The sequence below is a fragment of the Rhamphochromis sp. 'chilingali' genome (genome assembly GCF_963969265.1).
Source record: "Rhamphochromis sp. 'chilingali' genome assembly, chromosome: 2".
Taxonomy (NCBI): Eukaryota; Metazoa; Chordata; class Actinopteri; order Cichliformes; family Cichlidae; genus Rhamphochromis; species Rhamphochromis sp. 'chilingali'.
In genome coordinates this window covers 3909530-3980687 of record NC_137930.1, presented here as the reverse complement: position 1 = coordinate 3980687, position 71158 = coordinate 3909530, and the positions used below count along the sequence as shown (strand labels likewise).

The following is a 71158-nucleotide window of genomic DNA, read 5'->3' as shown; positions in this document are numbered from 1 at the left end:
TTCCTCCTCCCCGTCCTCCCTCCTGCACCTCCACCACCATGCCGAGGTGGAGGACGACGAGCACGTCCGCGCCCCCAGCGGGCACCACCAGGCGGGCCGCTGCCTGCTCTGGGCCTGCAAGGCCTGCAAGAGGAAGACGACCAACGCGGACCGGCGGAAGGCGGCCACACTGCGGGAGCGCCGGCGGCTCAGCAAGGTCAACGACGCCTTCGAGACCCTAAAGCGCTGCACGACGGCCAACCCCAACCAGAGGCTGCCAAAGGTGGAGATCCTGCGCAACGCCATCAGCTACATCGAGTCCCTGCAGGCGCTGCTGCGCGGTGGCCAGGAAGACGGCTTCTACCCGGTGCTGGAGCACTACAGCGGGGACTCGGACGCATCCAGCCCCCGCTCCAACTGCTCCGACGGCATGGTGAGTTCAAGGAGCGACAGGTGTGAGAGAGGCGCACGGAGCCGACCATCTTTTGAATTTAGCCAAAGGAATTGGGGATATTTTACTGTCTGCTCCAACTCTTATTTTAACTGATGTTTAATATTAATTTAATTCTTTTATTATGATGAATCGAGACAAATCAAGCAATTCGTTTATTCTCTTATTCATGACGTTTAAATTTCATGTAAAATAGTGATTTAAAATAGAATCATTTAGCTGCCTGTGTGTAACTTTTTCATTACTGGCCATTTTGTGTCAGAATCGGAACGAAGCAAATTTAGTTTCAAAGTGTCTTTAAAACATTTTCTTTCGTCTCGTCTCACCAAACACACAGGAAACAGATTTAAACCGTTTTTAGACCCCAGATGTAACAAACGGAGAGACGTGGATGGAAAAAAATAATATCTGAGTTCAGGGACTTTATTAACGTGGTATGACACAAACAGCTACCGTGACTCAACCATTACCACACACACACACACACACACACACACACACACACACACACACACACACACACACACACACACACACTTATTTAGATTTATTTTCTAATCACTGCGGGGTTTCTCTGGTGGATTCTTTAGTGTCTCTGTCAATATTTAATTTTCTCTTTTCTTCTTCAGACGGATTTTAACGGCCCCACCTGTCAGACAACCAGAAGAGGAAGTTATGACAGCAGCTCTTATTTCTCCGAGACTCCAAACGGTAAGAAATGATTTTAATACGTGTTTAAAATAATAAACCACGCAGTAAAGTGACGGCAGTTAGCGGGGAAAGACAAATAGAAGACGCAATAAAAGCAGCAGGCCAATAAAAATAAAACAGTTGATGCTGTGCTTTCTTTGAACTGATTCTTTATTTAATTGTTTAAAACGTAAAAGTTCAATGTTAATGGTAATTTCAATGTTAGGAGCAACGTATAAAAGTAAGATTATAAACCATACGCTGAATTAAAAGCTCATTTTTAATTTCAGCTGATGTAAAAAGAGAGCGTTTCTTCGTTTTTTTGTTTTTTTTTTAGATCTTTTCGACAGTAAATGATTAATATATAATACAGAAGCTGAAATAGTGAGACAATATTCTGAGTTAAATTAAGCTCTGTAAAGCAGCCTAAATACAAAACAAGCGTGAAAACAATTAAACTAGATCTGTGATTAATGCTAACAACTAATTCGAAATAATTTGAAAATAAAGCTAGATTATTATTATTATCATTATTATTATTATTATTGGTTTGGGGTTTGTTTTGATGATGATGATGATTTGATTATGTTTTTTGTGTTTCCATAACAACAGTTTTGTCACCTTTGTCCCCCAATATGAATGATAGAAAAAAAATTTTTTTTAAAAACTCATAGTAGCCTAATGATTTTTTTTTTATTTACTATGATGTCTTGTTTTTTGTGCAGGCGGTCTGAAAAGCGAACGCAGTTCAGTGGTGTCCAGTCTGGACTGCCTGTCCAGCATTGTGGAGCGGATCTCCACCGATAACAGCAGCCTGCTGCCGCCTGCTGACGGCCCAGGATCCCCACCGACGACAACTGTGCCGGTGGGTGAAGCAGGCACTGCCCCGGCGACCACTCAGGTCTCGTCTCCGACTGCCAGTCAGGACCCCAGCCTGATTTACCAAGTCCTATAGACCCTCACACATAGATATTCAACTCGGAAATTACAATAAATTAAAAAAATCCCCAAATCTTGTCAAGCCATCCAGCCATAAGAACACACACACACACACACACACACACACACACACACACACACACACACACACACACACACACACACACACACACACACACACTGAAAATGATTATTTACACCAGCTGAACTGAGAAACCACCACTATGGTTGATCAGCTGCTTCTTATGTATTTATTCTCTTTAGATCAATGTATGGAAGCTCATTCCTGCCAGAAAAAAAGATCAGCAGTAAAAATCATTTTAAGTGTTTTCAATTGAGTTGCCAAGAAAAAAATCCCGTGGCTGTGAGGTCTAATTAAAAGTACACATACCTAAGATTTATTTTCAGTTATTAGATATATGTTTAACAAAGGAATGATAAAATCTAGAATTACTGATTTCAAACTTATATGTAAAGAAAGATTTTTTTTAAGCGTCCAAACTAAACATCTCAATGTTTCATGATCAGATGCGGTTTGTTGATTCTACACGGAGACGCTAATAAAAGGAGGAGCCTGAAAAAAATGATTTTAAAAAGTCATAGTCAGGAGCTGAAGTCTTAATTTTGACCTTGTATGTCATACAAATGAAAAGTTGCTTTTATCATTCCAAAGTTACCTACATTAGTTAATTTTCCAAACAGGAATGAGCTTCCACAGCCACCCCAGATTCCTTTTCTTGTTTCTGAAATAAGTCGAGATCAGACCACTTAATTCTATAGTTACGTTTTAAATAGAAACCAGTTCGGTTCTTGCTGTATTTTTATTTAATTTTAAGTTATGAAAAATATTTTAAGCCTCAGCTTAGTCTTTCAGATGGATCCCCCACCTTCCCCACTCCAGCCTTCTGTGTATAGTCTAGCTGATGAAGGACGGAGGCCAAAAACCACCCATTAACATTCCTCCACTTTCGTCTATCTGAAGTCCGAAAGGCCCCAGCTGTTCGATTCCCTCAGGAGGAAAAAGGAACTACAGTAACTGTTTGACATTTTAGAAGGAAACTTGATGTAAAAGCACAAATTTCTGCAGTAAAAGCTTAACAGAATCCGGCCTGCGGGTACAGAAGTATTGTAGTGACTTTTTTTCCTCCCGTCAGTTTTGAAGTAGGTTCAGACCTCCTTCCTGTCCAAAACGGATTTTTAATTTCTTTCATTTGTCATTTCACTCACTGCAGCGGAGGACCACTTTTCTGTTTCTGTAAATATTCTGTAAATAAGAGCTGATTTGTTCCTACTGAAAGTATTAATTATGTATTTAATGTTTCTGTCTGTACGTGCTTTTGTTTGTTGTGAAAAATGTTAAACTTTATATTTATACATCTGAAAATGAGTGACAGTCTAAAGACAAATAAATGCTTATTTATACAAAATATATACATATGACTCTGACTTATGATGTCTTGTTTTTTTTTTTTTTAATGTCCAGAATTTATTTAGAAAATTTTATAATTTTTTGTGGGAAAATTTTCAAGAAAACGTTTTCATTGCCTTGATATTTAAAATAATTGAACACATAAATTTCAAAGCAGCTGGTGGTTTTTGTCCATAAAACTACTCATCTAAGATTACCACAAAGTAAAAGATCTCTCAGCAAAATTAGCAACATTTTAGGCACTATTGCTCCTATCAAGTCAGTGAGCTGGGATTTTTTATTCTAAACATGAACTACAGTTACAGCAACAGACATGGACAACTGGTTCCCCACACAACAACTCAATGTCCACTATGTGAAGCAGCCAAACACATGCCTGCTCCTCTCGTTAACTGAGATAAACTGCTGGCATATTTGTTTTACATCTATACTGTCCAGTCTCTCCTGGTGGACATGGCAACACGTTATTCACGGTTACATACAATTTTAGACTGATGTGGGCCAAAGCCTCGCACATACTTGCACATACTTTTCAAAAGGGCTGGGGGGAGTGGTATACGTACAAAAAACTTCAATTTTACAATGTTTATTTATTGGATGAAAAAGTTAAATGTCACCGTTATTATTGTCCGGCCGGAAACAAGCTGGGGATGTCCAAATTCAGAGGCTGCGTCCACCTGAGGACCCGGTGTTGTGCCAAAAAGTGATTGTCTGCCAAAAACTGATTGCCTGTATTTAAACTGCTATAAATAACTTGTTGGTCTATAATATGTGAAACATATGTCAAGTGTATCCCAAATGTATCAAGTCATCCTGAGCAACAAACAACATTCCTGTAACAAGGTAGAAGCCGCAATCACTTTTTGGCAGTGACTTTTATGTATCCTTTATTTATGCAGTTAAAAAAAAATATAGTTGGCTTTAAAAATGTCTCTTTCAAGAGTAATCTGGCCAAGAGGACAAATGCAAAAATAGTTCTGTAAATATATTTTAAGTGGACAAACGGGAGCTGATTGATTATAATGTAAGTACAATAACACAGTTACAAAGATACTTGACAAACAGGTAAATTTTTAATTTGATATATAACCCCTTTGTAATACCTGTTCACCAAAGTCTATTTAGCAACATACATAACGATATTACACATAAAAAACACACGGAAACATTGGAAATCAGTTTTTGGCACAACACCGGCTCAGATATTTGAAGTTTACTCAGCTACTTTCTCCCTGGAAAATATGTTAAAAGTTTATTTTACGACCCAGAAAGAGTAATAAGAGCAATATTAAAACTAAGTAGATGCAGTAGTAGCCATTGTTGGAAACTGGAATTGGCTTGGCCGATATGGAATATGGTTTTTCAATTTTGTTGTCCGGGTGGAAAATCGGGAGAAATTCGGTAGAATGGTGGCTCCTGAAATTCGTGATTCTCCCGGAAAAATCGGGAGGGTTGGCATGTGGGCCTAGCATAGCCTGTAACGTTATTGTGACGGACACATTTTATGAGTGAACTTGACTTTAAGTGACTTACAGGTTTCTTTGAAAAATACTTTCTTATATCCAGGGTCTTCCTTTTTGCTGCCGTCCTCCTCTCCTCCTCGCAGGTCCAGGCAGCGCAGGCTTGCTGCTGCTAAAACTAAACAGAGCTCCCTGAAAGGCTCAGCCAATCACATTGGATGTTTGTCAAATGAGGAAGGACTCCAGCAGAGAACGTAATTTAACTCTTTCTGCACCACAAGGTGAATGAGACGTTGACAGATCGGTTTTTATCTTTGTATCGGGTAAGTACTTTAGTTAAGAGTGATGGTGACTGTCACAATAACTCTGTTAACAATTATAATATTCAAGTTATTTAAATCCCTAAATGACTAATGAAGGTTTGAGCTTTAAAACGCTTCTGAACAAACACAAACATTGTCCGATGCTGTTCCTGTGACCTTGACTTACATGCTGAGGCTCTGCTCCGTGGTACACAGACCAACAGCGCCATCATGTGATTCTACAGAAGAACTGCAGCAATTGGCACCTCCAGGTTTTGGTGTGTTTAGTCCTTTGCACTGCTGCCAACATCAGCACACGTGCATTTGTGTCATCACTGGTATTTGTGACTCCTCATACTTGTTTGTGTTTTTCCTTTTTGGTGAATAAAATAATGTTTAGCAATTTAGCTTGTCTTGTCTCCCGCCATTGTCACTGGCTGTGTGGCAGCTTGTGACAAAATAACAGTGAAAGTGATCTTTTTCTTTTTTCCACAAATAAATCATTTTTTCCTAATTTTTTTCTGTTCAGGAATGCAGGTAAATATCAGTAATATGAAAAAATGTAATGTGCTTTCTAAACTTTTTTCAGCTTTTCTTCTAAAACTAATAAAAATGAATAGATAATAACAATAATGATATTTAAATATAATTTTTAGTAAAGTTACAGTAAGTTTTGTGAGGTTATTTAGTAGAAAAAAAGAATATTTTACTCCTAAATATATATTGATTAGTGTGTAATTATGTCTTTCACCAAACTGATGCATTCTCATAAACAGCAGCTGGCACCTGTTTGTGAAAGCTGCCATGTTGCCATGTCAGTGGCCGAGCTGGACATCGCCGTTCCATCTTATCATGCTTTATGTATCTGACTAGATTTCAGACACATATGTAGAAAACCAAAGGCAGAGGAGACAAGAACCTGTGGGGATTTTGAGTCCTGGAGTCAAATATTATTTTATAGCTGCACCTTCAGCCTCATGATATGAAGCATCATACCCGTGTTTCATTGTCATCAAAGAAGCGGAAAAGCAAAGGAAAGAGACAGTGTGACAGGCCTCTGAATAAGATGTTATCCTCTTCTGTCTTACCTCAAGCCTCATCTCCTGAACTGATGTCCGGGCTGCAGCTAACAGCAGCTAACAGAGGCTAAATAGCAGCGGTTACCGACAGAAAAGTAGAGGAAATCCTCAACAACTCCCCTCAGCAGCACTGTCATTGGACAGAAGTGAGCTTCACTGACTCATTGACTCATATCAGACTCATGTCACAACATTTACAGCCTCCTCCAGAGTAGCTGGACAGATTGACTGCGGTAAATAACGGAATGTTCCTTGCATTAAATTCAACATTTAATATGCTTTCATAAGCTCCTATCTTAGATTAAAAATAAGATTTTTTTTTTATATAAGTAGTATTATATATAAACTAGTTTCCCTCCCTCAGTTACAAATGATAATGTGCATACTGATCACTTGCAAAACCTAAAATATTTGGAGACTCTGATAAAAGCAGGGCCTCTGTTTCCTGCCGGGTCATTTAACAGTGTTGAAGAAACGACTTTAAAATTACACATCTAAAAATACTGAACTTTATTGATTTACTAAAGAACAACAGATCTACAGACATGGCTTGAAGTGTCACACTTTATTTACAAAAATACTGAGAACCAAACAGTCGAGGGTGAGGAAGCGTGACGGCAACAAAGTTTAATGGTTTTTATTCCTACTGAAGAGCAGCTAAAGGCTCCTGGTTGCATGTTTCATAGTGTGGTTGGTTGGCTGCAGGGTAAACCTCAGCATTACAGGCTTCTTCTGAGCTAAGACCTTTGCCACAGCGTGCATTGCTTCATCAGGCATGTGTCCGAGATTATCCTGGTTTGGTTTCTGAGCATTGGCGGGCCGAGTTGATCTACTTTCTGCGGCGGGCGGCTCCCTTCTTGCTGCTGTAATGCGAAACGCAAAGAAATTGGACATATTTCAGAACTTTGAGCTGTTCTCACATTGTGCGATGCCGTCGATGCTGATTTGCAAATTTATACTCAAACTCAAACTTCAGAGAACAGCAGTGAACAGCTCAAAGACTCCTTGGTAGAAGTCAAGCACGAGGAGAGTGCAAAAACATGTTTTGCATCATCACATATGAAGCTGAGAGCATTTCACTAGCTGCAAGCATGTTTGTCCAAAATCTCTTGAGGAAACTGGCTGCTTAAAATAAAAATCTCTTCTCAGTTAAAGAAACGGATGGGTGTGTTTTTATCCAACCGTACAGATTTAGATTTTTGTTAAAATTTTGTGCAGCAATCATTCAAAAAAGTAACTGAAAATATTAAAATTATCTTTTTGAGATATGAAAAATATCTTAATTCAGAAAAAAACATGAAAATCCTCATAAATTGTTTAGGGTCTGTTTAGTGTATGTTTTGAGTGGGATTTTGGAAGCAGAAAAAACAACCCGGGAAATTCAGCTCGCATGCACAACTCATGCTGTACTTACCTGCATGGGCTTAATTAATCCAAAGGCACTACCTCAAATCCATCCCCTTTATTTTCGATCGTGTATGCACCGTTACAGTCGTGTTTGCTCTAATTAAGACCTGTGAGTCTGTGAGAAGCTCAGGCCTTAGACTGCTCGAAATGTCCAGACAGTTTTTTTTCTATACTTAATAAAGAGCATATTTCCCAAATATGGTCAACGTAGGCACGCAGCTCAGTCTGTAAGCACCAAAGCTCCGCCCACCTGCTGCCAGAAAGAAAGCGAATGCAACTGACATATCGTGAAAGGTTTCATGTGTCATGTTTGATGTCTTAGGGTGAGTACTTAATGTTCAGGGTAGAAGCGTGATGATGCAGCTGCACCCTTCTATTAAACACCTCTGCATTAAGTACTTGTGCTCGTTAGTCTGGCTGACCAACAGAGTCCAAACAACATGACAGCTGAGATGTTTTTGGCCTGTGTCTGGACCGGGATTGGAACTGAACCATCTGTGGCATGTTACTGAGGTGTTCTTGTGTTTACTGTATGATTATTACTGTTTGAGGGATAAAACTAGTAGTCTTCTATCTAAAATTCATCATAAGATGCATGCTTGATTTTCTAAGACCTTTTCATGTCATTTTATAATGTTAGTGATAAATTAAATGGTTAGGGTCAAGGCTAGGGTGTTATCACTGAAGGGTCTAAATCAGGGGTAGGCAACTCCAGGCCTCGAGTGCCGGTGTCCTGGAGGTTTTAGATGTGTCCATGATCCACCACAGCTGATTTAAAGGGCTAAATGACTCCTCAGCATTTCTTGAGGTTCTCCAGAGGTCTGGCAATGAACTAATCATTTGATTCAGGTGTGTTAACCCAGGGTGGGATCTAAAACCTGCAGGACACCGGCACTCGAGGCCTGGAGTTGCCTACCCCTGGTCTAAATTGACACGGAAAACAAATAATGCACTGTGATAACTCAGCTGTTATTCCTGCACACACAATAAAAGGCTGCTCTCTTAGACACTAAAATTTCCCTGCAGGGTGTCTAGTGTTTCATAGCTTGATGTACTCTGTCCCTATTAGTTTTCAGCCTTAAACCAACATGAACTGTCTCAGTGTGATGACAGTTATGTCTTTCCGAGGGGAGAGTTATCACATTATCACGTTATCATGTGGAATTAAATTAAGTTATACTTTGGGGGGGATTATTGGGTGCTGGCGAAGTCAGCAATGACAATACTCACTGCTTCTGCAACTCATCAATGCGAATCCTGTACGTGAGAACCTGGAAATGACACAGCAGCAGCTTTAACTTGCAGCAGGATACCTTTACCTCGGAGAACGACTCCTTCAGCTGAACGGGCTCAGTGGGCTGAAAGCTGCGGGCCAAAGCATCATGGGAAACCAAGGCAGCGCCGTGCATAAGAATCTTTTTGTTACCCAGAGTTTCTTCTGTCCTGTGATGTCACCAAATTAAGCACGTCTGCTGTGGTTTCCCACAAAGGAGCACAAACATTTAATTCCCCTTTAGCTCAGCTGTGAAACCTCACCAAACCCTGACTTACCTTTATGCTCGCTCAAACACATAGCTGAGGCTGTGTGATGTAAAACTGAGCATCACAGTCACTCAGCACCACCTTTACAGACACTTCAGATTATTCATCTGCTTGCAAACAGAGAGTTTGAGTCCAAAACTGGCACCGTGTTCATCCAGTTTCTCTTTGTTTCACCAACGTACAAGCAACTGTGGCTTACGACAAATATTGGAGTTTTACTAATTTAAAAGTGCGGTTGCAGTTCTCTGCAATGCATCCATTTAACATTAAATGCATGACATTAGATGTATATTTTACTATAATGCACAAATACTTCTACACGATCTGGAGTTGAACAACCAAACTTGGTATAGAGGCGCTTCTTGGGCCTATAAAGACTCTTGCCAAGCGTCTAAACGACATCTACCACCCCTACCTTTTTCTTTATTTTTCTCAGTAAAATATCTTATTTTTCTTTGCAGTTGTCACCTGCAAAACAGGTCAAACAGTACAGTAGCATAGTCATGTAGTAGTTATAATAATATAAACAGAGAGCTCTTGTGCTAATATAGAGGCTATAAATAGATTTATATATAGATATTATATACAGGTAAGCCCATTTTTTAAAGTATATGCAGGCAGGACCTCTGTCCACATTTAAACTCACTGAATATAAAATCAGTTCCAGTCATTTTAAGACTGGTTCTCTGAGATCCTTGTTTTAAAAAAAACAATCCTGGCAAAAAGTTAAAACCCCCACTCTTATTCATAAGAGGTTCCTGGAATCCCATGAGCACGTGTCACCTTTTGGAAACAAACTCCTCCGTCCTCTTTTGTCTTTCTCGCTTTTTAATCAGGTGGTGTGTTGTTTCCTATGTCAGCCAGCGGGGGCGCTCTGCTCTGACTTTCCCCGTGCTAACATGCAGGGAGCCGGCATGACTGCTGCTCAGCTGCACTACTTACAATTTACTGAGCTCCTCGATTCTCTTACGCAGGGTAGTAACCTGGAGGAAATCAAGAGTATATCGAGGGTTCAAATCCCGAGGTGACCTTGGGATGCCAACCTCATCAACCAAAACCAAACTACAACAAACCTGGCACGTCTGAAGCACCGAGTCATTTGTGCTCTTAACTTTAGACTATTTATCTATATTATTAAATGGTCAAATTTAATTTAATCAAGATAATTTGAGGTAAAGTAAAAGTCTGTAAATAAACATAATGTTTAACAACAATCAAGTAGATAAAAGTTCAACAAAAGCAAATTTGTGTCCTCTGTAGCTGAATGTTTATTATATACTAATTATTAATTTGCATGTAACCAATGATTAATTATTGTATGTAAAAAATTAATAATTCATTATATACAATAATTGATAATATAATTTGTTGCATAAATGATTACTTACATATATGATTTCTTAAGTCATAAAAAATATTAGGTGTCCCACAAATCTTTGGATTTAGTGAACTATAAAAAAATCAAGAGAATCAAGTAAATAAGAACAAACTAGTAGTGAAAGAAATCCCACCTTCTGGTTTTTATGAAATTGTAATGAAATATTTTCAATGTAAAATGTCCTAAAAACCTTAAATTTTTTAAAAACATAATCATATTTTAGCATTCAGTTCAAAACATGTTTAGATTAATGTCAGGATAAACTCATCAACTTATTATGGGAATAAACCAAAAAAATGTGATAAAATATATGGAAAGATAACTTTTTGTCTCATATAAAAGGGAAAACCCAGAAAATGAAATAACACATTTTAAACTGAAATCAAAGAAAAGCAGGAAAATAGTTTTATGGTATTTAAATAAGTATTAAATAATTCAAATGAAAGAAATGTAAAATATTATGCTTTTCTCATCCCACTGACCTCTCTCAAACCCGTCTTATTGTTCTTGTCTAAATGCATGAAATTGGCTGAGAAGTTCTCAGTCAGAGACGCCATCGTGGGCGCTCACGAGGACGCCGTCTCACCTCGTACTTCTGCCTCTTCAGTCTCTCCGTGTGGTCGAACTTCTCAGACTCCAGCTGGGTCATCCAGTCATGCAGCTCTTTGATCTTTTCCCTGCAGCAAACACAAGAACACAAATAAACCAAGCAGTTCTTCTGACAGGTGGATTTTGCTTCTGGCACATTCAGTTCCTTGTCTTTACTTTGTTGAGGTTTTTCACCATTTTCTAGGACATTTCTAAGACGTTCAAACTATTTTACACAGGCGTAAAAGTCTAAGGTTATAGTTTTAGTTTCACAGCCGAGTCGTACTTCAGCTTATCCTCGTTCAGATGGTCGATGTTCAGCTGCTTGCGCCTGGCGGCCAGGATCTTCTTCTTCTTCTCCCTCTCAGTCTCTTTCTTTCCTCCTCTCTTCTGGTCAGCCTGTTTGGACAGATGCAGGTCAACAGCTGATCCCATAGACACGTGTGTGTCTGTCTGCATGTATACTGACTCTCTGCAGGTGACTGCTGTACTGGGAGCCCATGCTGGACAGAGCTGACTTCTTCTTGGCATCATCATCTGCCTTCTTCTTGGCATCAGCCTCCTCTCTGATCCGCCTCTCCTCCTGATTTGACAAAAAATACCTCAGAGTGAGACCTCTGCATCCACCACCCGCTCTCTGATCGTCCCTGGTAACCACCAATTTGAACAGAGTACTTACAACATCGGGTCCCAGGACTAACATTAGCTGCACTTATTCATCCTGAACCTGGAAAAACTGGCTTTAAATACTTTGCTGCCTACAAATGGAAGTCACAAGAAACTCCAACTACGTTCGCTCTTTTCAAGGGAACATTTTAAAAGGTTATGTTTATATATCTGCACCAAGACATTTTGTCTTTGCTCCATATATTCATATAGCAGTCACATTTTCATAGTTTGAAAATAACACACCTCACGTCTGGCCTGGCGCTCCTTTTCCTTCTCAGCGCGGACCCTCTGCTGCTCGGCCCTCTCGGCACGACGCTTCTCCTGTGGGACAGGAGCAAACGTTGGGTTAGAAAACAAAGATAACTCACACACCACACAGTGAGTGTCCTTGTTTTTGCTTTGTATCTCTACTAAGATAATTGAAAGATTTTTTTAATTACAAAAATGTAAAAATTAAAAATATAGTGTTTTATTGTTCCCATGATATTTTTTTAGTGTTTTTATTGTTGATGTTTTGTCTTTTCTCCATTTGATTTGTGTCATTATCAGCTTGTCTGTGAGCCAAATTTTATTTAATAAAATGAATCACATTGAGAAGACATGCAGAGCCAGCAGAGCTCAGCCTTTAGAAGCCATTCCTTGGCCAGAAATGAGAGCCAGTCACCAACTGCAAAAGGCAGGAAGTATTTCCTGTGTGGATGAATTATTGTGGAAGGCTTTTTGCAATTTTCCAGTTCCATGGAAATATGAACAGATAAAACTACCCATTAGCTAAATACTTACAATCCTCTCCTTGAGGGCGATCAGCTCCTCCTCCTCCTTCTTCCTGTGCTCAAAGTGAGCATCGATCAGGGCCTGCAGCTCAATCAGATCCTTGTTCTGACGTTTCTTCTGGATGTCCTGTGGGGCGGATCAACAGAAGCAGTATTCAGCTGTGCAAAGAAACACCCGGAAATGAACAAAATCTCTTCTACACTGCAGGCGGACTTACATCAAAGTCCACTTTCTCACCGTCTGGGATTTTTGGGGCGGTGGGCCTGCAAGAGAGCGTGGGGGTTTTGAGTGTACTGGCACACTAATTGGAACCTTTCTTTGTCTTTTTTGCCCAAATAACTCCGATTTAAATGTCTACAGGAATCATTTCAAGTCAGACTACATAAGAAGGAACTTACTTGAACTTTGGCTTCTCCTCTGCAGGTTAAGAAGTGAAGAGGGGATGAGTGAATTTCACCAGATTAGAAAGAAAACAGATTATTTCAGTAAACCCAAGCATTACTCAGTGTGGCTTTGGATCAAGGTGACAGATTAGACAGTTTAAAAGGATAGGCTATTCACTTTTTAAGTTAGGGTTAGAACAACAGTCAAATAAGAGCAAACATGTATTGCAAACAGTTTAAACAGGTGTGCAGTTAAAGTAAACCTGAATTGTTAACGTTGGTCTTTGGTTTCACACTGATACAGAGAATATGTCTTTTTTTGTTTTTGGCTTGACCCCAAGCAAAACATTTCGCTGTTTCCTTCATTTATCTGAACCCAGATTCTGGCGGCTTCATGCCATGCAGATGACAAGTGGCATAGCAAGAGTGTGGGGTTGCTGTGCAGTGAAGCACGTGTTAGCATTTCATATTCATTCACCCTTCCTTCTCCACTAGTGGTTCCAAATTTTTCACCTTCATATTTGGATGCCAATTAGGGCCAGCGCTCCTGGATTCACACAGACAGGTAAAATTTGGACAGACAGCAGGCGTTCCCTGAGTACAGATGTCAGACCTGGACACTGTAGTCCTTCCCAAAACCAGAATGACAGATTTAAGATTGAAGTTTTTAAATCTACATACCTTCCTCTTCAGTGGGGTCTGCATGCAGCAGGCATCCAAAACAAAAAGCAGAACAGAACAGCATTAGCGGGAAGCCTGGGAGCTGCAAACTGTACAGAGTCTAACTAAGGCACACAGCTGATCTACTCAAGCTTAGCATGTTTAAAAAAAATAAAGAAACTGGTTACCACAATCAACTGATTAAGAAAGCCAGCTGCTTATAAGGGCAAAGTTTTACCTTTACTTCGATAACTAAGATGGTAAAACAGTAGTTCAATTTGTACTGAATCACATTTATGTATAATATTTTTCATGTTAGCTTTAAATTACAAAAGAAAACAAACAAACTGTTTACTAAAGTTATAGAAGGGAATAAGCTGTCAAAAAATCCAAACTTATTCATATTTCTACTGAAGGGGTTGAGATAAATACATCCCTTAAATATTAATTGATCATTTATGATTGGCTGCACCAAGTCCTTGTTTTTATCGAGGTCTCAGCTACACCTTACCCTGCATTCACCCTTTTCACCATAGAGGCTGGACTGAGAAGATATAGGGATATGTACGTAGTTTTAAAACAAATTAGCATGTTTTATTTTTGGCATGTTTTGGCATATTTTTTGCATGTTACATGATTGAGCAGAATACAAGATTAAGAGGAAGATGAAAAATGAGTCTATTTTTTAAAATCTTTTTTTCCTCCTATTAGCACTAAGGGTTGTCTTCCCACAGGGAGCAATCAGATGTAGCCTATCCTGCAGGTATGGTACCAATTTTATCCAATTTTTAAATCCTATCAAAGAGAGTAATTGGTTGCATGTTGTGCAGTAGTAAACACAGGGTTGAAATAAAAAAAAAATCTATTTTCTATTTTTCTATTGGTTGTCTTAGATTTTTCAACTCTCAAATGATTTTGTGGTAATATTTTAGCATACAGTGAGCTAGGCTAGTGGAAAAGCCACCTAGCAAGAACTGTAAAATTATTTGTTACTAAAGAAGCAGATGCAAATTTAATGGTGTTTAGAAAGATAACTCCAAAAACATGTCCCAGCTTCTCAAAGATAACATTTTTAGAATGGAGAGCTAATGGAAAGTTAAAGTATTAGCACAACTCTATTAGCTATAGCTGAAGGAGTGAGCTTATTAGCATGTTTTCACTTTCTGACCATAGTAGTTCAAACATAGCATTTTCAGCTTCTGCATGAACTCATGAACTCATTCTCTGAATTCATGTGGAGGTAAAAGAAAGGTAGTGTTAGCTTAACATTAGCAGACATGGAGAAGGTATAGACCAATCTCACAGCAAAATGTTCAGTGCTAAGTGTTCAGGATACAAACATGTTGTGTGTTTACAATACAGGGTGTATAACTGTGGACATTTTTTGTGGGAAAAGAAGTTGGGAAAAGGCTAAGTCTGTCTAAAATTAACCAAATGCTTTTAGTTTGCAAACATTGAAAGAGCATAGAAAAAAGTGCGGGTGTGAATGGGTGAAGAGGCAAGTTGTGTAAAGTGCTTTGAGTGCTCAGATAGAGCTATATAAGAAGCAGACCATTTACCTTTTACCATAACCAAAGGGTGATTGAACATAAACTAGAAATGACAGTAAAGTCAAATATAAATAAACTCAAGAGGTTGAATGTCATGTCAACTTTCACTGAAAGACTTTAGGGGCTTTTCAACAATCATGTCTTGTGGAGTTACATGTATACGAACATAATTACATGTTTAAAGCCTTTATTGTGACACTCATGGGGACCAGCATTGCTCCTGCTCATTTTGCAGTGAGACTGGGCTGCACATCAGGGTTAGTTATATCGAACTAACTGGCTGTAGCTGCCGGAGCGCATGTGACGCCTGGGAAAGGATCCAATACCCTCTTCCCCCCTTCATGCCACATACCTTCAGGCTCAGCCTCAGGTTCTGGTTCTGGTTCTGGTTCTGGTTCTACCACTGGTTCTGGTTCTGGCTCTGGCTGTGGTTCTGGCTCTGGCTCAGGGGCCACCTCAGGGGCCACCTCTACCTCCACTACTACCTCCTCTTCTACAGCTACACAACATGCAGCGAGTCAAAAGGGGAGAGGAAGGGCAGTGAGAGGGTTAATGGAAGCAGGAGAAATGGAAGAGGGGAGGAGGCGGTCAGTGGATGAAAGGAGGAGATGTGAGATATGAGATATGAGGAGGTTCGTGGTGAGGCAGTTCAAACGAACTGTCACCGGATGATGCTAAAGCAGGTGAGACCGCAAGCAGTTACAGGAAAGAAAAGGTCAGTCACTCATTGATGAAATGTGATCGATTCCTGGAAATACCTGCACTGCAATTGGATGCAGTCAAAGACAAAAGAGAGATTCTAACCTGTCGCCAACCAACTTTGTTTACAACCTGTGTCTTCACTTATCTCAGGTTATGTTAGAGTTAACTAGCATGCCACAAAAACCTGTTCAGGGACGACTAACAAATTAGTATCAGTGACGTGAGACTTATCATCCGGAGTCTGGAGGTTGTGTCTTACCATCGTATTCTTCACGTCCGTCCGAGAAAGAGAGGAGCAGAAGAACATTATCAAAAGATCCCATATGTACCCATTTTTGACAGAATACAAAAGCAAAATGTGGGTACACTGGGGATCCATGCTAAGCATACACAAAACAGTCCTCATGAGCTGATTGGAGCAAAACTTCCAAGTTGTTTTCAAAGTGTGTTCAGCTCAGGAGGACTGCACATTTGCAGATTGTCATGCAGAGCTGCAGGACTCTCTGCCAACAGGACTGCGCCGCTTTATGCGATTTATGTTTCTAAAAGTTTATATTTTAATCTCACAAAGCATAAAAGGCACTGTCCTGTTGTCAGTGCTGGTGTGGTCATTTGCTTGAAGGAGAGAGAGCATTATTGCACAACTTGAATCTGGAGGAGTCAAGCCAAACCTGCAATTTGTCCAGTTCAAATAACTCTCTACAGGGGATGGAAAGTCAGTTAGACAAGATTCAGAAGTAATCCTGGGCCTTTAGCATGGAACTCCCGACTGTACCTGGACCTAATTTTAGGAGTGGATCATTTTTTTAGATATATAATCAGGAGTGGTGGTGCTACTTACCCTCGACCCCACTGCAAGACAGAACACAAAGGAATGCTTAGAATTGTTGCAGCTCATCAAAATCAAACATGAAAATTTGTGGTTTACAGTGAAAACGGCTATTTGACTAAATCATCTTAGCTCAGGATCTTCTTTATTAGTGTTGTCCAGCAATTTAAGATTCTAGCTCACAAAAAGGCCTTAAGTCAAACGTTTTTTGGCCAATCTACTGCTAGAAGATTAAAATCTTAGAATTTGTGAATAAAAATGTGGGTTGACTTACACTTCCTCTGTGTCGGACATGATGACAGTGGACTTTGCAACCTGAAATCAGAAGAGAAAACAGAAACTTTAAGTGTGTGTAAGAAGCGACTGCCCAGCCTGCATGTATTTATAACTCAGGATTAAGTTGCAGATGTCTTAAATATGTCTCAGTGGCTCCACCCAGACCATACCTCACCCTGCCTGCCTGCACAGTTTTCTCCAACACCTCCACAAAATAATAATATAGAAATCTTTGAGTAGAATTATTTAGAAATGATTGTCAATAAAATTTATCTTGCATGTTGCATTAAAGGCATTCCTAAGATCTGTCGCTTCCAAATCTTCTTCAGTTTATAATTAGACTGTCGACTGAAATTTGAGCCTCAGGGCTGAATTTGCTTCTCTCATGATAAGTGAGAAGGAAGCCAAACATAGATTTATGCAAATAGTCTTTTTTCCAGCTGCTCAGAGGATAGATGTTGGGCTGCTGTCGGGTGAAAAAAAGAAACCTTAAAGAAACTTAAATCTTTTCCATCACCATGTGTCAAAGAATAAAGGATGCTGCCACTCTACAGTCATCAACAGTATCCTGATCCTGCTGGAAAATCCCGGTTTGGATCTAAGATCTAATCAAAAGCCTGCAATGATAAACACACATGACCTGGATTTATGCATGATTTAATTTCCCAGTGATTAGATTTCGGATTAGTTGTCCATTGGCCTCACTAGCGTGAGACCACCATGAAGGCGTCCGACATCACAGCTATTTCCAAGAGACAGCTGCACAGGTCCCACAGATCCAGTTTCAGTGCACCCACTGTTAAAGATTGGGTTCCTTCTCCTGGACCACAACCCATCATTCCACCTTCATTTCCTTATCAGGCTCTCCTCTCACATGGTTCCTTCAATCATCCTTCTGAGGATCCCTATCACCTGGGGGAACTTTGCTCAAGAATTAAAATAAACCCAGGAAGGCCGCCTTGAAGGTCTAATTCCCAAATGTCATAAATTCCAAGCTCGGTGTAATGACAAAATGACGATTCCTTTACATCCACTCGTGAGCCCCTCGGCTCCTGTTCGAGATGATAAACTGTTTATCCTCAAGCTATGTGAGGTTCAGTTTGAGAACATGCCACGCCCTTTCACAGCTTCACCAAAATGTAACGTAAATAAGAGAAAACCTGCAATCCAGAAAAGATCTGAGGTCAAATACCAAAAACAACAACGGGATTAGTCGCCGCAGTTCTCGTGGTGTTATATAACTCGTTAGTGTCACCTTCTGTCTCCTGAAGCGGAAAGCTGCTTCAGAGGCTTTAAGCTAACTGTAAATCCCAAAGGCATGAACCCCCACTGGGTCACTGGACTCAAACCAAACAGCAACAGGAACAACAACAAAGTCCAGCTGCTTGTCTGGTGAGAACCTAGAGAACTTTCAAATGTCTGAAACATCAGCTGAGGATTTTAGATAGATTACAAACTTGCTAAAAAGTAATCCAAAGGCTGAGCTTCTTTTGGGTGCTCACAGATACAGAAAGGCACTAAACACAAGTTGTTTACCAAGGTTTCAGGCACTCAGCACCGTCAAACACTGGACTTCATTAACAGGGTTCAAACACAGAAGAGGAAGGCCTTTTTTACTCCGAGATCCACTATTAATTGTTTCCTTCTCACACCTGCCCTCAGCAGCAGCCTCTGCTACTCATGGCAGTGATTTTAGCACATGTGGACTCAACTGTCCTGAGGCTGGGTGATGTTTGGGGGACATTAGGCCTAAACCTGAGCTTCCTCGCTACCATTCACACTCTCATTCACTCCCCTTACTTCCTTACCTCAGAAAAGCTGAAAGAAACGAGCTCCTGCTGGCCAAGACAGGCTGTAAGGTTCTGCAAACTTACCGCGCTGATTATGTCCTTCTGTTATAGTGATACTCGATCCGCTCGGCCTCCCTATTGGCCAAAGAATGAGCTCAGAGGCGAGGCCGTCCACCGTGGCAGAACATGGTCCACGCCTTTGCTGCCCCCACCTCCTTCCTCTGGCACTCAATAAGGAGATGGATGGGTCGAGTGCTAAGGAGGGAGGCTCAAGTTTGGAGAAGGGGACAGCCAAAATGACCCCAGGATGCTATTCTGGGGCTGCTGCATTAGGCAAGCAAATTTCATCTGAGAGCGAGAGATGTTGGACGTCAGGGAAGCGAGGCAGGTGGTGTTTCTGATCCTCCCACAGAAGTCTGGGACACATAAACATAATGTACAGCATACTTGTGCGAGCATGAGAAGCTGAGAGATTTGTCAGTTCAAGCTGTAAATCCAACATGTTGAACCACCTCTTGTTTTGAGGCTTTGATTCGCTGGTTTAAAAGAATCAATCTGACGGACAAATATAGTCCTGCTAAACAGTGGCTCTGATTCAGATCGTTTTTCTGACTGCAGTAGCCCAGAATGCAAAAGCAAATACTAGATGGAAATGTTTTGCCATCACTAGTGCATGGAAGTATAGTTAAATTTAATGATATAAATATTTAAATTACTACTTAATTAAATGCGACTTATGTGCTGAACTTGTGTGTCTTGCTTAGTTATGTAATTTATTCTGGGTCAGGGCTTCTGTGTTTCTGTGGGACCTTTGAGTTAAGCGACATTAAATTATAGATGAGTGAGAGCTGCATTCTTATATCCTCCAGAAATCATCTCCAGTCTGAACTGTGATGACTGTCTTTCCATTCAGCTGTGAAGTCTAAATAAGCTGCTGCAGGAACCCTTCAGTAAAGTCTCCACTAGTATATGGTCACACAGATACTGACAGAGCCTGCAATTTCCTCCAGGGGGTGCTACAGTAACAAAATTAAGGACACAGAGAGAAGTCTTGGTTACCTGCGTATGTGGGAGGTTCAAACCATCAGTATCACGAAAACACAAACAGATGAAACTTCATCAAGGATTTTATCTTTGATTTTGTTGATGCAGAGTTACAATTTACCTGACCTCCCTGCTGGGTAGAAACAAATGTAATTAATGACAAATATGATTAAATGCTTTTTTATATTAGCTTTAAAAACACACAATTACAAAATCCTTGTAGGATAAAATGTACATATTGCATACACATCCCAACCTTATGATGCATGACTGTAAAACAAGTAGAAGATGTAAAAGGTATTTATGTTAAATTTAACTAAAGCTCTTAACAGAAGAAAACTAACCACCCTGGCTTCATGTTGGAAACATTTATGTACTGTTTTTAAGTGATCTCAGCTGAAGTCAAAAATCAGGGCTGGGCTGTAATTTCATGTAATACAAATTTGTAACACAAGATGGCGAAACAAGTCAATCTAACATTTATTGCCCAGGTAAGTCACTGAGAATTCATTCATCCTTCCTAAAACAGCAGCAGCACACATCAGGAAACATTTCAACACACCAGTGTGGTAAAACAGCGCCCCCGTTGGTGACATGTTTAGAGTTATATTTGTGGAGGGCAGTTAAATTAAATACCTTTAAGAAAATGGCAGCTTATTAGAGAAACATTATTGATGAGTGTAGAAACAGAGATATTGATCTATCTATCCATATATATATATATATATATATATATATATATATATATATATATATATATATATATATATATATATATATATATATATATATATATATATATATATATAAATTCCCCACTCGCCCCTGTGGGCGGTTAATCCTTGAAGCTCGGGTCCTCTACCAGAGGCCTGGGAGCTTGAGGGTCCTGCGCAGTATCTTAGCTGTTCCTAGGACTGCGCTCTTCTGGACAGAGATCTCCGATGTTGTTCTCGGGATCTGCTGGAGCCATTCGCCTAGCTTTGGAGTCACTGCACCTAGTGCTCCGATTACCACTGGGACCACCGTCACCTTCACCCTCCACATCTTCTTGAGCTCTTCTCTGAGCCCTTGGTATTTCTCGAGCTTCTCGTGTTCCTTATTTCTAATGTTGCTGTTATTCGGAACTGCTACATCGATCACTACGGCCATCTTCTTCTGTTTGTCTACCACCACTATGTCCGGTTGGTTAGCCACCACCATTTTGTCCGTCTGTATCTGGAAGTCCCACAGGATCTTAGCTCGGTCATTCTCCACCACCCTTGGGGGCATCTCCCATTTTGACCTCGGGACTTCCAGGTTATACTCGGCACAGATGTTACTGTACACTATGCCGGCCACTTGGTTATGGCGTTCTATGTATGCCTTGCCTGCTAGCATCTTGCACCCTGCTGTTATGTGCTGGATTGTCTCTGGAGCATCTTTACACAGCACCTGGGGTCTTGCCTGGTGTGATAGACCCCAGCCTCTATGGATCTTGTGCTCAGAGCTTGTTCCTGTGCTGCCATGATTAGTGCTTCCGTGCTGTCTTTCAGTCCAGCTTTGTCCAGCCACTGGTAGGATTTCTGGATATCAGCCACCTTCTCTATCTGCCGGTGGTACATACCGTGCAGGGCCTGTCCTTCCATGATGGTTCCTCAACTTCCTCCTCTTTCTTGGGTTTCTTCTGCCTGAGGTATTCACTGAGCACGCTGTCAGTTGGGGCCATCTTCGTGATGTATTTTTGGATGTTTTTTGTCTCATCCTGGGCTGTGGTGCTGACACTCACCAGTCCCCGGCCTCCTTCCTTCCGCTTAGCGTACAGCCTCAGGGTGCTGGACTTGGGGTGAAATCCTCCATGCATGGTAAGGAGCTTTCTTGTCTTGATGTCAGTGGCTTCTATCTCCTCCTTTGGCCAGCCTATTACCCCAGCAGGGTACCTGATCACGGGCAGGGCGTAGGTGTTGATGGCCCGGATCTTGTTCTTAGCGTTCAGCTGACTCCTCAGGACTTGCCTGACCCTCTGCAGGTACTTGGTGGTTGCAGCTTTCCTAGCGGCCTCTTCATGGTTCCCATTCGCCTGCAGGATCCCCAGGTACTTGTAACTGTCCTCTATGTCTGCAATGTTGATTGCTGGTAGTTCGATCCTCTCAGTTCTGACTACCTTCCCTCTCTGTCTTACCATCCGACTACATTTCTCCAGTCCGAACAACATTCCAATGTCATTGCTGTATAGCCTGGTGGTGTGGATCAGTGAATCGATGTCTCATTCACTCTTGGCATACAGCTTGATGTCATCCATGTACAGGAGGTGGCTGACAACTGCTCCGTTCCGTAGTCGGTATCCGTAGCCATTCTTGTTAATGATCTCACTGAGGGGGTTAAGGCCAATGCAGAACAGCAGTGGGGACAGAGCATCTCCTTGGTAGATCCCGCACTTGATGGTGACTTTGCTATGGGCTTGAGGTTGGCCTCCAGTGTTGTCCGCCACATCCCCATTGAGTTCCTGATGAAGGCTCTCAGGGTCCTGTTGATCTTATATAGTTCTAGGCATTCCAGGATCCAGGTGTGGGGCATTGAGTCATAGGCCTTCTTGTAATCAATCCAGGCAGTGCACAGGTTGGTCAGTCTGGTCTTGCAGTCTCAGCTGACTGCTCGGTCTACCAGTAGCTGGTGTTTTGCGCCTCTGATATTCTTGCCCGTACCTTTCTGTGCCCTGCTCATGTATTGACCCATGTGCATGTTCATCTTAGCCGCTATGATGCCTGACAGGAGCTTCCACGTGGTGCTGAGGCAGGTTATTGGTCGGTAGTTGGAGGGGACCGGTCCCTTCTATAAGTTTTTCTGTAAGTTTTTCTTCGAGTGCCTGAATATTAATGTTTCTTAGCTAATAATAATTATAATGCATCAGGCTGTTTTTAGTGTCACTTTATTAGGCTCACTTATAAATGTGAACAGCCCAAAACTTTTGCATTATCCATTACATAAAACTCAGAACTAGGCATCAGTTATGTTACACATTTGTGCAGTTATATATGATCTTGGTTTTATATATATATATATATAAAAAAAAACACCCAGCACGCCCCTGCGGGCGGTTTATCCTTCAAGCTCAGGTCCTCTACCAGAGGCCTGGGAGCTTGAGGGTCCTGCGCATATATATATATACTAGAGCTGGGCGATATAAGATTTTTTTGATATCACGATATGTTTTTTTCATTTCAGGCGATAACGATATCTATCACGATATAAGCCAAATAACTATATTTGTAAGATTTAAATGTGCCGTTGCTCACAAGTAAAATGTGAAATAATCAGCAGCTTGTTTTGATTTAAATATTTATTTCCCATAATAAGTTCAACAGGGTAGATGTACTTAAGGAACATGAGACTTTTTCAGATAAATAAATACAAATATTGCAAACTACACAAAAGGCAGCCGCTAAAGCCTTTAAATTTCAAAATAGAACAAACGAAACAGACTAAATAGTCAATTCCACTTAGAAACAAAATATTAATTCTAAAAATAAATCTTTGTTTTACAGAAGAACAGACAAAACTGACTAACTTTTGTCAATATCAAATAAACTGAGAACTAAAAGGAAATTCTCAATCTCTCCTTGTTGTATAGCTTAGCTTTTCAAACAGTTTTAACAGTTACTTTAGTCTGACAAAAGCCGAATGACGAATTACCGCTTTCAGTCAGGGATTGAGCATGCACTGGTTTATTGTATTTCCAGACTTGCTTTCGGCACAATTTACAGTGCGCGCTACTCTGTTTTTTGTCGGACTTGAAACAGCCGAAATACCTTCACACTACGGAACTTCTATGGCTCTTCCGTTCGACAATCTCTCCGGCATTGGAACCATCATCGGTTTTCTCTTCAGTAACCTTCGGTCACGCTCTCGGTTGATTTTTCTGTAGTCGGCACACTCATTTCCTCCATTACCCGGGCGGCACGGCGGCTGGCTGCTTCCCAAACAAACACACGTGCGGCTTGGCACTTGTGCTGTACGTAACAAGTCACGTGACGTGACGCTGCGGTTGTGATTGGTTCGGCTCTGCGCTACTTCATTTGGATTGGCTGTTCTTCTTTTTTTTTTAAGAGGACAAGAGAGATGAGGCCTATCGCAATAGTTGAACTTTTCTATCGAGAAAAAGTTATTTCGCAATACATATCGTTATCGTTCTATCGCCCAGCTCTAATATATACACACACACACATATATATATATATATATATATATATATATATATATATATATATATACATATATATACATATATATATATAATAAAGGAAGTAAATGAAATATTTAAACCAAACCACTGACTCAAATGACCTGGGTCCACATTACAGCCTCATTTATGGATTGGATGATTGAGGTTTGAGCCTTTGTGGTTGTGTCGGTCACTCTGGCACCAGCACCATGCCCAAACTTTTCATTGGATTCAAATTCAGGGGAGAGTCTTTGATAAAAAACTTCTTTGTGTGGGTGGGCGTTGGAGGACAGAGGACAGAGAAACAGCAAATAGCATAGTGTTCTTCACTACTTCTCCTCACTTGGACCCTGAGGTCAACTCTCATAGGCAGAACCTGGACTTCTTGCTAAACATTCCTCGACATTTTCAGTGCACATGTTGCTGACACTATAAGTGCAAGTAGTCTGACTGTAAAGGGCAATCATGGCAGTCCTCCTGGCAGCTCTGTGAGACCGGAGATTGACTGTTGGTTTCCATATTGTTCAGGTAAGGAGCTATCAGTCATATAGTATAAAACTCGTCATCCAAAGTTATCGGTTAGAAAAAACATGAATGGTTTTTGGTCACTGCCACATTCTCTACACAGCACTTAATATAGAAGAGGACAGACTGAGTGAAGGTCTCTAGGTCCTGCTTTTTAAAGATGGACCAGTCCAAGTAAATTCAGGAACTAATGAGAAAAAAATAAATTAAATCTCTCTCTCTCTGAAAAAGGTTATAAAGCCATTTCTAAAGCTGTGGGAGTCCAGTGAACCACAATGAGAGCCATTATCCACAAATGGCAAAAACAGAACAGAGCTTAAACTTACCAGGAGTGGCCGCCGAACCAAAATTACCTCAAGAGCATAGCGACGACTCATCTAAGAAGTCATTAAAAAAAAAAAAAAAAACAGAACAGCATCCGAAGAACTGCGGGCCTCACTTGCCTCAGTCAAGGTCATTGTTCATGACTCCACCATAAGAAAGAGATTGGGTCAAAATGGCAGGAGCAGGAGTTCAGCGAGCTGGAGGGGCTCGTGCTGCCCGAGCAGGAGCCCAGCGAGCCGGAGGAGCTCAGCGAGCTGCAGGAGCCCAGTGAGCTGGAGGGGCCCGTGCTGCCTGCAGAGGAGCTTGGCGAGCCGGAGGAGCTCAGCGAGCTGAAGGAGCCCATGCTGCCCGTGGAGGAGCCCGTGCTGCCTGTGGAGGAGCTCATTGAGTGGGAGGGCCTCAGCACACCAGAGGGGCCCGCGCTGCCCAAGCAGGGGGTCAGCACACTGGAGGAACAAAGTCCATGTCCAGCACAGCCTGCACGGCCACGTCTACGTTCTGCTTGGCTGGCACGTCATGGATTTGTTGCAGTGCTACGCCGGTAGCCGCCGGAGCTGCCACGACTGTGGCCGCCGGAGCTGCCACCCATGCCGGGTGACATGACACGGGAGTCTAGAGAGCTAACGGGATTTATTGTGTTCTTGTTATTACATTTTTCTAGTTACAGAAATTTTAGAGGGATATCCCTCAATACTGTAAATGCACAAGAGTGTCTTGCTAATTTCATTTTTGACATACACTAATTCTTATATTATTGTGCACAATTTGCAAAAAACAGCATGTGCATTAAAATACACTATGTCCTAGGAGCCATACAGAAAGGCAAACATGAATTTCAATAGCAGCAGTGAACCTTCGATAGGTTCTATAAGGAAAAAAATACGACATCATTTTTGGTTTCTGCAGGTAATGGCGGCCATATGACAGTTCCTGTTGACAACATGATGATGTTTATTCCAATGTAGAAAGTGCTATGAACACCTGATGTTTTTGTTGCTGCGTGCACAAAGGAAACCACAACCAGAGACATGTTGAATGCATATGTAATTACATTTTCATATGCAATAAAGTTATTCCTCTAGCTTATTTGGTTGCAATTCTATCCGGATTTAAAATTACTTACCCAAGGGCACCATTTTTGCTCACTGCGTTGAGTCCAACCCGCAGCCCTTTACTGCCCAACTTTCCAGTCAAACATACAAAAAATAGGAAATCTGGGAGGGGGCAAACACTTTTTCACATCATTGTACACATCAAAAGCACTAGCAGTGAAACCAAATAGAAACCAAAAACAAAAAGCAACACAAAACCCAGGACCAGAGAGTGGTGACGAGTGATAACAGCGCTGAGAGGATGCTTAAATAAAACTTGTTTGAAGGTTTTAAGGTTAGCCACTGGGAGACTTCTTTTTTCTGACTAGAAAATTAAAATGAGGTCTGATTTTTAGATTTAGTTTCACCATACACAGTTCAAAAATGTCAAAAAATTAAAAGTCCCATCAATAAGGACCCTTGAAGCAACAAGGATGCTAATAGACTGATAGAAAGTTAAGCATTTGTTATTCTTGGGAGCACACTTCACAACCCTCTGTTGGACCTTTGGTGCACCCCTGAAGGACCCCTGGGAGGCCCTCAGACCCCAGTTTTAGAGCCCTGAGGTGGTGAAACCTAAGGTGCCGTGGTCTGTCAGTGATGCATCTCGCCTCAGCTCGCCTTGCTGTCACAACTACGCTGCTGTCACTGAGCAGCTCGCAGGGCTCAGGATTTATTTTTGGATTATCATGGCGCCTGTTCCTTCCATTTGCAGAAGGGGGGTCAAGTTGGGCTCAACATGAACCTGCCGCTCTGACACTCCGGGCTGGGACAAGCAGGCAGCAGCCGGCCGGCCGCCCCCCAAGCAGCAGTCGCACAGGTAAACACACCATAATTACGCCTTTTGTTCTCCAAATAGAGCGTAGGGACACTGTTCGCAGGGTTAGTGAGGCAGAATCAACCCCCCCCAACTCGGCACCAAGGTGTCTGATGTGATTGGGGAGCTCAGGGTGCTTTTTCTTGTCCTCAGTGCAACATTAAAGCACCAGCAGGGATGAGCTAGGTGCTAATCACGCACTGTTTTGGCTTCAAAAACACACTCTGTCCTCTCGGTTATTTGTCCTCTTCTGCAATGAGGTCAATGAGATTGACTGTACTCTTATCTTCTTTTGTGTAGTTCTTGAGAATAAAGCTGCTCACTGTTTTACAATGAGCTTGAACCTGTGCTCTGTTCTGTTAAGGGGAACCTGCCTGGAGTGCTTTTGAACATCAGCAACAAGTTTTTACCTGGTAAGCTCTCCCATTTTTCATCAAAAACCACTGTTTGCTGTGATTGATCGTCATAACTTCAGGTTAATGACTTTTTGGGGTGGATTCATTTGCTTAAGCAGGGCATTGTGGAGCAGCTTGGCCTTTATTACACAGCTATTATTACTCTTTCCTCTTTTGAACTAGCATCCTGAAGGCACTCCAAATACCAAAACTACCAAAGCCTTAAAAGGAGCAGTGAGCATCTCATGTGTCAGGCAGGCAGCAGGTTCAGACAGGGAGATGTGTGCATGCAAGGGTGGGTGGGAGGTCTAAAACACAACCAGCACTGGCCTACATTTCACTGAGGTGACACACATAGTAAACTGAGGGTATCAAACACTCGTTTTTGCAGACTTCATGATGTCAGCGTTGCTTTATTTGTAACACGAACCTTCTTATTACTTCTTATCAAAAACATTTCTGCATCTTATTTTAAGCTGACCTCGACTCTGCTGTCTCATTTTCCATTAATTAAAAAAGAACTACAGAACAGTCCATTAGAAAATATATCTCCTAGTCTGAGGTTCATGATCCATTTCTGTTAAGTGGTGCTGTCATGTGATTGGACATTCTCAGTGACAACATATTTCCCAGGCCCTATCAGGCGTCTGGGAGCTGTGATGTCATAAGGTCAGATGCTTTGCATTCACTTTCACCCTTCAGCAGAACTGCACATACACGTCTATATGTGTGCTTTTATTTATGTGGGGTGAGACATGAGAAGATATGTGATGGAGCTGCCCTCCATTTCTGTCTGGTATTAAATATCAAACTATGATTTATGGCCTGACTGGGAAAGCAAATATAACCTTTTTTTTTTTTCAAAATAATAACACCAACACAAGGTAAATATGTTGAATTCTTAAATTTAAAGAAAGAAAGAAAAGTCTACGTGCAAAGTAAATTATCTCACTAAATAATAGGGAGATACCCAAAAATCAGCCATTTATTGATTCTACTGGTTTTGACATTGGAGAATGTACAGGATTATTGTGACTCCATGACATGTTCTCTAGCATCACTATTACCAAGAAATATCTATGCGTGAAGCTATATGACACAAGTTAATTAGTTAGACTACAATAAAATAAAGGCCTGGATGTAATAACTTTTTCTATATTCAGACAAAATTGTTCTTAAAAATCTAAAAAAAAAATCACAGAAACATGTTGTCTAAATACACTGGACGGTATTACCTTAGTCGCCGGCAACACTATGGAACCTGGGAGCAATTTTTGATCAGGATATCTCCTTGAGTGCACATATTCAGCTAATATGTAGATCTGCTTTCTTTCTTTCTTTAGAGTATCTATAAAATTAGAAACATCTTGTCTGAGTATTGCTGAAAAACAGGGGCTAAAAATAGGGATCACATTTCTCCCACATTGGCTTCTCTTTGGTGGCTGAACAATTGGATTTAAAATTCTTTTAAAATTCTTTTTCTCAAATACAAAATTCTCAATAATCTGTCCCACCTGATCTTAAAGACCTTCTAGTACCATAGTATCCTAACAGAGCTCTTTGAGGTTTCTTGAGTTTCTGAGAGTAGAATGGGAGGAAAAGCCTTCAGCCATCGGGTCCCTTTCCTCTCCTGTGGAACCAGCTCCCAGTTTACCTTTCAGCTTTTGTTCAGACCGCTGCGATACGTCATGTGAATCACTGTAAGCTTTTCTTTTGCACTCACCTCTTTTCAGTCCCCATGTTTATATCTCACTTAAGCATGTCAATCGTCTTCATCTCCCTTGGTCTGTGTTTTGTCCTTGTCACCTCATTATTTTGTTCATCCGCTTTCACTTCCACCCCCCAACTGGTCGTGGCAGATGGTTGCCCATCCCTGAGACTGGTTCTACTGGAGTTTTTTTCCTATTAAAAGGGAGTTTTTCCTTCTCACTACGTGTTTGCTCATAGGGGGTTATTTGATTGTTGGGGTTTTCTCTGTAGCGTCTTAATACTGTAGCGTCTTTACCTTACAGTATTAAGCCCATTTATGTGGCTGTTGTTGTAATTTGGCACTACATAACTGAACGTGAGGTGAATTAAAACTAATACACATTATCCTCCATCTATGAAAATTATCATATTGCAACTCCCCACATTTTATAACCTTAAATCTTGAACATGTAGAATGAAAGCCATAATAAACTTGACATTATTAGCTCTGATATTGATGTATAGCAAACTGTAAATAATGTATTGTCTATTGGGAATCTACAGATTCAGTTATAAGATTTTAAGGTCACAAATTGACAGTTTCTTCCCGTTTCTTTGACTTTCTGTTGAACTCTGAAAATACTTATACTAAAGATACTAAATACTAAAAAATACTAAAGTGACAATTCTTTAAGACAAAGATATAATTTTGTGAAAAGATTTCTGTGTAAGTCAGTAAGTTTACTAAGAATAGACTACGCGGCTGCAGTCAATGGAGAAATATAGCTTGCATTTATATACATTCATCTTACTCACTTCTCCTGTTACACCAAGTTTGTATCTGATGGCTTTAAGGCAGCTGGTCCTGCAGAGACTCCATCTGAGAATCCGCATCACAGCTCTCTGATTTATTGTATTTAGGAAAGTGATGCGGCCTGTAAAAAACCAGGAGTCTTAAAAAAAGAAAGCAGGTGATTGGCCAGCGTCCGCTTTGCCTTCAAACTAAAATTAGGCTGTGAAACAGGCTTCCAGCATCAGCTGTGAAGGGGTATCATAGAGCAGGAGGAGTTCAGCTTGATTCTTTGGGTGGGTGTTTCAGCCTGAATTGCCAATATCCGTCTTCCATCAGGACATCAGTGTTTGAGGCACAGGAAAAACTTTTCGAGAGAAGTTGATGTATTTTAACTCTTGCCAGACTAACGCCTTGTTCATATGCTAAGAATGCACATCTTTTCCATCTGTCTCCAATGGAATACCTTTGTATTGCTAAAATTGGGAATAAAATATTTCTGAAACAGACTGAAACCTTAGTAGTCTATAGTAACCCAATATCATTTTACCATACTTTGTACACTATAGGTGCCTGGTTAGTGGATAGTAAAAGCATGCTAGCTCTCTGGTTAAAGGGGTTATTTTTTGCTGTTCATTGCCTTTAATGAAAAATGTAAATAATAATAATGATAATATATTTGTGGTAATAAGTAATGGATCAGTATACTGCTGCCTGTCCAACTGGTTGCTCATCCCATGGATTCCATTTCTACCAAGACTGGAAACAGTCCCTCCCCTGCATTATAGCCGTGTTGAGTTTGGCATAAGTGGGACGTGAACCAATTATATGGTAGTGTTATTACCAATTATAGACTTTACTGAGCAACGTTGGAGAAGCTTCCAAGTCTGAACAATAAAGAACAATTAAAAACTGAATACTACATATTTGTTCAGAAGGCTAACGGAGGGTGACTGCTGTGGTTGCAAAAAGAGTCACATTTGCATTCTTACTAAACACTTTCCAGATGAATTCACGGTCTCAGGTGATAGTTCCAAATTTAACTGCAATAAACAGCAAACTAAGCTAAAGTGAAGACACAACTCAAGTAAAAAAAGAAAGAGATTTTAATTTAATCAAGAAAATGACTTAAAAACACATACAGGTAAACATTGCAGGACATTAAAGGTGAAAAATGTCATTTAGTTTGGATGTTATTAGTCTTCTGAATTGCAGTATCAGTCCCATACACACCAACTTTAACTGCCCCCCTTTATCTTCCTGCAAGCAGAACAAGCTGCTGCATTGTAATCAAAGTTAAACAGTGGAACAGATTATGTAGACATCTAGTGGTTTTGTGAAGAAGTGTATACTGAGGCAGTAAATGTGAAATTAAGATAGCAAATGTCAGCTGTGTTTCAAATCTCTCCCAAGTCCAGCTTCTTTTCAAGATTGTTCTTTAGCAAAGGTTTAAGTTCAGAACATGTAACACGTCAAAGGGTGAACCAACACTTCTATGCAATTTCTAAAATGTAGATGATTTCTATAGGACCCCTCCCCCATACATTTAATATTTCACAAAACATCACCATTCAGTGATCAACTAGACTTGAATTATGATTTACCAAAAACTGCAGAGGAGAAGAAAAACAAATAGCAAAGTTTACAGTCAGATATATACACAATACTAGAAATGCAGTGCAAGAAAACATGGAAAGAAAGAGAAAATCGGTTAAATATAAACATTAAATGATCAAATGGTTTTGGGCTTGAGCTGATGCTTTCTTGTATAATTGTACAACCTCCACAATCTTGAGAAACCGCTATTTAACAGTTTCCCTGTAGGTATTAACAAAGTTTTTCTGGTTCTGGTTACTTGTGTTAGATGTCTGTATCACCAGCACATTGTTGTGAGATCAAGATGGAAACCACTTGAAGAGCAGCGCCATTTCAGTAATCACTGTGACATAAATCTGCAAAAAACAACAAGAAAATTGTTGCAAAACAGTCAAACTCCCATTTGCGCAATTTTCAGAAACATTTTCAGGACCAACTTACTAAATCCTTCATTAATTTAAGTTAAGTTAAGATAAAATGCTGTGAGTCTGGTTACATTTCTGAAAGAAAAAGCTCAATGACCAATGTTAAAGACAGAATTTAAATCAATGATTGACTTACAGTCAGAACTAAAGACGAGGAACCAACCATTATTATAATCTTATTTATTTATTGGCATCTGGACCAGTTTGGTATTGTACAGGTCCAGAGCTGTAATCTTTGTTAGTTTTTGACAGCTTGTGACTTTTTTCTCCTTAGGGTGCTGAAGCACTCATGGCTGTCGCTTATGGTAGTGTCACCCAGCCAGGCCTGCTTTCCCAGCAGTACCCCCCACCCCTGCTTCCCAAGCCTGGAAAGGACAACGTTCGGCTTCAGAAACTCCTCAAAAGGACTGCCAAGAAAAAAGCTTCTGCTCAAGCATCACAGTCTACCGCACTTTTCCGCTCCAGCCTCTCCCCTGTAAATGAAGCAAGCCCTGACCTCGAGCACAGTGACCACTCCACCCCACCTCGCACTCCAGACACACCACAGAGCATCTACAGCAACCAACAGCCACCAAGGTTCATCATCAGGCTTCCGTATCAGCATGTGGCATCGCCATACCCACAGCGTGCAGCTTATGGCAGAGGAGCTAGGATGTCACCTCCAACAGTGGCAATGCCTTCATACTCTTACTCTCAACATGTCACCACAGTTTCTTACCCAGTTTACCCTGAAGGAGTCTCAGCAGCCCTGGGACAAGTCACTCAGCCAGGGCCACCCAAAGTGCTGCTGTTGGCTTCTGAGGTGACAGTATCTGCTGCTGAATTGGACACAGCTGTAGCAACCGCACCTTCAAAACCTCGAAGTCCAGGTCCAACTCCATTTACAATAGCTGGGGGTCAGCCAGTGATTAGACCTCTCACTGTGTTGACCCCACTGGTCAAACCCAGAAGTCCACGTCCAACATTTAAAGCAACCGAACCCTCAAAATCACCCAAACCCATGTTTGATGTCCCTCAAATTAGGATGTACACTGCAAGCACATCCTTTTACGAGAATTCCAGGATGCCACCAGTGTATGACACAGCTGGATTAACTGCTATTGGTAGTACATTACCTCAAAGTAAGACACCAGTTGAGACAAAACAAGCTACTCAGAGAACAACACCAACTTCAGATATTAAGAGAGGCATTACACCAACAGCAGAGATTAATGCCACCATTGTTCCTGCTTTGGAGATCAACACAGCCACATCAATATCTGAAATCAAAAGAGTCACGCCAACTGCCGAAATCAAAAGAGTCACGCCAACTGCCGAAATCAAAAGAGTCACGCCAACTGCCGAAATCAAAAGAGTCACCCCATCTGCTGAAATCAAAAGAGCCCCACCAACAACAACTGAAATCAAGAAAGTCACCCCAACAGCTGAAATCAGAGTTAAAACACCAACTTATGAGTTCCAAACATCAAGAACTGCAGCAGGAAGGCCTAAAACACCAGCGCACCATGTAAACCGCGCTGCAACACCAGTATTTGAGATCTCAAGACCCAATCCTCTCTTATTTGCAGTGTCACCAGTCACAGTAGAGTCAGAGTGGTCGAGGGCACCTCAAACAGTGGTAAGCAGTTCATCTGCTTCCCAAAGTGTGAAGACTACAGTGCCTCTTGAACAAACATTAAATAGGGACATCCACTCAGACATGATGCCTTCAGCAAAACCAATACAACCAAGTATTAGAAAGTCAAAGTCGGAACCCATGCTGTCAAGCAGAAAGAGTTCAACTGGGTCTGAAGAGCCCAAAACTTCAATAACACCAGCAGTGACTGGGTATCAGAGGGCTAAGACTCCAACATATGAGGCATCCCGACTTATTACCACATCACCTGGCTATAAAAGACCAAAGACACCCACCTATGGGACATCACCTTTAAGTGGGTCACCTATAGGCTTTCAGAGACCTAAAACACCAACTCAAGTGTCTCAAAAGTCAAAGTCTGGTTATCGTGGACTCACACCGGCTGAATACGCTGCTTATGGAGGAATCAGAACTTACTCTCCAGCATTTGATATTTCAGTTTCAACTACGCTGACTAAAGAGGATGATAAAGCTAAAAGAGAGATCTCTGAAGAATCAAAAGCCCCCAGCCAAGAACCCTCTGAGCCATCTACAGTCAAAGAAACACCAAAAAATGTTGCTCACTACCACCAGAGAGATGAGAAGGTTGCTGCCACACCTCCAGTCCCTTTTATTGTTGTTACACAAGCATCTGACTCACCTGGAGCGATGTTAACACAAGAGAAGAGCACTGTATCTGGTCTGGTTGCAGCAAAAGGAGATACAACAATCATTCAAGAAATGCCAAAAACTATACTTTCAACAGCAGAGAATGAGAAAGTGGAAACACTTATTCAAGAAACTAAACCAAAGACTCCTGAAACCAAACATCCTTTGCCTAAAGGTGGAGACCAAGATCCCCTGAAGGCAGTAAAGAAGCTTCTAGGTAAAGAAAAAGTCCCGACTGCTGAGCAGAAATCTATACCTGAGAAAAATGCTGATGTCGCAGAAATAAAGGAACAAGGAAAACCGGTAAATGTCACTAATATCACACCTAAAGGCTCAAAGCCAAGTACTGCAGCATTTCCTCTGCTTAAGGTTTCTGCTGCTGTAGCAGACAAAGAACAGGACAGGAAAACAGAATCACCTTCAGGAGATCAATTGGCACCTGAGAAAAAGGACAGTGATGAGAGCCTACCAGCAGGCGAGTCTCTTCTTAAAGCCATATTAAAGCCGAAGGGATTGAAATCTAAAGCGAGCGGTTGGTCAAGGCTCAAGACACACATGGTGGTGGAGCAGGCGGAGCCCAAATTCCCAGATACAGGCTCTGAGAAGGTGGTCACGGGGCAGGACCAGAAGGAGACAAAAACAGTGGAGAAGGCTGGAGACGAGCCCAGCACCCAAAATGAAAACCAAACCAAAGACTCTCCCAAGGCGACACAAATGTGGGACGCTGTCCTCTTCCAAATGTTTTCTTCCAAGGAGAACATCATGCACCAGATTGAGTTAAATAAAAGTGAGGAGGAGAAGAAAGAAGAGGGAAAAGATGAGCTGAAAGAAATACCGTCATTCGCGTACAGGTTGCCTGTGCTGCTTTTCAGTCCAAAATTTGATGCTAAAAAGCTCAAAGAGGCAGCATCGAGGCCGGTCACAAAAATTTCCACTGTATTTGAAATGGGCCTGATTGGGCGAAAAGGTAAAGATGAGGAACCAAAAGACTTTAATAGAACAGCAAGGGGGTTCACCACTTCTTAAGCTACACCCAAGATGAAGTGCCAAGACAAAAGTGTAAAAAACAAAACAAAAAACCAAAACAGGATTCTATGTTTAATGTACAGATGCAGAAAATCTTAGCCACAGAAACAATGTAAAAGTCTGGAGTCTTAGTCCCTTGTTGCTGCAGTGCTGAAGAAAACTTCGGTCAGAACTTTATACTTGACAAATGCTTTGTGTGACTGGCTGTCAGGGTGTTAGCATACATGTCTGTATTTGTGGATTAGCTTGAAAGAGAGCTCTCTTTGTCTTAAAGTCATTGAGACATCACACCAAGTGTTGTAAGAGCTTCTCGTTTGTTCTTTTCTTCAAAGTGTTCACAATAAACAGACACTGTTAGATTATGAATTAGCGAGATTTTAAAAGTGCCCTGTGGAGTTTTCTATTAAGAAACATACATAGGGGAGACCGGGGATAGTTGTAACATTTTTGACATTTCTGTCTGTAAATTGGAGCTCTTTTAAGGTAGTGGATTCAAAATGTAATGCAAAGTATTTACATGTCTCTGCTATTAAATAGTGCAACTATTTTCTCTGCAGCACAATTACCCATTGCATGGTATGGTCTCAAACACAAAGAGTGAAATGTTACAATTAACCCCATAGTCTGGGTTAGTTGTAACATATCCTGGGGTAAAATGTAACACAATGAAATAAGGGTACTAACAAAACATTAACGTGTAATCTTTGTTTATTCAACACATGAATGCACTTAGAGCCATTTATGTAGTTATGTGTGTGTGTGACAGAATGCAGAAATCTAGCTTTTGAACATATTCCAACCCCCCAAAAAAGACAAATTATGGAATTTTCTGCAACTGAATATTTCATTAATTTTGGTTGGTCTTCCTTGAATTTGGCCTCATTGGCTCAGTGGGCATTATAACCTACAACTCTTGCACCAATTTTGAACATAACAATGAAGCTGAAAAAATGTAGTTGTTCACCAGCATCGCAATTCCATTACTTTTTATCATGGCTTACCTTGGTGTGGTTTGCAAAGTGCTTCAGAAAGATGAGGAAATCTGTTTCGTGCACCCATCCTGATTTATTTCCACTACCAATACTTCCTACTGGTCCATCTCTGACACAGTGTGGGAATGTGTATGTGTGGGAACACAAACAGTGGAGGAATTGTGTTGCCAATGGCATTAACCGCATATACAAATGCGACCAGTGAACCTCTCTCTGCTGATGTCGTTGCCCCAACTTGTTTAATATAAGTTAAAGTAATAGTGTGGTAAGTTGTAACATCTGCATTATTGTTACAACTAACCCAGACTGTTGCTGTTACAACTGACCCAGACTCCTATAGCCATGAACTAGCCAACATTACAGCCAACGGCTAAAACACTAGCACTAAAGACCTACACAGAATATATCCCCATAGACATACAAATAACATAATTTAAGTTTGATGAGTTTAACTGCAAAGCAGATAATGCTACTAGAAATTGAAATAAAGTAGAAAAACTTACTTTTTGGCATACAAATTACTTTTTTTCGTGTTAAATTGTTTGTGTTTGACAAAATGTGCTGATTTTTCACATGTGATAGCACAACTGAGTTGGGCATGCACAGGATGAGTCACATCATTTGAAACTTAGCCCTGATTGGAGAAATTGGAAGTGTTACAACTGACCCACGTTACAACTATCCCCGGTCTCCCCTACTGTTAGGTGTTTAAAAGGTCAGGGTGTTGAGTGTAATTTTCATTTGCAAAGCATTTTGAAAATATGGTTCTTATATTTCTGGTTCTTAGCTTTCATCTTTTCTGCTTTGTTGGTGCATTGCTACAAATTTAGGCTTTGGCTTCACTCTACCAACTGTATTGAAAAGGACAAAACCTAAGAGAGATTAAAATTGAGATATTCTAACTGCATGAAACAGGTCTTATAGTGTATGTAAAAACCACAACATACTGCTAATAGTGATCAGAAAACTCCATAGGGTACTTTTATTACAGAAATGTGGATGCTTAGAAAAATAAATTAACTTTTAGTGAATAAAAATATGTTTTCATGGCTAATAAATAAAATGTAAGTGATTTTATGATACATAATTTGTTCAATTATTATTCAAATATGCAGTTTTATTCAAACTGGTGCTACTTACCTTAGGGTAAGACTTCTCGTTATGATTTTGTTTTTCAGGCTGTAGATGGTTGTGTTTTGCGAATAAACCCTCTTAAAATCACACTGCATGAACATTTTTGAGATAATTTAAAATCACTATGATCTAACAAAAAAAAAGGGCAAATTGGAGGGAGTTTATTTAAATCTGACTAATATTATAATTTTCATGTTTACAGGTTACATATTGAGCCGCAGTACATTTTTACACATGCTTACTGGTAGCTGTATACGGTGGTAAATGCTGCATAAATAAAGCACTGGGCTTTGCTATGAAAAATATAATTCCCATATAAAGTTCAAATTACTATAAAATAATTTTAGTGATTTTCAGCTCAACATGTTAAATTTTACTGTGACTTAAAGACGGTTGATGAGCTAAAAGCGTGTGAAAGTTGTTTGAAGAATGATGAAGAGCAGCCTCCACTGTGATGGAGGTCAGTGGGATAGTGATCTGTGAGGTCAAAGGTAAAGATGCACAGAAGGGATTTGACTGTAATGCATGGTAGGCACTCCAAACTTTATTTTAAAAGCTTTGTTTGTTTTTTGTCCAGCCCGAGTCAGGAGAAGTCTTTCACTAGTGATCTTTTTAACGTGTGTGTTGGAGCTACTGATTATTCTAGGTACAGCTTATAAAAGTCATCTTTAGTTGCTGACACTGTCAAAATAAATCTTAAGCAGAGTTACCCTCATGTTCAGTTTATTTACAGTAACACAGGAAATAAAAACTGCTCTGATTTTTTACTTTCCTACAGTTGGAAAATGTAAAAGAAATCTTTCTCTACCAAATTCAGTTCTTTTCATTTTCATATCTCTATCTAGGTTACTCTGTTTGAACATAGCTTAGCATTTCATAATAAAACCAAATTGTGACTTCTGTCTCTGTTGCTGTATTTTCGTTATCACTGCTGTTTTATTTAAAGTGAAGCACTTTGAACTGTTTTCTTTTTCTTACGTGAAGCTTGCTGTACTGCCGCCCTGCACAAAAGGTAATGAAAAAAAAACAGTCTGACTTAAATGTTTCTCAACATGTACATTTTTCTTGCCCATAGGTTCAATTCAGCGTGGAACATCAGGGGCAGAGATAGCTCAGTAGGTAGAGTGGTGGCCCCATGAAGGTTGGGGGTTCGATTCCCCTGAGGTACCCCTGAGCAAGGTACCGTCCCTACACACTGCTCCCCGGGCACCCAGTGGCTGCCCACTGCTTCACTGAGTGAATGGGTTAAATGCAGAGAGGAATTTCCCCACGGGGATCAATAAAGTATACATTATTATTACATCAGTATATTTTTAAGTCATGCAATGAATTGAATGAAGAAAAGAGACAAGCTGAAACAGCTTCCTGCTGATCACAAGCTGAAAGACACTTCTGAACATCACAACAGATCAGCAGTTTACCCTTTACCCTGATTCACACGCTTACATGCATCAGCCAGCTCGCCAGATGGTTCAGGCATCATAGTGGAATCAATGCTTAGAGTTTAATGATGCTTTGATGTAGAATAAACTTTAAACTGCCAGGGCTGCACACTGCACATATATTAAATACAAAAATGCTACTAATTTTGTTCTGCCAGCAAATTCTCTAATGAAAGTCACTGAACCAAGCAATCCAATCTGAAAACAGGCTCCCTTTGTGCTCTGTAGTCAAGATGGTGACCACTGAGAGTAAGAACAGAGTGCTTACCATCTTGCTACTCAGAGGACTTTGTGTCATCATATCTGTAGGAACGGTGGTACACAGTTTAAGAGACAGCTAGCTCTTAGTCTTTTACTTCCTTGTCTGTGATCTTACCCGACTTTCCATTGGTGAACGTCCCTTCGTTCTCGTCGTCCACAGGAATCTTCTCATATTTGCCGTGTCCAGTGACGACAAATTTGTACTTTTTATTAGCCGCTGAGCTCTGAGGAGATAAGCAAGAGCTCATTTTGAATATTTTTTACAGATTAGAAATCTGAAGATGAAAATCCAGGTCAAGATTTTCATATCACCATCACTGATGACATTTTTAAAAAATGATTCCTCCACCAGGTGAGAGTGGTGGAGGCCTCTGAAGTGTTCTTCCCTTATAAAAAGCACACTAGATGAGGAATGATGTGCCAGTTTCTCTAAAATGAGAAAACTGACTAACTCAGGCATCAGATAACTGTACCGTGAAGTTGTGAAAGGGACTTTTTTAAATTAAATATCCTTTTCCAGTGTTATATAGACCAAACAATGAACACTTCTGATGTACACAATAACAAAAGAAGCGAGGTAAATGCAAAGAAATTATTCTTAATTGAGCTTTACTTTACATTTAAGACTCTTCTGTGCTTGTATTCTATGTTTATACCTTCATGTTTTGTCCGGGCCTCCCCGACGAGTCTCCGATGACCTCCCACATGTTCTTCTTCTGCATCACATCTCCGGGTCTCAGATCCTGTTTTGTTTTTTAAAAAACATGGCTCAGGAGTCTTCCATGAAATCTGGTGCATAGACTGAATAAATCTAGCTGTTCTTGATTTGCATTCCACTTACATAAAAAAGGAAAAGACATACTTTTATTGCTTTTTTTCTTAGTCGTTTCTAAATATTGAATTGTTTATGTAATTTCCTGATTTATTTTACATTTTTAGGATAAAGGAAATGGAGAAATCCTGTTATATAGAGTTATCTCTGACGTTGCCACTAGAGGGAAACCTCACATCGCAAACTGCACCTGAACGCATCACTGTGAGCTCAGCTATTACACAGGAGAGGCGAGTTTAGTGCAGCTGCTCTTTTCCTTAAAACCGCACACACACACAGATTTCCTTTGAATACATAAAAAACAGCTTAAAGGACAATCACGCAGCCTGTGAATGCCAAACAAAACTGCAGAAGCATCATTAACATCTGAAACCACTCTTGTTAGAGTGAATGTGACTTACAGCGGGTCTGCTGCTCAGCTGTCTGCTGCCGTCTGAGGGGCCTTTCACCCACTGATTGATCAGATTGGCCACGCCCACCTTCAGACCCTCAGTGTCCTGATTGATGAAGCACAAACAGGATGAAATGTTTCACTTTCATCTTCAGCTAAACTCAGATGTTTAGTTGAGTATTTAACTTTGTTTATTCAGTTGTTCCGCACTTTCATTAAAGCAAACTAGGTTCATTTAGCTGGATAACAGCGTCCTGCTCTGTGGAGGCAAAACATGCCTCAAAGGGAGAGGCATAATAAACCTTCAATACAGCAATATATTTAAATAATAATGATGATGATAAGAAAATATGAAGAAAAGATAGATGAAAAATTAAGTAAAATACAAAAGTTTTAAATTATGGCCTGTTTACATTTTTTAAAGTATTATTTTTAATAGATTACATTTTTTATGTAATGTATCTTTAAAAATGCATTAATTTTCTTTCATTTATGAAATTGTTAATGTATTAGACTTTTTAAATATAAAATTAAAGTAAAAAATATTTTTTTTTAATTTCCTTGGGTGGATAAAATTAAATGTGATTATTATACATATTAAAAATATAGTATAAAAAATTAAAAATGACAATTCAATTCACTTTAGCAGTAATTTTGCTTCTTTTTAAGATATAAAATGTTTAATTGGTGTAATTAAATTGCAGTCAGTGCTGGACCTGCAGAATAAATTCGATGAAAACTCCTTTGTAATATCCATAATATGTGTTTGATAAATAAATATATCTCCCTTAATTTGGTTCTTCGCTTTTCTCTTCATGACCTGCTGAGAAAAATCAAAGCTTGGACAAATTATTTTTAGCCCATAATAACCGCTCTCTGTTTCACTAACAAGCGCCTGTTTGACCGTTCACATCAAAGAATTCCCGTAAAACAGAACATATGAAACAGGTGAGGATGGATCTGTTTGCCAGACTTTAAATAAACACGTGAGGTTTTAGCCGTTAGGTCAGACAAACATGACGATCAAAGAGGCTTTAAATGGGTAAAAATTTCAATAATCCTCCACAAGCACATGCAGAAAAACAGCATGATCGGGTGAAGCAAAAGGGATTTGGTTCTAAAGTGCAGTGTTTTAATGTGATGCTAGCAACTTTATGGTCATCCTTAAACCCCCTAAAAAGCTTGTGATTACCTATTAAAATGACCAAGAGAAGTTCCTTTTAGGTCAAACTGGCTCTGCTTTAACTACATACCACAGATCATAGCTTTACATGCATTTACATGAATGTAAAACAAAGCAGAAATCTAAAGGTACCCCGTTAGATTGTTTCCTCTCACCTTGCAGGTGGCTCCCTTGCTGGGACTCTGGCTCCAGGCCTCTCCAGCCTCAAACAGGTTCTTCTTGGAAGCGACAACCTCAGGTGATTGGGGCAGGTCATTCAGTGATGCCTTCACTGCCCGAGCCTCCTGAGAGTTCTGCACAAAGACAAACCTCACAGTTAGCAACAAGTGGCAGCATCCAAGGCTGAAAGATGAACATCATCTTATTGACATCTTATCTTATTATCATGTCCTGATATTTAAAACCTTAGAATTTATTTCAGAGAGGGTGTATTTGTTAAAAACGTTTGCTAGAATAAGCTGGAATGCTATGTTTCTTTGCAATATACATCTAACCGCATTCAAATTGTGGTTTATATAAATGACATAGTTTAGGCAGATTTATGTGAATCACAGGTGTAATCTCAATCTAAAAGATTTATGGTGAGAATATTCTCTCTCCTGCAAACCTTTAATTTATGTTCTTTTGTTAAACCTGTTCTTGTGCTGCAGTCTATAAATCAGCATGGGAACCACCTGAGGTGAAAAGGAAAACGAGGAATGGAAAGATAAAAATAAAAAGCTGGGATCACCACGTTTTCCTGTCATGCATCCGTTTTACACGCACAATTGAAAATATGTGCGGGTGATGTAATCGCCCAGGTGCTGCCGAGGTTTGTGGCCGCTGCACAAAAAGGGTCAGAGCAGCTGCTGCTGCCCCCAGCTGAGTCCAAACAATGTGAGTGCAAAGTTTCAAACCTGCAGCAGAGCAACCATCATGCGCTTCTCGCTGCGGAAAACACCCGAGGGTTTGCAGAAAATTCAAATCAGAGGAAGGAAGCAACTAGTGCACAAACATTATCCTGATGAGTCAATGCTTTCCGCATATTGTACCGAAATTATCTCAATGACTTTTTATTTTTGTGCCATCCTCACGCTTAACCAACAGAAAGGATAATTGTCAGTCTGTTGTGAGGCCGTGCCTGTAATGAACACTGCAGCGAGGCAGATATGAATGAGACCAACAGGCTGTGATAGATATCTGTGGGCAGGAGGGGGGGTTGTGGTTCGGGGGCTGATGAAAACATTCATTAGCTTCATCAATGCTCCCTCTGTCTGCATGCGTCTTTGTACAAGTCATGACTGAATATGGTTACGTCATGTCTCCCAGAAACATGAGTGGAGGTTTCATGTGAACACGAGGAGAGTCTGTGGGGTCTTAACAAGCAAGTGAAAAAAGACGGTAAACCTTGAAAATCAATAAAATATTAATGCTAAGCGACCTGCCAGTGAATACTGGTATCATTAAGCTGTTTGAGGAGCGGCTGGTGACAGTGAGGGATGGACCTGGAGAGCTGAGAAATTATTTGAGGTTACAAGTAGAGTCACGGACGTGTGTGTGTGTGTGTGTGTGTGTGTGTGTGTGTGTGTGTGTGTGTGTGTGTGTGTGTGTGTGTGTGTGTGTGTGTGTGTGTGTGTGTGTGTGTTGACCTCCACAGCGTGGGCGTACTGCTCCAGCTTGTCGTCGATCTTGGATGTCAGGAGGAGAGGCTGCGTCTTCTTGAAGCTGTTACTGAGTCACACAAAGCAGCAGGAAATTAAAACCAGAGACACGGAGTCTGCGTCACATTAATTTTAATAGATTGCTCCCTTAAATTTAAAATAAACATTTTCTATGTTAGAGAGCATTACTACCTTAAACTAATTAAAATGTTTCAACTCTAAACTTTATTTTTATGATCCTGTCATTCATGTATCGTCTGCTGCTGATTATCCGGGTCACAGGGGGGCACAGTCTCCATGGCCAACTCTTCCAGCTCGTCTGGGCCACACCAAGATTTTCCCAAGCAATAGGAGAGATATAATCTGCGGGTTTAACTGGAGGTCTCCAGATCTCTCATTTGAACAGATCTTACCTAGGAGGAGTTTCCTCAATTGTGAACAAGTCCCTGAAAAACTTGAACTCTTTTATTTGATTAGGAAGGGCAGAAACTCCTTCCCATTCCGGAGTCGCCATGCCATTGTTTCCGGACTCGGACCACGTCCTAACACTTGGTGGTGCTAATTTTTTATGTATGTTTAGATCAAAGCGCTCCCGGGCATCAATATAATCAATATATTGAAAAATGGGATATTGGGGGTGTCAATAATGCAGTTAATATGATTTTTTTTTTAAATAAATAAATAAATAAATAAAATAAAAAAACGTGACAACTCTTCCTGTAGGCTACTCTCTCAGCGCACACACTTGTACGTTGATTTGAATAAATTGGCCAAAAAAGACAACGCACACTTAAACCAAAGTTATGGTCTGTGAAAATCTATTATTGTGACAGCTCTAGTCCAGTCTGAGAATGTATGGCAGCAGGATTTCATTAAGCTGAAATATGACCTTTATATTTAAACCTTAAAATTTGATTGCTTTATATTGTCAGTTCAAAACGTGTGGCTCTCAGGTTTGGCCTCATGGTTCACCTGATGATTTTAGAACCTCCGAGGCATTTGCAAAATAAAGTTTGTGTCTGTCTGTGTCTACATTTTTACAACTTCCCAGTTTTCCATGTTCACACTATAATCAAGATCAAAAACGTTGGGTCAGACCAACTCACGTTGGCTCCAGAAACTGAGTCAAAGCTGGATTTGCGGTTGAATAAATTAAAGTCTGTCTGAAATGTTTTTGTCTTGTGGTCTTTGCAGATCCAGCAGATCCTCCTCCCTATTTTTTGGCTTTCCCCGGCTTCAGATAAGAGCTCTGACATTATTCTTTCATGGCAGGAGGGAAAAACTCATTTATCATCTGAATCTTTGACTTTGACATGTCTGAGGCGCCATCATGGGGCAACACCCGCTTTTAAAAGGAGGTTTGACCTGATGATGTCATGCAGCTGAGCAAACATCAGAGGCTGCTGCTGAGGTTGTCATAGCTGGAAGCCGTCACTTAGTTTTAACTTCTGCAATAAATTTTAAGGAGGGAAAGTTTCTACCTGTCAATAAGTCTAGATGTTAAATTCAAACTTTCAGCTATGTAGTAAACCACATGTCCGTAGCACTAAAACCACTACACAAACGTAGTAATAAATAAGTACAAATCCTTTACAGAGGTTTTTATGAACTTATACACCTCTGGCCATGACACAAGATGTACCAGACTTAATTTATGAGGATGATCAAAAAAATGTATGGCTACCTCCAGGAATCCTCCCTCCTGACAATACTGCAGTCATCACACATGAGCAAAGCTCCTGCTTAGAAAAAGCCCCTCTGGCATTCATCCATCCAGACCAGACATGTTTCATTAAAGGCAGACACTTATCAGCACGGTTGGATATGAGCAGGGCTGCACATAAGTGGTCCGCATATGCGCATTCGCTGTCAAAATAAAAGACGCGCACCAGATAAGAAGTTGCAATGCGCGTTTGTGTCCATAAGATTTTCTGGAGGAGGACAGACATTTGTTTAGAACTCTTAAAGATGTTGAAGAAGCAAGCTCCTTTAAGCAATTACTTTGGTGTTCCTCCACCTCCAAAGAAATGTCAGAAGGAGTCCGAACCACAAAAGAAGCGCGTATTCTCACGTAAAATGGGTTAAATTCACAAAACTTCACTCTTCATAATTGGTGCCAGGCAAGGATGTCCTCTCTCTCCATTTCTCTATGCACTATTCATAAAACTGCTATGTGCAATCATAAAGATAGTAAACTTCTAATACCAAACATAATATTCTCCTTTATGCAGATGATGTGCTCTTATTTCATCGGGACTCCCATTCTTTGCTGCCACAACCGTTTAAGTCCAGCTGCTCTGTAAACTGGTCAAAATCCATCATTTTACTTCTTTGTATGAATGAGAGGGTGTGGAAGACCTTTCAACTCCTCCAATTGCTTTAATCGCAGACTAAATTCAAATGAGCACCCACACACTCACAGTTACACCTCTCATTTTCTGTACCACCTCTGCCCAGCCTGTAAGTTTCTTGCTTCATGTAATTAACTATGTATTTTAACTTCAGCAATTTACAGTTCACGAGTACTCTGCAGGCATTAACACTGTGGGAGTCAAAGGTTGAGCTGCCTGATGCCATCACACCTCTTCTGAACACACAGTTGTCTGTAAATTAAAGCATCCTCATAGAAACGTTCCTCCTGCTCAGAGCTGATAATATCCTGCTGCAGACTGCCTGGAGCCACCATACCTCACTAACCACGAGAGAAAACACAGCCGCCTGCATCTGGACAGAGTTAAGAGGAGCCATAAATCACAGCTTAGGAAAGGCGATGCACTGAGAGAGGTGGAGAGGTCACCTCCAACCCTTTTCATCAGGGTTTACGTTCAGACGGTGGAGAGTTAACCAGCAGCCAGAAAACTGAAAAAAGAAGCGGGTCACTTACGTCAAAAGGATTAGCTACTTCTTCAAGTTTATCAGTGGAAATACTTGCTTAGCTTTAGCATAGCTAGTCAGAAAAAATAACTCCGTTAAAATATGTAGACACGTATTTTATCTGATAACATCTGAATTTGACTCTCTGTGGATAAAGTTGAATATCACATGCTCCTCCACTATTCAGATGCTTGGATAAAAAATTCTGCATTTTTCTTTGATCTGGAAGATTCTGAACAACATTCAAACTGAAGCTACACTCAAGATTAGCTCATTTGTACATAAAGGCCACAGTTCTTTGACTTGTATCCTTCCATTAAGGTAGCATTCAGATAACACTCAGTTGACCTGATTGACTCAGTAGAAACTTTGAAATCAAGCTGCGCTCTTTGTCTACCTGTCAGACTGTGTCTCAGGCTTCTAGCAGGACATTGCTGACTATGCAGCACTGTGATAGCATGAAAATCAGAGTGTGTTGGGAATGCCAAAAACAACTAAGGTACAAAGGATTATATAAAGATGCAACCATTGCAGATGTAAACTTCCCTAAAGTGCAATCCCTTGGGTGAACAGGCTAAAATGTGTAGATTGGTGTAACTGTGGCATTTTTTGTTTCTACCCACAAAAAACAAACAAAAAGGAGCCAAAGAACTGACATTGCAGAGTCCAGAGTGTTATATCACACTCACTACTTCCATCCTTTATATACAGTTTTATAGGAGGCGGAAAAAAATAAATTAATAAAAAATAAATAAATTAATTAAAAAAAAGGCTGCCTGCATGCTGTCAGGATAATGAGCCCAAACACCATTTATTAGGTTGAATTATTTAAGAGATTTTAATAGTTTTAATATTTCTATTTGGTGAAATAATGCATATGTAAATCTGATCAGGATACTGATAAAGATCCTCACCTTTTCTTCAGTGAGCGGTTCAGGGACTCTGTTCTCTCTGTGATCTGAAACAGAAGAAGAAGTATGACGCCTTTTGTTTTTCCTTTCGGATGAACACGTTTCTCTCTGTGTCACTGCTGCAGTTCATGAATGTGTTAATTAAAGCTCAGCTCTGGGTTTGGCCTTGGACCTCCCAGTCCCAGACAAACAGCGCTGAGGTGGCTGGCCTTCATCAAACCGCACGAGTCGTCAGAGAGTCAGAGGATGATGGAAAAATGTGGCTTTTTAGAACATAAATTTATAGAGTGTTACATTACCTTAAGGACATACACCTACAATAAAATTGACAGAGTCACTGGGTTAAAGATGAAGAGCAACAACTGAGAAAATGTATTATACTCTGAAGAAAACTTGAATTCAAGGGCAAAATCATCTCTCTGCATTACTCTGTATTGATTTTCAGTCCATGTTCTTTTTATTTATCCCCAAACTTTTCCATCAAAATGCCCACACAGAGTAAAAGATCTGCTGTGGGAGGTGACGATTTTCCTTTAGTGTACAGGCTCAAAGGGCCTGCATTATTCAGCATTCTTACTGGTAATGCTTGTTTCCCCAGTCTAAGTAAATGAAACTGGCCCTAGATGGACACCAGCACTGGTACCATCTGTCGACAGAGCTCATCCAGCTGACCTGGACAATTTTGCTGTTTTTTTAATCTGCACTCAGGGGTCCGATTTTTAGGACAGGAGCAGTGTATCTCTGACCTCAGAGGTCAAACATCAAAGTACACACACACACACACACCTTTTGTTACTGTTTTATATATAGTTATAGTGTTGTGTGTGTGAAAGCCTGTTGTTTGAAATTAAATTAAAAAATGACACTGCATAATTTCTTCTGGTAAAGAGCCATAAAATGTGCTTCCAACATGCAGCAAAATGCATCAAACACTGGACATAAATGACAATATTTAATGTAGAGGTGAAGCCTGCCTAATGTGAAGCATGGCTAGATTTGAGTTCTGTGGGGAAAAGTCACAATGTCAGATTTAACAACTTAAAATAATACACAGGATGTTAATCTTAGTGTTGTACTTACGTGGTGCCATTAACACAACTGAGAAAATAAACCTGAGGATTTCACTTAATCTCATAAGTTTTTACCCATTGTTGTAAATGTCTCTTTTGCTATTTGGATTCATTTTTTTTCTGTGTCCTTGGACATTTGGTTCGTTTGAATCTGTTCATGTTCACATAAATTCAGGAATAGAAGAAGCAAAAGACATGCCAACATGCACACAGTCATGCACGTGGACGAGCCACTCATCAAAAATTCAAATACAGAACCCCAAAGTCTCAAACATGGTTTGGTTTCTTAATCTTTATGAACCAGATTTTTTTTTAAATAAGAAAAGAAATGTCTTCCTGGACTGAGAGGGCTCCATAAACGACCGCAACGTGCTGAAAAAACACACATAGGCATTTACAGTTCACACAGATCATCAAGCTCAGACAGTGAAACATTTCGAGTGGCAGTGAGATCGAGGACAACACCGCATGCTTTTCCTGGTGCAGTCAGGCTGAAGTGGCTTTGCAATCACACACACACAGAGGTACACACACATGCAACTTACAAGCTGAGACTGAACCCATCTGCTGGGAAGATAACACACAGCGATTAGTCACTGAGTTACTTGTTTTTTTAACCCAACAGGTCAAACAGTAGGCTGCATTTTGTTAAATCAACATTACAGTAATGGGCTAGACGGAAGGACGGATCACCCGAGACAATTAAACTTTTCTTTTTCAAATTCCTCTTTATCTGCTCACATGATAGCTCTTGCTGACCTGAACAGGTAAGATTAAATTCTGACAGCATTCATGGCTGTGCCAGTGGGTTCTTAAGTGAACCTTTGATGCTTTTTCTCTCATATATCCATTTTATATCCACATATATAATGTGAATGTGAATTCACTGTGAACCACAAGCTCAGGTTCAGACTGATCTAAATGCTCAGTGCTGCAGCGCCTGTTTGAATATTGGATCTGACTGCTATTCATGATCATCTCAGGAACATAGCTCTGCCTGTGAGGACAGAAGTCCACCCACCTCAAAACTTTTGTTTGAACTTGACTTGTTTGCAAATATGATTTATTAACAAGTAAATACAACCAGCTTTCGATACATTAGGGTTTTATGACCAAGTTACTCAATCAGAAATGTTGTTTAGGCCTCCGTCACATCAGCCTAGAGACCAGGTGGTAACCCTCTGGCACACCTGATGACTAGGGGAAAAATACGCATATCCCAACCCACCGGTGGTTGCTGCATGTTCTTGCTGTCACTGAGGGTGCTGCACCAAGGCCCTCCTTGTGGTTTGCTAGCAGATTTCTACTGTTACCTGTAGTTTGCATGAAAGATGCTGACTTGTCTGCAAACACTTGGCATTTAGCGTGATGCCAAAAAGAGATAGAGAATGTTTGCATTGAAAGTAAAAGAGTAACACCTTTTTTGTCGCACTCTTCAGACTTAAAAATACTCTCTGAGCAGACATGTAAGTCTTTATCTTCTATGCAAACTGCAGGCAATATGTTAAAAACCAAAGCAAATCTAAGGAGGCCTTCAGTGCAGAACCGTGTGTCTCTTTGTGACCATTTTCAAACTAGCAATCACCAACCAGCTGGGGAATACACATTGTTCCATAGCGACCGGCTGTAGCCAGATAATAATAATAATAATGATAATGGATACTTTATTGATCCCCATGGGGAAATTACTTGTTTTTCTCTGCATTTGACCCATTCACTGGTCAGATGGTTGCTGACCAGTCTCTAAGTTAGAAAAGTGAAACAGTCAAACAAAAGAAGAAGCAGTTACCAACAGATAGATTTTATAACCAGCGTTAGAAGCCGGTACACGCTCTTTACCTTCTGTGTGGAAACTTTTGGGCTGAAGGGACTGAACATCTCGTCTTCATCGACACTGGACGTACTCAGGTTCTTCATCCTCTCTGCTGCCTCCATCCTCCTCCTCTCGATTTCTTCCTTCATGCGTCTTCTCTCCTCCTGGGAGTCGGATTAAAAACACTCTTCAGCCCCAAAGCCATATAGATCTAACAGCTGCTAATACTAGAGACTAAGTAGCCATTGTTTTACTCTTGAAGCTGAATTAGTTACTTTTAGGCAAGGCCGTGATACCTCCATAATAAGCTAAAGATGTCCCTACTGTATATCCCTGATATATTAAGAATTTAGTTATGAATTTTAGACATTTGGCATGCTGCATTCTTCTTCTTCTTTCACATTATACATCCTCACTGATATGATAAACATATGGATAAGACCACAAAGATGATCTTTGTAACTTTCTTAAAAAAATAAATCTGAGGTTCACAGGCTAGTAGATCTTTTATTACTAGCTCTTAAAATATGAAGAAAAAATATGAAGCTTGCACTACATTTAAACCCCAAATAAAAATGTTTTACTTGAATCTGAGCGTCATTTACCAAATTCCTAACCCCCCTCCTGCAGTTGTGTATATATCTCTGTGCATATAGCATTTCAGATACTGAGCTTTTATTGAGACATGGTCACCTCTTCTTTGGCCAGCCGCTGCAGCTCCTCCTCCTCCCTCCGACGTTCCTCTTCCTGTCGGACCTGCCGTCTATCCTCCCTCCTTCTCTTCAGCTCCTCCAGCTCTTGCTCAGCCTCAGCCTGTCGTTGTCTCAGTTGCTCCATCTCCTGGCTCTCCTTCTCTTGGAGGCTCCGCCGGATCTTCTCCAGACGTTGCTCTGTCTCCAGGATGGCCTCCGACTCCTCTGGTTCAGCAGCTCTGCTACACACAGCACTACTGTATAGGATATAAAATGCTTTGATTTACGCCCTGGCTGTGGAGCTGAAATAAGATCTAAATATTTTTGTCCAAAGTCTTTAAAGTACTTTTGGGATTCTGGAAAATGTAAACTTGATATTTGTAGGTTTTTTTGTGTTGTCTCAAGAAATGATTTACTTCTGCTTTGGCTTTTAAAGTCAGTGTAACAAAAGCTACATATTCAGGTGAGTGGAAAGGCACATAATAAGATAGCAAACAAAACTTGTTACACACATGGTGGATCTCTTTGTTTTGGTGATAAATGATGTCACTTCCTCATTGGCTGCGTTGCCGTTTGAGTTGCTGTGTTTTGGCTCTTGGTGAAGAAAAACCTTGGATGTGTAGGAGATTTTGACTTCTTTTCTTTTCTCCACCTGTTAATGAAAGATCGAACGAAATAGATTTTTAAATGCATGTAATAATATATACGCTGAAGTTTGCTCTTCTTTCAAAGTAGGTCTTCAAATCTTTTTGAACACATCAACTCTTTTCTTGAATCAGTTGAGACTCAGACTGTTCTAATATGATTTTAGACCTTATATGAACCGTCTTTACCATCTATCAATAACTTGATATTTGAATAAGTAAAATCCTTATCTAGACTAATGTTGAATATTTTTATTTATGACACTTCCACAGAAAACTCAGTTTTCCAGTACGGAAGTCCTACCTCTGGATGTGGCCTTTGACTCTCCTCGCTCCTCCTCGAGATCAGTTCATCCTTCTTTCTTAGTTCCTCCTCCCTCTCTTTCTCCCTCCTTGCTCTCTCAGCTCGAATCATTTCTTCTTCATGCTCCTTCCTCCTCTCCATCTCCACCCTGTCTCTGTCTTCCTGCTCCTGCCTCTGGAGTTGGAGAGAAGTGATGGAGGCCTTCGTGCTCTTTATGGGCACAGCTTTTTTTATCGTGTCTTCCTCTTCGTACTCGTCTTCATATCCTCCCTGGCTGAGCTCCTGCAGGCGCTGCTGCCTTCGCCTCTCTCTGCGTTGGGTCCAGTCACTGAAGCCTTCATCCTCCTCCAGAGAATGAGAACTATTTGGCTTCAGGCTGCTGCCATACCTATGGAGAGAAGAGATGGAAAAAGAGTCAAGACAGGCAAGATCATGAGATCCCAAACGTGTTTAGCAAAATTCCAACCCTCGGACATATCCCATTTGCATCCTCAGGCAGTACTCAGGCTTTCAGTGTGATGTGTATTATAATAAAATACAACACAGCGTGAGACAAATTGAGCAATGCTTTGCTTAAACCGTGTTGTTATTATGGATAAAGTGCCCATTAAGTCAGTTAAATCTACCAGATTTGCTACTCTGTGGTCTCTGTTAAAGTCTCTGTTTTTCCATTACTCAGCAGCTAAGTCAACAAACTAGCTGATTAGTTCCCAGCCGGGAACTTGGCTGAAGTTCCTCAGGTTGCTCGATTCCACAATTTATGTCAAACCTCAAAACAGGGAATACAAATTTGATACTTCAATAGCTCAACCCCTGCTTTGTACACCTCTCTATTAAAATTGAAAGAAAATAACGACACAACAAGAATATCTTTAAATTAAATCTGGAGACAACTCCCCTTAAAAAAGAAGAAGAAAAATCAGGTGCAGGATGTCGCCATGGTGGGGAAAATAGTCCCTGTAGATTTCTAGTCTGGAAATAAATCACGTGCAGCCACGTTTCAGCCAAAATGTGACGCAGTCCACTCAAGACAATGCATGCAATTTCACCTCCATCTTAAATGGATACAAAAGTAAACCCTGGAAGAAGCCATGACTTCACCCAGTTTGAACAGTGAATGCATGGTGGAAAACGTCTGCTTTCACGTTCCAATACGTTCATTTTGAAAAACAACAAGTGTACAAATGCAGCATTAATCTTGAAAGTCCTGTTCCTGACGTAAGGAGCAGAGCTCAGTTTCAGTCAATCAAAAGGCATTAAGTGATTTTAGCAACAAGGTCTGTAGTGCTTTGTTGAACACAAGTTTCGACTTGCTACAGGATGGCATTAGTCTGGGAATCCTCTTGACTGGGAAAAAACCCACTGCACCGAATGCATGGAAATCATCCTAGCCCAAAAGATTGCAGGATACAAAGATAACAGTCACTCGTCAGAGGTAATCCATCACATTAAGTGTCCTTCAGTAAAATATTTTGGGAAGCAGTTGGCAGACCACCATATCATGAGAGGACAGATCACCACAAGCAAAAAAGACAACATTTCCTACAAGACCTAAAAATATAATAAGCTGAATGGCCGTAGAGCCACAAACAAATTGCATGCAGATGCCAACTTGACCCTGTTCAATCGCAAACTGATAGCAGGCCGATTTTGCCTTTTTGCCATTTTCTGTCGCTATGCAGACAGAAGCTGATTACGAGTGGTCACAGACGTGGTCCCAGTTTTTTAGGCAACCACTTCAAAAACAACGTGCAAGTTCACTGCAAGTTGTTGCAATAACGTCAGCCGTGCAGCCGTCTTCAATCACTGTTTTCCCTGGTATGACATTAACATTAACCTTAGACCAAAGAACACTAGCTTACTGCAAACACATTGACACATGCGTTATTTTTAGCTCGTTTTGAATTAAAAGGACAGGTTACTGCAATACCATCCTACAATATAATTCAGACCTTAATGCGTCATTGAAAAAAATTCCTGAATAATGCACGAATCCTTATCTTCTCAGGGACACCAATGTAAACAGGACATTTGAACACATTATGAAACACGGGGTTGAGATCATCTCATTCCATAAAAGTCAGATTTTAAAACACAAGTGTGTGCACTTTAATGCTGAAGCTATTCCACATTTCCAGTCTAGAATATTTGTCACATCTGCAGCTGCTCACACAAAGGTGCGAGGTCCTCGCTGCCTGCTTCCCTCTGCACACATCGAACAGCCACAGGAGGAAATCAGCATGTAACATGCTATATACGATCTCATATTCTACTATGAAATATTTGAACTTCAATTTAGACGTTAATTATTATGGAGCGCCAGTTATGTTTTGTCTAAATGGACTTAGCCCTGAACACTTATTCAACAGTCAGAAGATCTCCCACTCGATCCTGCTGATTAAACTAATAAGTGTGCTTCGTGTCTTTGGGAGCTGGCAGAGAGGAATTCACTCAGCATTCCCCAGATGATTAAGACATTCTGGTCCGTGGGGCCCCAACTGTAGAGTGGGAGCCTCCGCCTGAGCTCTCAGAAACTAATCTGTCCAAACAAACAGCAAAGTTTCTACTTCAGAATAAAGACGTCCAACATGAAGTCATCGAGTCCTGATAGGCAGCACTCGGTCACGCTCGATGACCTCTCCTGATTTACTGCATTTTATGAAAAATGGTACCGTTCCCTCTGAATGAAGGTAAGTGCAGTTAACGGCTACTCGAGGCCGGCTCTAAAAGCGAGTCGTCACTCCTCCCGCCTAATCAGTTTTGGACAGCAATGAATTTGTAAGTGCTCAGAATATTTCTTCTCATCGATGTTAACAGAGTGGACAAAATATTATTAGATGATCGACAGAGCTGATGTTTAACTAATAAATATGAATTAAATTGTATTTAATGAATAACAGATTGTATATAAAAGATTGGACCGCCTCAGTGTGACCAAAGCAATTGATTGATGCCATTTATAGCCAAAACCCCCCATAGCTAATGGCTCTGGCCATTAGCTATTAGCTATGTGGCTACACCCCTACTTATCCAAAAGAATCAGAAAAGAAAGCAATTCCTCATACTGATATTAAGGAGGGAAATCATGTGCAGAGCAGGCAGTAAACAGGGCTAATCCTTCTGTAACTTTGGACACTTTAACATGGGAGTCTATGGGGACTGACTTACTCTTGGAGTCTAAAGTGGACGTTAGAGGAACTGCAGCTTCCACAGTGGCTTCATTTTTCTGCCCTGAAGGTTGGTGCCTTGTATCAGTGCACTAAAACATATAGCTAATGTACATCAGTCTGAAAATGTATCTGCAGACTTAGAATTTTCACATCTTTTTGAATAAAAGAATATATTTGAGTTGTTTCTGATCATTTTTCTTCAGTGGAAACCAATGGGCTTGATGCTTAGAGCCACAGAGAGAGGCTAGTGGAATCAGAAATGGAGTCACTGTAGATCCAGTAAATGATAAAAGGCAGCATTTGCTTCAACCAACATTCACAAGCTCAAAATCTGTCAGCGCTTCTGAGCTCACTGATCTCGGGGTGAAACCAGCATTACGTCACCTGCATCTCACAGAACCCCTTTCAATTACAAACCACAGCAGTGGAGCTACCTCATACTGACTCACCGCAGCCTGAATCCAGCTGAGCCTGTGACGTGATGAAGGAAAAGGTGTTGAAGATGCAAGCTATAATTAAGAGCCTGAAATTAAAAGTCAGCTGAGAGACCACGAGCTCCGACATGGAGGCTTGGTAGTAAACATTCTTTGGCGGTTGTGTAATGAGAAGGCAGCTGCGTGTTGGTCTTCATGTCAATACGACAGGATGGAAGAGGTTGTTTGTGGCATTTCCCAGTGGAAACATTTGTTTTATGTAACCAGACGTCTGTGAACCCCTGTAAAGCAGCCAGGCAGGCCGGGGGGAGCGTAACCGCTGCAGAAACAGGCTGAACTTTGAGGTTCGTGACTGGGAAACGTGATGACAAAATCTTTTAACTGCATCATCAGGAAATTAAAGAAAAACAAAACATGCAGACACAGTTAGCAGCTTGTTCAGGAAGTCATTGGACATGAGATGAGTGAATGAATAATGTTTGCACTTAGTAGCTTCCTGGGTTCTCATGACTGCATGGAGAAGGAATTCCACCATATTTAGATTCCTCCTACTTCCATGATTTAGAGTGAGAACATAGCCAGATTAAGCAAATTCAGGCCTTGAAATGGAATTGGATAGATATCCACTGAAATCTACGGACTCTCAAGCTTCAGACCTTTTTTTTTATTATTTGTTAAAATTAAATCCTGATACCAGGGTTCATCTACGAGTGACTATGGCTAGAACGCCAGTGGTTCCATAACTTTGAATAAAACCTAACAGAGCTTAGTGCAGGGCAGGTCGGAGATGTAATTATACCGTTTCTTGAGCAGGTCTTGAATAATTGTTGAAGCCCAGCACTATATGGGGAGAAGATCACTAACTCATCTGCATAATATTCAGTCAGTCATGTTGTTGAAAGGTTAAAAGCTCAGTTTGCAGCTCCGTGATGAAGACCCATGTGTGTCCTTCACATAACACAGTGAGAAAGTGCTTTAAACCTCCATTTTCTCTGAGGGCCAGCAGGAGGTGACTGCTGAGTGGCAAAACAAACTGCACAAAAGTTCTATGGGGAACAATGTCCCCTTAGCTTATTAAGCCTTTCCTGTGCAGTCTTAAATCATGAATTTTAAGTCTTACCAACGACAACATGATGTAAATTTTGAACTTTACGTCACCCACTAGAGTCAAAAAGGAAAAAATAAAGCAGGGTGTGATTTCGTGCGGGCCTTTGCAAGTATTGAAAGAGTGTGTCTCAGTATCACAGTCAAATCTATCTCATTGCGTCATTGCATCTGGTTTCAGTGATGACAACATTCAGCTCGAAGCTTCAGAACGAGACTTCACTAAATAGAAAAAAAAAAGGGGGTGAACACAGACACTACGTCCCTTATATATGAGCCAGAGCTGCTTATAAGCAAGAAGTCACGTGTTGCAAACTGTTTAAAGAAAGAAAAAATTATTTCTTTAAACAAATAAATATTCCAAAACAGCAACTAAAACCCACCAGCATGTTCCAGATGTCCTACTCGGAAAAAGGCTGCTTTTCGTACAAACACCATAACCAGAGATCACATTCTTTATATTTTAAAAGGAAGCGTTTGGGATGTAAAGGGCCTCTGCAATATTTTCTGTACTCACGTGTTCTCCTCTGGCGGCATCTCGCCGTCCAGTGATGACTCTCCGGGTGCTGAGCCGCTGTTCCTCCGGCGTAAAGACTCTCGAGCTCTCCGACGACGCTCCCTCTCCACCTCCTCGGCATCCTCGATGCTCCTCTGGGCCGTCAGCCTGGAAAGAAAGGAGCACTCCATTTCACTAAGAGTGCAGGCAGGTTTGAACACGTTCCATTGCCAACCATGTCATGATCTTTGGGACTTTTGTAATATTTCCTATTATGTTATTCATCCCTAAACAGCACAGTTTGGTGCACATGAGCGGGGAGCAAAGACCGAAACAAAAAAAAACGAGTCTACCTTTTTTCCCTAACATACAGTCTGAAATGTTTACACCAGTTTTGTACTTCAGTAATCAAAAATACTGCCTGTATTTTTCAGTCTTATTAATGTGTCAGATCAAAAGACGTGAATTTTTCCTGCAGTAACTGAAGTAATTACTGCAGTAACTTTGAGACTTTTTGGGGGAATAATTAGTACTTTTCCATGTGGTATTGCTCCACATGGCGTACTTCTTTCAACAGAGGAGGTTGGGAAATGTCACAATCTTCATCATGTATCACACATGACCCAGATTCCTGACTCGCGGTCGTCTCTTGAGCCTCCTGGGTTTCTGAACAGTGAGTCTCTGAGGCCAGAAGAACATCTGCCGGGCCTCGGATGAGAAACACCGCCGTCTGTTTGCGCGTCAGATAAACACAATCGTGCTACGCTTCATGTCAACATGAGATCACAGTATTTATTACAAACACAGTTGATCTTTATTTATCAGAAGACAGCGAGCCAAACGCGAGCACTCTTTGCAACAACGCTTTGATTTACACCAATGTCGGGGGATTTAAAGACAGCACCTCCCCTCACACGGAAACGGCAACATAAGAAAAAAAAAGTGCAACGTTTTCTTTGTTTATTTGATGGCCAACAATGAAAAAAAAAAACACTAGATATGTTGGTTTCAATTAAAAGAAGCAATTTGCAAATCAGCTTTCAGAGAAAAATGAGCTCACTGGTTATACAGGATAACGAATAACAAAATGAAGCAAAGTAAACAAATTAAAACCTAAAGAAAAGTTAATGTAAAGTGAGTGACATGAATCAATGATTTGAAAAAAAAACAAAAGGGACCAAGTGATAAACCATAGAGGTTGAAACACGAGCAGAACGGTGGTCACCTGTGACTTCTGCCCTCGCTACCTCTCCAGGCTCCTACCTGTAGTGTCTGATTAACCATCGTTTAACTATCTGCCTGATTAGTCATTGTTTTTGGCAACAAGTATGGCCATTTCCTCAGTGGCACTTATATTATATTCCATTGTTTTGACATCAGATTTGATAGAACTGTAGATTTTTCTAATTTAGACTGAAGGGCCTAAATAAAGTGTCTTTTTACTCTTGTCCAAGTTTCTAGATAAATAGCTGAAAGCATTTTTTAATTTTTTTGAATTATAAAGTATATTGCTGAGAGTCTTGTGTTTATCCAGCTTCTTTCCCAGAAGAGGCATGTGGAGGACTAACAGTTGCGCGAGCTCAGGTGTCGAGTTACTAAGCTCACATTTGGCTTCTGTGTCACTAATAGATTGCTAACGGCTCCAAGGCTCCATCTGCTCCTCCGCCCTCATCTTTTCTTCAAAACAATGGATTGATGCAGGAGAACCGGCTGCATGATCTCTGATATTTACAGATAAGACTTATTTTAGGCACAGTTTGGTCTAAGCTGCGTTGTCAACTCCTTTGACTCGTCCTTCTTCCTGAGATCTCAGAGATTTAGTCTATATCAACAAAGTGAAGCTGCTCTTTGTTTTCAGCTCCAGTTTACTGGGAATAAACGTCTGTTCAGAATGAAGATCAGCTTTGGGTTCGGTGTTTTCTTTATGTTAATATCCTGCTCCTGCCAACTGAGAAGCTTCAACACTTCAGATTTCCTCTACTCTGGCTTTACTAAAGTCTTTGCAACTGAAATGTGCAAAGTTAGTCATTTAATTTCTGTAGGTATTGAAGTAGGAGGATGTTGGTGCAAGCCTCGGGACTTAAATTAAATGCGGAACAGCTCATTGGGATGGGTGCAAACTGCAAAGAAACAACAAAATCTGCAGATCTCCTCACCCTCAACGAGGTCACTTGAATAATGTGTTTCCCACTCTCTAAAAAGCATGGTTGGAAACTGGCTGGTTGACCTTTTCACAGATCATTTCCTCAAGGGTGGGTGGACACCAAAAGCATTTAGTACAAGCACTTCAGATGAATGATCGTGTCTCTGACGTGGCATGTGGTCACACTGATGGCTCAGCTCATAGCTTTGAAGTGTTTTATACTCCACATTGATGTATATTAGTATACATCTTTGTATATTAATACGTCTGTCATCCTGACATCGAATAAACTGTCCTGACACAATGACCACTGCTACCTGCACATTGAAAGCAAACACTGCTTCCCCTCACTTTCTCCATTTCAACACACAGACTATTAGTTTCTGGGCCACCTCAGCAAAACACCCTGCTGACCCACATCCATCTATGCTCGGGCCTCTCCACCCCTTTCCATTCTTTCATTTCCTTTTGCTGCTCCCTGCCTACAGGAAGGATGAAAAACTGACTGAGGGAGGAAGACATATCAGAGCTGATAAGAGCAGAGTTCATCAGCACGCTGGTTCAGGAGATATGATTCAGCACACACATCTTAGGTACTTTTCAAAGATTCTATGTTTCCTGTGCAATAAAGGGCCAAGTATCACAGATTGGATAGTGGCCTTAAAAAGAGGAGCTAAAACAGCTAATTTTAGATAGAGGACAAACTGACTGGCTGGACCAAGGCCCAGTACAATATGGGCAAGGATTATTTTGAACTGTGAATCATACAAAATGACTTTAGAATTTATTTATTTTTTTAAAGTGGCTGTAGTCATTATCATGGGAGGAAAGGAGGTTGGGGTGGATGGGTCATGAAAATAATCAAGACGGCAGAACTTAATAATATGACTTTCCAACTCCAACAGGTGGAATGTTTCTGAGTAAAACTATCAGTACAGTACCTGCGTGTAATATCTTGTGGCAAGTATAAACCAAAATGACCTACAAATGCCAAAGAACTATTCAATAATCCTATGTGAGCCCTAAAGTGGAGCACAGTTGGCACATAAAACCTGGCTCTGCTTGATTTGCTGCTGTCAGCAGTTTGGGTGTTGAAAACTGCCGAGCTTTGACCCAGCAGACTGTTTGAGTGAAACTCACCACGCTGTCCTCTCATTACGTTTCCTTTCTGCAGTCAGCACTGTGGGATTCTGTCATGCCTGGCAGCTGCTCAGACTGATTCGGGCTAAATGATTAATCTCCATCAGAGTGTTTCTAAAATACCGGGATTACAGTTAGCTTTACTTCCTCCTTCTCATGATTTGTGTCATCAAAATCAAATCATTTGCAATGTTTAATCATTGCTGCAGAACAGAGATGTCTGCGCTGGTCCTAAACCTGGCTCACAGCTTGGAGTTGCTCTGTACTCTGTCAGGGTAGTTTTGCTTCTCCAGACAATTAAAACAAGCACAGCGCACTTGTTCTACCTCAGCAGGAATCAAACAGGTTTTTCTCCAGTCTTGTGTTGCTCTTCTGTAAACTGACACCACAGGCATGACCGAGCACGCCGCTTCCCTGAACCGGTCCTCAGATAACGGCCGACAGAGCGCCCTCCAGCCCTTGAGGTCAGTGTGATTGACAGATTACACAAATAAACAAGAGGGAACATATGAAAGCAGGTTCAAGTGAGGAAAGTGGTTACAGTAAACAGAGCAGCAGATGTGCTTCATGAAGGTTTTTATTAAAACATTTATTTCTTCGCTCTTGTGGTGTGTGGCGTGCAATGATATTGGCATTTCCACTTTTTCCTTCCATAATAAATATCTGTGCATCCATTCTTCAGTTTTCTTAACCGCTTATCCAATCTAGGGTAGCGGGGAGGCTGGAGTTGTCCCAGCTTTCACCTTATGTGGTCAATCGATATTTTTGGAAGAAAAATGAAAAAGGAAAAGCAACGATGGCAAATCAGCCATCAGAAAAAAGGTCACAAGGTCAGCCAGAGGCAAGACCAAGCAGGCAGCTGTTGGCTACAGCTGCAAGAAATCTAAATGCATTAGTTACAGCCAGATTTATTTTTTGTATTTCTGCTGTAAAGTTTGGCATTTTAACAGGTAGTCTTTGAAAACGGACTCACTTTTGGAGAAAACCTCAAGTGGCCATTAGAGGAACTGCAGCTGTGTACACTTCACTTTCATTTGGATGAAATTAATCCAATGCAACTCTAACGGGAAGAAACTTAAAATCGTCGCATCCCAAAATGCTGTACTGCTTCTTTAAGAATAAACTGCTTTCTTGTGTTTTGGAGACACAGCCGGTTGCTAGCGGATCTAATAAGAGAAAAAGAAACCCTAAGCTTTGTAATCACCAGCATTTGTAGCAACCAGCAGAAAGAACCAGAAACACGACACACAAAGCCACAAACCAGATAAAAGCTTTGCCACCTGCCAACAGAGTCACTAAACTGCACACTGCCATGCTCTCCCTGTCTGCACTTGTCCAGGCTTTAACTTTATTGTCCAACCATGTTTCACCGGAACAAGAACAAAGGAGGGATTCATCTCAGGAGAAGTGAGGTTAATGTATTAAATCCTCCGCTGCTCTTTCGCAAGCACACACTTTGTCATCGCAGGGCTGACTGGCTTCAGTGGCATAATAACATGGTTTGCTCTCAGGCTGAAAGAGTGCCAGGCCTCGTGGGACAGGCACGGATGATGGGAAGACGTTTGCAAGATGAGGTCATGGCAGTGTTGAAACAAGTCAGGACAGCGGATCAATTACAACAGAAAAGATTTCCATTTTCCTATTTGAAAAAAAAAGTTATGGGAGTCACCAGACGAGCAGCGAAGAAGCAGCAGAGCATCACAGAACCACAGGGTCAAAGTTCACAGAATTTATGAAGAAATATCCCCCATCTGTCCAAACACGGGTTATTTATATTTGAGGCCCCAGATATTTAAATACAGTGGAAGCCCGACTTACGAATGCCCCATTTAATGAAAAATTCAAGTTACGAAGGTACTTAACGGCAATATTTCTGCCCGTGTTACGGCAAAATGCCCGTGTAAAGAAATCCGCTGGCTCTGATTGGCTGAGCCGACAATGCCCACAATGCCTTCCGAATCATGTGACAACCCCCTTGGCTTTCGTACTTGCGCTTCGCTGTTCCCCTTGAATGACGTATTGTTGTTGCAGTTAACAATTAGCCGATAGCCTATCGTTCACTCAAAAGGCGCGACGGGTGCTTCGACTTACGAAAGACCCTCGGGAACGAATTAATTTCGTAAGTCGGGGTTCCACTGTATTATGATTTAACCCCTGAAATTATTGCCAAGTCTGCATTTATAGCTCAACCTCATACCTGTTCTTAAAAATGTTTCGGTACATTTATAAAAAAATTAAAAAAAACTGAGTGTTGTCCGAAATAATGATTGCATGTCACACAGAAAACCTCTCAGCACAGATTCTGCAGCTTAACCTGACCTTCAAATATTTGTTTCATCAGGGAAGTCCTAACGAGGTTAGCAAACTCCAGGACATCAGCATTACATACTCTGTGCATGCATACAGACAAGATGACACTAATAGACACACATGTCACACAAAAATTATGACATGCATGAAATTGTATCAATCAAGCAAATCGTTATTTCAAACATAAGTATCAAATATATTAGAAAAGTGGTGATAAAAGAGTTTAGAATTTATCTTTACAATAAATACATATCAGTGTTGTTTTCCCTTTGTTTCTATGCAAGAGACAGGGCGCTAATGCTACAGTGTCACAGTCACTTAGTCAATGTGCTCGTGTCAGAACAAATTCTTTGGTAGGGCAATCAACGGTTTCATAGGAAAGAAAACAGATGATTTTACAGATGATCTATTCATTCAGAGGTCTGAGAAATGGACTACTAGTGAAAAACAAGCCCAAGTTTGCGCAACTGTGGACTAAAACCAAACATAACAGTGACATCTGGCTTAACTAATGTTTGCATCTACGTGACGTTTCCTCTAAGTCGACTCCAAATTCACTGACATCATGTTAAACATTTCTGTTTTATTAAAACTGATTGCTTAAAATTAATATTTTCAACACATTTAACATCAACACTGGAACACTCTGTTTATGCTACGGATTGTACCTGTAATGTGATTACTGCAGGAATTGCTTTGTGTTGATTTTTAACTTTGCTTTGTGCCTTCAAAGAAAGATATTCTGTATACTCATTAGGGAAAGTTGTGAGTGGAACCGTACCCACAGGTGTTTATTGTTAACTGGTAATTAGGTGACATTTCAGGTCATTTTAAAGAGAAACAAGAAAATAAGGTAACAAAGTACTTTATTTGGTGTACTGCATTACTTTAAGTACTGATTAATGCGTAACACTTTTTGATTAACGACCCCAACACTGAAACTGATAGTGGTCCCAGCACAGAGCCTTGGGGCACAACAGTAATCCAGTTTCAGCTGCACCCATCAACTTTCACACAGTGAGTTCCTGCTTGATGGACAATTTGAAACAATATTGTGACTTTAACGAAACAAGTGTTTAATTAAAGCCTCAACAATATTACAGCCGGCCATCTGCCTTGTTGGAGTGCAAGAACTCCAACAAGAATTTATTTTTTATTTTCTCCAAACAATAAAATTGATGTGATGATCCAAACTTTTTCCTGCAGTGGCATCAGCAGGTGAGAACTCCAACATATTGGCAAATGTCTTAATAAGTCTTCAGCGACTAGGAACTGAATTATATACATTAAAGGGCTCTCAGAGATGAACAACAGTTACCAGTATACATTCAACTTTGGATAAACTGGTGATCTCTGGTGATCCTCTTATTTTTTCCATCCAGCAAAATCATTAAATTCTTAATTTTACCATTAAATCGGTGCTTAAATCAGGACCTAAATCCCGCAAACCATAAGCCACAGCTGCACTAAATTTATAGCATGCAAACACAGTAATCATTGCCCCTGTTCAACATCAGAATGTTACCTTGATGTTTTGCTTAGATCACTGCTATAGTAACTACAGGGGCAATAGCATGCCAGTAGACTCTGTAGTGTGTTATTTGTATTAATTCCCTTCCAAAACCTTGCATCATTACCTGGTACCCATAAAACGGGTTGTACTGAATTTATTTCTAGAACTGTGTCCAGGGAAAGAGAGGAAACCAAGGAAATAAACTTTATGCTTCTTTGTGCATTTAAATGGAGGATTGCAGCATCTGAAGCACATGTGCCTCTTGTTCCTCACCATGACAACGGCTCAAACATTTTTGACAAGGAAAATGTGCCTAAATATTTCTGTTCCAGCCTGGGGCTCTTGAATCAATAAACCTATGACACTCACTGTCCCTGGAGGAGAATATTAAACAGGCTAGAGCTGCCAGATCTCTTTCGAACTAGAAACAGAGCCGCCATGTCCTGATTCAAGTGATTCAAATGTCCTCAGCTCTATTCTGGTATCTTTTCATTCAGAAAAGGTTCAGTCAAAGACACCTGGACCTGCAGGTGTTTCTTTAGTTCAAAACAAATGATTATTTTAAATTTGAAGAAATCTACAGACAGACCGGCAGCTTCAAAAGCACTTCTGAATAACTGAGATTCTGCACAGTGTTTTGTAAGGTAAGTGCTTTCTCTCTTCTTTGTTTCAGGCATTTTAATTAGTTTCTTAGTTAGTGATGACAGAATAAATGCCAACTGAAAATAAAGCAAAGAGATAAGAGAAGATATATTTCTGCATTGCAGTAAAAAAGTGGAACAAATCATCCCGCAGTCAGACACAAATAGTCTCGATTAGAACTCCAGCAACATCGCCAGAGACAGTAATCACCATGTTATGGCTGGATCTCTGGGTGTCCAACCCCCCCATGCAGAGCACAAACAGACCACTTATCCCCGAAGTCTGGGAATCCTGCAGGTTTGCTTGCACACAGGCTTTAAAGGAGAGGGCGAGTGAGAAAGCTCCTGCCAGTAAAATGTAACCCAAAAAAGTAACTTCAAGCAAAAGTTTGTCATTCTATAAATGTTCTATAAACTATTCTATAAATGTGGATCAATGGAAAATTAAAAGAACACAGGGACGCAGCAAAAGTGGAAAACAGAATCTTGTGCGATCGCTCCATGAGAATCCAAACAAATCCGGAACCCAGCAAGACCATCTATCCCCAAACAAACAAACAAACACAAACTGTGTATCTGATTGCATCCAAACCTTTATTTTACATTAAAGAGGCAGAAAACAAAAAAGCAACAGGCGGAGAGGTGAGTGGCCTGAGAACAGAGAAGCTGGGAAAGCTTTTTCCATGTGAAAATGTCAGGGTGGACTTTTAACAAAGTTCAAATTACTTGAGTGATTCATGTCTCAAAATTACAAGATTTATCCTGAGAAATTAAAAGGTTATTCTCTGTGTCTACCTTAAATGGAACTTTTCTAACATTTTCCATGGAATTTAACACATGAGATGTTTTTACTGCATACATGTGTGACCGTGAACTTATTTTACTGCTAACAGTAAAATAAAAATGAAGCCCATGGCTCCACGTGTAAAAGTTCACCATCCACTGGCATGTAGCACCAAATCACAACAACAGTTACTTCAAGGTGCTTTATACTGTAAGGTTAAGACCCTACAATAATATAAATAATACACATCATCCGGGGAAGAAGGATTTCTTATCTAGTGTTGAATGCTTTGTTATGTTTTAATGTTGAGTGTATTTTAGTGTTGCATGTTCTTATTGTATTTATTGGATCTTCTCCTGGAGAGACTCCGCCCCCTGCTTTCCCTAATTACCCTCGCGGGGTAAGTCCCGTTGTAAAAATGCATAAAGACACCCCTGGTACATTAGGATGGCTGACTGTTGCTGCTTCACTGTGTTTAGCGGAAGCGGAGCTTGCGAACTGCGGAATCGACCTTTATTGTGCTTAGTTTTCTTTGAATTATTCTTTCCCCTGATCAGGATACATTTTTTTATGCTGTAAACAAAATATATATTTTATTATTTTAACCAGATCTTACCAGATCTTTTTATTTTTTTATTTTTTTGCACATGTCGAGGAGCGTGTCAGGCTACATTTCACTGTGTGTTATACTTGTATAACTATGCATGTGACAAATAAAGAACCTTGAACCTTGAACCTTGAACATGTCTTTCTGTTCCCTTCTAACTTACACCCTTGACACACATACTCTGATAACTCAACTTTTAGACCAACAGAAAATTGCTCAGTATGTAAACTTCAAGTCTGTAATAATCTAAAAACAGTACTTTCCACCTTTTTTACTTTTCCAACTAAATTTAGATGTAAAAGGAAGTTTTGGGGTGTTTTAAGGCTGTGACTGGATTAACACAGACAACTCTCTGCTACTTTCAGGTATAGTTCTCGTCAAAAGACTGCATTGATATATTGAACGTCCAAGGGAACTAAAACCTAGGTGATGCTACAAATGGCTCCTAACAAATTTAAATTTACAATAATGGGTGCAGTTTATAAGCTGAAAAAACAGATGTTGCCCTCACACGAGGGCAGATAGCAGGAACGTTTTTGGTTCCTGGGTTTTTAGGCTATCATTCGATGTTTACTGAAGTGAGAGCGATGAAAACCTGTCATCTGTTCTCAGAGATACGACCCCTGGAAACAGGAAGCCCCGCTGTGTTTACTTTCCCTCCATCCCTTTAATGAGGACAACCTGCAGAGGGAGGGAGAGTTCAGGGCCCCCATCACTCAGCAACTTACGCCACTCCAACTCCCTCCAAACATTCTTCGCTCTATCTCCCTGCACCATAAACACTCAGGAAACCCACCCAAGTGTGGGGGATTCGAAGGTCAGAGGTCGCAGCACTCAGGCTGTTTTGAGGCAGGTATGCCTCCTGGGTGACATCACTGCTGCGGGCTGAGCCAGGCCCCACCAAGCTGGCAGGAGGAGGGCAGTGTTTGTCTCCCACGCAGAGCTGATTAAAAACAGATCAACTGCCTGCCTCGACCCGATCCAATGATTTGAGCTCACACTGATGACATATTCTGTGTTTGTGTCCCTGTTGAGATCTATCGTGAAATAATATTTGTATCTAGTAAACAGTGTCAGCTTGTCAGATACACCAATCCTGCTCAGGTGGAGGAGAAAAGCTAAAATATTTCAGAGGTTTGCTCGCGTGGCATCGACAATGTTTTCCCCTCACGCCAATCGGTTGTTCCTTTAAGCTATGTTACGTGCTTATTACACAGGTATTTTTAAGATTAAACCTTTTCTTTGAGTTCTTCTGATCACACACATCTAGTGTTAGTGCCACTGAAAAGGGACATTATGGAGAAGTCTCTGCAGAGCTTGCATTTCTGATTGGTCTGGGTGATGTCACTGCCTGTAGTCCTGGCATGCTTTTGATTGAGTTTCAGTTTTGTTTCTATGCATACAAAGACTTTTTTTTTGTTTGTTTTAAACTTAAACGTTTTAAGCTTATCTTTATATAACAAACATGGAAAACACTATAAAGACTATTCATTGTTATGAGATAGCTCATGCCCAAGTAATCCTGAGTTGGACAGAAGGTTAAGAAAATGGATGGAGGGAGGTCTGGTTGCTTCATTCTTGGCAATGTAACATCAGTTTCCAAATTGTGCATGCCAGATTTTTGAATAAACTGTCCCAGAAGTTTCATGTTTTTAGATTCTTCTGTTTAAGAGAATTTTAAGAGGGCACAAAAGTAAAATGTTTGCATAAACAAGCGCTCCACCCCTGTGCTGACTGAAGGTGCACACACAGACTGTACAAAAGATGTTGCTATCAGATTTTAAAAGGGAAGAACTTTGATTTATCTTTAATGATCAGATGGGGCGAATCTTCTGGTTGTACTGTCGTCAATAAATACTTCCAATTTAAGTTATTTGATAATAAATTTGTTATGAAATTTATGATCAGTCAAAAATATATTATCACGAGTAAGCTCACTGGCCAATGACCAGCCAATCAGTGTGGAATGCGTTCATTTTCTCAGTCGCACACTTTGCTCATCACGTCCATCCCATTTTTAATGTGACCATGATGCTCAAGTTAAAAATGACTCTTTTATATACAGTCTGTGAGTGTTACCTATCTACAAAACAAAAGATTGATTCAGATTGTTGCCAACGAATGTTAAGTTGATCTAAGCTAATCAGTTAATGTTTTCCATGAATAAATTGACTCACTTTAAGTCACTCGAATGTTAATAAATTCCTAAAACATATGTGGGAATCTCTGAAATGATTATAGATCAAATAACAGGAGAACACATTTGTATCTGGAAGAAGACACTGGTGTAAAAACTCAAGAAATGTCTAAACAGTCTGGATGAAACTGACCTGTTTGATAACAAAAGACACAAAAATGCCAAGTGAATCACTGCACCTTCAATTTTGAGCTGTGCAGTCTTTCTGGTATTACGTCATTGCTTCCGTCAGCTCCCCAGACTGAGGACATCTGCTAAGTGGACTGAATCAGAGTGACACACTGCCTCCTCCAGCTGTTATCTGTGCATAAACAAAGCCTGAATACCGTTCTCACTGTGACTCAGAGGTTTACTCTGAGCCCCCTGATTACGACACCTCTAGAGTCGCCGAGGCACCACGAACGCTCGTAAGTGAATACTCAGCAATGTCAGGACAGTCTATGACAAATACATGCATCAGTTCTCTGTGGAGAAACTTTGAGTCAATGGAAAGTCTCCAAATAGAGAGATGAGTTCAGACATTTGTCAAGCATATGATGCATTTCCTTACACGACTTCAACAAACACAACTGGGACTTTTACAACACAGAAACACCTACTCAAACTCCAGCGTTCACAGATGGAGCTCAAACACTAGAGACCTGAGGATAGTCATCAATACATGCAAGGATTGTAAACCCAATCCAGATCACAGTGGACCCAAACAGATGCAAAATGCATAATCTCCACTGGGAATTCATTAGTTGAGCAATACTGTTATCCCAGAGTGACACATTCTCAAAGTTAAGAGTCACACATGCTTACAGGTTACGCTGAAATGACCAAGATTAAAACAAATCCACCTAAATGTGAATATAAAACATGGCATGAAAGAGCTGGATCTCAAATTTGCTTGAGAGGATACCTCTATGGACTGAGCTAACACTCGTTAATATGGGTCATGACTGACTTTATCCTGAGTCGCTGCAGAGACCGTTTTGGATGATGTAAAGTTTTGTCTTTACTTTGGTTTCCCTCGCAGCTTCCGTGGTGCACCAACTGCTCTGAAGGATGTTACCTCCTATTTAATTCAAACCGTCTGTTTTAAAACTCATCTGTACAGATGTGGCAAAACTGAAAGCCAAGTCAGCCAATAATTTATGTCTATGAGGGATAAAAAAGATAAAACATCCTCCCTCTACCGCGTGAGTACCTCAGCATGTGAGCGTGCGTTATCATCTCTGTTAAAAACCACAGTCGCACTGGAACCTCACACAGGATGAAAAACAAAATCTTTCCCAATAGACAGGACGTGCTGCCACCCGTACGAGCCCAGAAAACAAAAGACTGACTCAGGTGACCTTTCAACTCTGACACTGGTCACTGACACCACTTCCCTTCTTGGTGAAACAGAGAAGCCCTGGGCGTGGGGCTCGCCTCAAACCTCCACACTTTACAGTCTTACATTTCCTTTTAAGTGTGTTTTTAATAGAAAATAATAGAGTACAAAGTAGATTTTAATATGATTCCTTTGTTCTTTTTTAGGTACACTGAAAGGAGGTAAGGCGATTCAAAATCCCTAAATCCCCCCAAAACCCTGCATGACCCAAAACACTCCCAGTAATCCCACTGTTCCCATTATGTTTACAGTACAAACACACACACTCTTTATCTTGATGTGCTGATATGAAACCCTTCAGTCATGCTCCAGAGCTTTACGGGAAAACCTCACATGTCCTGTTTATTGACTGAAGCAGAAAAAGAATGAAGAACTGAGTGAGTGAAATGTGAGTGTGTTTGTGTGGTGTTTAAATATTAACCCGATTCTTTCTCTGCGAAACAAACAGGAACCAGCAACACGAACGGAAAAACGGATCGACCACATACCTCATCAGGTTTTGTAAACCCTGTTTGCTGGAGTTTCTCCTCACCAGAGCGTTGGACATGCTTTCGCTTCTTTGCTTCTTCTGCTGCTTGGAAATCTTCTTTTCTCCCTGTGGTAGAAATAAAACAGACCACACCGGCCGCTGAGATTAGCTTTCTCCTCTTGTTCTAAATCGACAGTGAAGGCAGCTGTCTGTCCTGCAGCCGTATCAAAGCCCAGAGCTCAGAATGAGTGAGAGAGAGAGCGTGTGTGATACACTGTTAAAGACTCTTCACACACACACACTGTCTTATTGTTGTAAATCTCACCACAGTGCTCTCCCCTGCAGTGCTGGTTGGGAATGTCAGCAAGGCTCAGAGGGACTCCCTCCTCTATCTCTCTCTCTCTTTCTCAGAGGCTGGGTTTTTAGTCATTACACTCCCCCCCCCCTCCCACACACACACACACCTCACCCCCCTCCCTCTGTCCTACATGTGGTTTTCATTGAAGAGCTCAGAGCAGCAGGGCCCAACATCTCTCTCTTTCGTCTCTTTCTTCGCTGCCTTTCCCTGTTATTCTGGGTCATGTGGTCTCCCCCGAGGGGGTATGAAAGATGATACCCTCAACACCCCACCATCAGCCCCCCCAAAATATTCACTACTGAAACATCCTCAACTCCTCCCCAACATTTCAATCCCCCTCCAAATGCCCTAACAGCACTTTATCACAGAAGAAAACATGGAATATAATAAAAAGTGTACACAAAAGTACTGATATTGGAGACAAATACAGCTTCTATGGATGCAAGGAGTTTTGTTTGGTTTACATACTATACTTGAATGTTCTAGTGACTTTTGTCCACCAGCACTAAAGCAGGAAACTATTCTGCAGAAAGGTGATAAGGCTGGATGACGTGCCCAAAAGGTGATATTCTCTGGTATTACAAAAAGGTAACTTGCAGTGTTGCAATTTCATGAGCTGCCACTTGAGGCCAACTCCAAAAAAAAGAGTCAATTTCAATAAACTCGAGTTTTAAAATGTCCAACTTCACTGGAGAAATAAACTTCTTTACAATGTAGGGAAAAAAGAAAAAGTGTTTTGGCTTCAGACGATTCATCTTGGAACTGATGTGGATTCCCGCCCTGGAGTGGATCTGTTCTTCACAGTCACAGGACCTGTGGAGGGGTCATGGTAAAGTCTGCTGAGGAATGGGGAACATCCACCTTTTAAATACCACGGGTGGTTTATTGTCTGTTAATTTAAGTCTACACTGAAAGCTGTCAATCTGTTAACCATGACTGTTATGATCCTCTAAGTTGCAGCTCCCTGGTCTCACAGGTACAGAGTATTAGGGCCACTTTAAGAAAAAGAAAATATTTTGCTTGTCATTTCAAGAATAAAGTTGAAATTTTGAGATTAAAGTCAAAAATTTATTTTGAGAAAAAAAGTTGAAATGCGTAACTGCCACGACTGCTGTGCCCTCTACAAAATACCTGGTGTGTGTGTGTGTGT

The 71158-nt window shown here is 40.7% G+C and overlaps 4 protein-coding genes across 7 annotated transcripts in view; 2 read left to right on the top strand and 2 right to left on the bottom strand.

Moving 5' to 3' along the window:
- The window catches only part of myod1 (myogenic differentiation 1), a 2546-nt gene extending 323 nt beyond the window's left edge, over positions 1–2223 (top strand). The window contains exons 1-3 of the mRNA XM_080867034.1: positions 1–412; positions 1060–1141; positions 1846–2223. The exon at positions 1–412 is cut by the window's left edge and continues 323 nt beyond it. Of these exons, the coding sequence (XP_080723160.1) occupies positions 1–412; positions 1060–1141; positions 1846–2075 (724 nt within the window). The 3' untranslated portion in view covers positions 2076–2223. The remainder of the gene's footprint in view (positions 413–1059; positions 1142–1845) is intronic.
- Positions 2224–7023: 4800 nt separating this feature from the next.
- LOC308385233 (troponin T, fast skeletal muscle isoforms-like) lies at positions 7024–19001 on the bottom strand. Of its 3 annotated transcripts, XM_080864045.1 has the most exons (12): positions 18896–19001; positions 17086–17126; positions 16242–16834; positions 13086–13104; positions 12905–12950; positions 12697–12813; positions 12157–12234; positions 11714–11827; positions 11531–11643; positions 11243–11333; positions 10221–10261; positions 7024–7192 (listed from the first exon to the last, which is right to left on the bottom strand). In XM_080864045.1, exons 3-12 carry the CDS (start codon positions 16303–16305, stop codon positions 7159–7161), a joined length of 717 nt encoding a protein of 238 aa, XP_080720171.1. In that variant the 5' UTR covers positions 16306–16834; positions 17086–17126; positions 18896–19001; the 3' UTR covers positions 7024–7158. The 3 variants fall into 3 exon arrangements, with proteins under 3 accessions (XP_080720171.1, XP_080720172.1, XP_080720170.1); XM_080864046.1 differs by lacking the exons at positions 10221–10261; positions 16242–16834; positions 17086–17126; positions 18896–19001 and adding exons at positions 8967–9007; positions 13752–15545; XM_080864044.1 differs by lacking the exons at positions 16242–16834; positions 17086–17126; positions 18896–19001 and adding an exon at positions 13752–15542.
- Positions 19002–26753: 7752 nt separating this feature from the next.
- prr33 (proline rich 33) lies at positions 26754–36139 on the top strand. 2 transcript variants are annotated; one of them, XM_080876275.1, is made up of 3 exons: positions 26754–26879; positions 27241–27289; positions 32046–36139. In XM_080876275.1, exon 3 carries the CDS (start codon positions 32061–32063, stop codon positions 35079–35081), a length of 3021 nt encoding a protein of 1006 aa, XP_080732401.1. In that variant the 5' UTR covers positions 26754–26879; positions 27241–27289; positions 32046–32060; the 3' UTR covers positions 35082–36139. The 2 variants fall into 2 exon arrangements, with proteins under 2 accessions (XP_080732401.1, XP_080732402.1); XM_080876276.1 differs by lacking the exon at positions 26754–26879 and having other exon boundaries at positions 27111–27289.
- On the bottom strand, positions 30839–70080 carry lsp1a (lymphocyte specific protein 1 a). Its single transcript, XM_080876278.1, has 14 exons — positions 69976–70080; positions 69670–69776; positions 56490–56636; positions 51265–51652; positions 50829–50968; positions 50318–50573; positions 49651–49788; positions 46745–46788; positions 42945–43026; positions 41472–41609; positions 40144–40239; positions 39567–39653; positions 39026–39134; positions 30839–31702 (listed from the first exon to the last, which is right to left on the bottom strand). Exons 2-14 carry the CDS (start codon positions 69726–69728, stop codon positions 31680–31682), a joined length of 1707 nt encoding a protein of 568 aa, XP_080732404.1. The 5' UTR covers positions 69729–69776; positions 69976–70080; the 3' UTR covers positions 30839–31679.
- Between the last annotated feature and the right edge of the window lie 1078 nt (positions 70081–71158).

Excerpts from the sequence above, each read along its gene's own strand:
- prr33 (XM_080876275.1), top strand. The coding sequence starts at position 32,061 with ATGGCTGTCGCTTATGGTAGTGTCACCCAGCCAGGCCTGCTTTCCCAG.
- LOC308385233 (XM_080864045.1), bottom strand. The coding sequence starts at position 16,305 with ATGGGATCTTTTGATAATGTTCTTCTGCTCCTCTCTTTCTCGGACGGA. Across the intron at positions 12,814-12,904 it reads GTGAGAAAGTGGACTTTGAT|GACATCCAGAAGAAACGTCA; the intron begins GTAAGTCCGCCT and ends TCCGCCCCACAG. Across the intron at positions 7,193-10,220 it reads ATCGAGGAGCTCAGTAAATT|CAGCAAGAAGGGAGCCGCCC; the intron begins GTAAGTAGTGCA and ends TTCGCATTACAG.
- lsp1a (XM_080876278.1), bottom strand. The coding sequence starts at position 69,728 with ATGTCCAACGCTCTGGTGAGGAGAAACTCCAGCAAACAGGGTTTACAA. Across the intron at positions 56,637-69,669 it reads GGTTTACAAAACCTGATGAG|GCTGACGGCCCAGAGGAGCA; the intron begins GTATGTGGTCGA and ends CTTTCTTTCCAG. Across the intron at positions 51,653-56,489 it reads ATGCCGCCAGAGGAGAACAC|GTATGGCAGCAGCCTGAAGC; the intron begins GTGAGTACAGAA and ends TTCTCTCCATAG.